Genomic DNA, 72,089 nt, shown 5'->3' with positions numbered 1-72,089 from the left:
TGATCATTCATACATGGTGCACTACGAATAGAGCAGTCAGAGAGAAAAGGTCTTGATTAGTCTTTCATTTTTTTCTTGCCCGTGAGTTAGTTGGGTATAACCCTCACATATCTGAATATATGACCATTTATGATTACATGGTGCACTTGGGAAATATTGCTTATTTGTGGGTTACCCAGTGTCATTTCCACTCTCATTCCTGTCGAGTTCATGTGTGATGCTAGGGCAATCCTTTCATATTTGTTTTGAGTCAATCCTATGCAAAAATGATAACAAGGCCTTGATGTTCATTGTAACCTTGGCTAGTCACTGATATTGCTATATTATTAAGTGCTCAACTACATGGTGATTCTCCCTTGTACAAGAGCACCCACATAAAGTATTTAGGTCAAGTTTTATACAAGAGCTGATTTGAGAAATTTATCCCAATTTTTCCATTAGGATAAGATCTTTTCTTGGGATTTGTTCAGACAATTGTGGGGTCATTCTTCCCTATTCTATATTGATCTAGAACTTTCTATATTATAATAATCTAGAATGTTCCATATACTGTCCTAGCAAGTATAAATAGATTTTTAGGTTTAGGTCTAGGTCATGTTTTTGGATAGAAAGTTATGGGGAGAAGAAATCTATAGGAAAGCAAGTGTATGTATTGTTCATTTGATAAATCAATTAGAAGAATTTTATTATCTATCTCTTGTTGGTGTTGGTTCCTTTTGTTTTTTCTTTTTTTGCGTTCATCTCTGCATCATTTTTGGTATTAGAGCTTGGGGAAAGCTCTTGAGGCAATTAGATTTTATGTCTGGATTAGAGTCAGAAGCTGAAACATCAAACATGGTCACCAATGCTGAATTGGCAAAGAAGATGCAAGAACAAGAGGAAATCAATAAGTGGTTATTAGATGAATTTGAGAAGATGAAGGGCCAGATGGAAAAGGGAGTAAAGGTTCCTTCAAAGCAAGAGGAAGAAGGGGAAGAAGAGGATACCCCTGAGCAGGAGGTGGTTAACTTACCTGCAAACTAGAGATATTTCATAGAAGCCCTTAAAAGAGTTAGCAAGAAGGATGACAAAGGTGACCTACCCATCTTCTCAAGAAAGATGGATTCTGATGTTGTTGTGGATTGGGTAGAAGCCTTGAACAACCATTTTGAATGTGAAAATATAGTAGAAAAGGATAAGGTAAAAATTTCCAAGTCAAAGTTGAAGGGACCAACCCTCACTTGGTGGAATTTTACTCAAGGAGAAAGGGTCAAAGAAGGTAAGAACATGATAACTTCATGGGAAAGGATGTGTGCCAAGGTGAGAGAAACATACTTACCTGAAGATTATGAAATACAACTTCATCGAAGGAGAAAATTTTTAAGACAAAACTAGCTAGATGTCACTGCCTATACTGAAGAATTCCAAAAATTAAGCTTGAGGGCAAAGCAAAGTGAATGTGAAAGTGTAAAAGTTTCTAGATATCTCAATGGATTGAGGTTGAACATTCAAGAAGAACTTAATTTATTGTGTCTTGATATAGTACAGAAATGTTATCAACTAGCATTGGAGGTGGAAGCCAAATTGAAAAGAAGGCAAGAACAAAATAGCAGAGGAAGAGGAAATTTCCAAGGAAGAGGACAAACCATGAAGATCAGAAGGAGATAAAGCAAGAAACCAATCAAAGAGAAGGAAATTTTAGAGGCAGAAGAGGCAAATCAAGAGGTGGATTTGGTGGTAGAAGGAAAAGTCTGATTGTTTGGGAGGTGCAAAGTATTTCTCCAAGATTGACTTAAAAAGTGGGTATCATCAAATAAGGATAAGAGTTGGAGATGAGTGGAAGACAACATTTAAAACCAATGATGGATTACATGAATGGAAGGTAATGCCATTTGGACTCTCTAATGCTCCTAGTACCTTCATGAGACTTATGAATGAAATACTCAAAGACTTCAATGACAAATTTGTCGTATTATATTTAGATGATATATTAATTTTCAACAAGACAAATTAAGAACACCTAGAGCATATTGACATGGTTTTGAGAAGACTTTATGAGGATAAATTGGTAATAAATTTGGAAAAGTGTTTGTTCATGCAAGAGGAGCTGACATATCTTGGGCTTGTGATCTCCCAAGGTAGCTTGAAGATGGATAAAGATAAGGTAAGTGCTATACTATCCTAGCCACCCTTAAAAATAGTTGGAGATGTTAGAAGCTTTCATGGTCTTGCTACATTTTATAGGAAATTCATAAGAAACTTCAGTCATATATGTGCTCCTATGTTAGAAACTATTAAAGGAGGAAGGAAGTGTAAGTTTGCATGGAGTCAGTCAACAAACAAAGCTTTTGAATTTCTTAAGAAAAAGGTCAGTGAGTAGCCAATTCTTTCTTTACTTGATTTTAACAAAGTTTTCCAAGTAGAATGTGATGCTAGCAAGGTTTCTATAGGGGCAATTCTTAGTCAAGAAGGAAAACTAGTGGCTTTCTCAAGTGAAAAACTCAATAAAGCCTAGCAGAAATACTCTTCATATAACCTAGAAATGTATGCATTGGTTCAAGCTCTCAAAATGTGGAGACATTACTTGCTGTCAAAGGATTTTGTTCTGTATACTGATAACCAAGCACTTAGTTTTCTGAATAGCCAAGACAAATTAAATCATAGGCACATGAAATGGATGGAGTATTTACAGGCCTATACCTTCATCATCAAGCATAAGAAGGGCATATCAAACAAGGTTGTTGATGCTCTTAGTAGAAGGAATCTGACTATCTCCTAGATACAACTAGAAAGTGTGGGAATTGAAGCACTCAAGGACATGTATGTAGCAGATCCAGATTTTGGTGACATCTACAAGGTATGTATGGAGTTTGGTGAGAGATACCATGTTGATTTTCCTAATTTTTTGATACAAGATAGGCTTCTTTTCAAAGGAGGAAAACTATGTGTACCCAGGTTCTCTATGAGGACAAACATTATCAAAGAGAAGCACAGTGGAACAATGGGTGGATATTTTGGTTTGGATAAAACCTTAGAATTGGTTAAGAGGTACTATCATCAGCCTAAACTTTAGACTGATGTTAGAAACTTTGTGGAAACATGTATGATTTGCCAAAGGGCCAAAGGAAGGACTACAAATGCTGGGCTTTATCAACCTTTTCCAGTACTATCTGGACCCTAAGAAAGCATACCGATGGATTTTGTAATGGGGCTGTCATGAACACAAAAGGGGCATGATAGTGTATTTGTTATTGTCGATAGGTTCAAAAAAATGGCTCACTTCTTACCATGTAAGTTGACATATGATGCTTCTCATATATCAGATCTATTTTTCAAGGAAGTCATAAGGATTCACGAGCTACCTTTCAACATAGTTTTAGATAGGGATGTGAAGTTTGTATGACACTTTTGGAGAAATTTATGGAGGAAACTTGGAACCAATTTATCATTTTCATTAGCCTACCACCCTCAAACTGATGGCCAAACAGAGGTAGTTAATAGAACATTGGGCAATTTGTTAAGAACACTCACAAGATAACATGCAACAAAATGGGATATAATCCTTCCCCAAGCTAAATTTGCATATAATGATTCCATCAATAGAAGTACAGGAAATTCACCATTTCAAGTGGTTTATGGAATTCATCCTAGAGGGATTTTTGAGTTAAGAGACATGAGTTCACAGCAACAACTTAGTGCCCAAGGAGAAGAATTTGCTACAACCATAAAAGAAATCCATGATGAAGTCAAAGCACAACTCCAACAAATGTCAGACAAGTATAAGAAGGAAGCATATCAGAAACAAAGACACTTAGAATTTGAAGTGGGAGATTTAGTATAGGAAAATCTCAAGAAAGAGAGGCTACCAAAAGGTAAATCTACCAAGCTTATGTTGAAAAAGATAGGTCCTTGTCAAATATTGAAGAAGTTTGGAACTAGTGCTTATCAGATTCAATTGCCACCTAAGATTGGCATTTCTCCCTTTAACATAGTAAACCTCACACCCTTCAAAGCACCCACTACAGAAATTAATACAAGACAAATTGTTGATACATAAGACATTCAATGTCTACCATTTAAGAAGACACCACAACTAGAAAGGATACTTGACACCAAAGTCATAAATCAAAAAAGAGGAAAGGAGTCCAAGCAGTATTTGGTAAAACTTAGAGGTTATTTGGATGTAGATGCTGTGTGGATGACCAAACAAGATATCAAGAAGTAGGGTACCACTCTACAAGAGCTCATCTCAAGTGGGCTTGAGATAAAATTTCATAGGGAGTATGGTGCAGGAGAACCCATATAAAGTATTTAGGTCAAGTTTTATACACGAGCCAACTTGCGAAATTTATCTCAATTTTGTCATTAGGATAAGATCTTTTCTTGGGATTTGCTCAAACCATTATGGGGTCATTCTTCCCTATTCTATATTGATCTAGAATTATCTATATTGTAATAATCTAGAATGTTTTGTATACTGTCCTAGCAAGTATAAATAGAGTTTTAGGTTTAGGTCTAGGTCATGTTTTTGGATAGAAAGTTACGGGGAGAAGAAATGTGTAGAAAAGAAAGTGTATGTATTGTTCATTTGATAAATCAATTAGAAGAATTTTATTATTTATCTCTTGCTAGTGCTGGTTCCTTTTGTTTTTTCTTCCGTTGAGTTTATCTCTGCATCACTCCCCATGGAGAATTCCAAGCTCAAAGATTCAAATGTATTCCATCTCATCCCCCCATTTCACAATAAGGAGACAAAAAAAGAGTCATTTTCTATCCTTATCAAAATTGTCTTATCAACATATATCCTACATCCTTATCCTATATTAAAACCTATCCAAAAATCCCATAATAATCCTACAAAGTTTTCAAAATCTCACCCTTTCATCCACCACATCCTAAGGGTTCAATTTAAAAAGAAAAATCCCCCATTTCCCCCCCATATCCTCAATCCTACCTCACAAATTTATCTAATTTGTACAAATAATCTCCCCTTGTCTCGTACTCTCACAATGAAAGTATAAGCCACTTTAAAACCTCTTTCATCTTTGTGCATCCTTCATCTCACCCCAGTTTTCTTACTTTTCGAGATGTCGTCTAGTCTCAGTTTCTCTCCCCACCACCTTCTCGAGGGGGCATCACACAGTAGAGTCTTTTATCAAGACTTGGGCAACCTAGTTACTTTAAAACCTTCTTTATGTCATCTATTATTTAAAAATATCTTCAAAATAGTGTTGTACCAATAGTATATTGAAGAGAGGCGAAATGTAGACACCTAAATTTGATCACATAAATTCATAATCAAATTTAGTCATCTTCTAAAGAATATTTTAATTAAATATTAAATTATTTTAGCACTATCCCCTAATTAATTAATTATAACCCAATTAATAATTTTTATTTATTTTTGATCGGTAAATGACCGAAGCCTAGATTAATTATTATTATTTGTCATAATTAATTATTTTTATGTGTTAAGTGAATTTGAACCCAAGACCTCCCACATGAGAGGCTTACAAGTTACCATTGTGTTGTAGGCTCTTGCCTCATAGCCCAATTAATAAATTAGCAGACAACCAATAGTCTAATTTATTAATAAAACCCCCTTCCTCTATTAAATTAAATAAATGAAAAACTCATTTAATTTAATCTCCAAAACCCTTTTCTATTTAATTAATTTAATTAATTAAATCCCTCTACCCACAAGCTAACCCTTCAACCCAACAGTTACCCAAACTCAACTCATGCACCAAATACTCATCTTTTAATTAAATAATTTAATTAATTAATTAAATCTCATGCACTAAATAATCCTCTTTTAATCAAATAATCTATTTATTTAATTAAATCCCATACACCAATAATTTCTCTTTTATTATTTAATTAAAAGATGAATTATTGGTGTATGAGATTTAATTAAATAAATAGATTATTTAATTAAAAGAGAATTATTTAGTGCATGGGATTTAATTAATTAAATAAACTAGGAGTATTTGGTGTGTGAGTTCAGTTTGGGTAATTGTTGGGTTGAAGGGTTATCTTGTGGGTGGAGGGATTTAATTAGAAAGGGGTTTTGGAGATTAAATTAAATGAGTTTTGCATTTATTTAATTTAATAGAGGAAGGGGGATTTTCTTAATAAATAAGACTATTTGTTGTCTCTTAATTTATTAATCAGTCTATAATTAATTAATTAGGGGTGCAAAAATAATTTAATATTTAATATTTAATTAAAATATGCTTTAGAAGATGACTAAATTTGATTAAGAATTTATGTGATTAGATTTAGGCATCTACACGAGTAACCATTAGAAGAGGTGTAATGATTACTTTCATGCATAAATAAGGGAAAAAAGTGATCATTTCTCACACTAGTATGTTAGAACACCATTGAGAAGCCAATTATTATGAATAATGTGATTGTTACTGTATTTGGTGAGAATTGAAAGGTATGCAAAGGATCTAACTATACAAAATGTGAAACGACGAAGTCATATATATTGTGTTGAAAAGCAAAAGGGTTAGAAAGTTGAAAGAGAGACAAAAAATGGAACATATAATTGATCCCCCTATTCCAATTGATGTGATCAAGAAGCCTCAACCAAAGTTAAAGATGCATGCAAGGAAGGTGAGTGAAATTGACATGACATGTGCTCTATCTTCTATACCACCTAGTGTGTGTTGACATGACATGTGCTCTATCTTCTATACCACAAAGTTAAAGATGCATGCAAGGAAGGTGAGTGAAATTGATGATACACGATGACTGATCATATATCTGTTGCAAAATTGAAGAACTTGGAGTTGTGTAGAAGGAACTATGTACAAATGATAAATTGAAGAGTGTACACAAACATTTGCAAGGGAAAGCTTTCACACATATAGTGAGTATTCCAACCCAATTTCAACATGAATGGATCAGATATGTGTTGAGAAAACTACATGAGAAAATGTTGTGCTTAGATAAGCCAAACATGATAACAAAGGAAGTCATTCATGAAGCTACAGGACTGTACACAATTGGTGAAATACCATCAATCAAAATAAAGGCAAGAATCTTGGTAATGTGACTTACAAAGGCAAAATCTGATTGAAGAGCTATGAGAGTCAATAGCATAGAATATTTGGAAGTAGGGTTTACATCTATGGTGATTGCTTATAAGATTTATCAATCAATAAAACTAAACTGTGTGCCTGATGGAGAAATATAGGCCACTTACAAAATGGTCAAAGAGGATGTTGTTTATGATCTGAGTGTTGTGGAGACAACTCATTGCTAAAAGAGATATGATCAAACGAGACAAAAGACAACTATTGAGGTTTGGAGAAATCCTGGTATGTATATTCTTTTATCTACAAATATTCTTTTCAAGAAAGGGATGGTTCAATGGTTCGAGGACAAACCTATGATAGTGCAAATAAATGACTTAATCAAAGACTCAGGTGATAATTTTAATAATGTCATGTGGAGTTATTTCAAAAAATTTAAGACTAACATGCACAAGAGGGAAATAATTCCTTTCCACATAGTTGAAGAATACAAGATATATATTATAGTTGACATTGAAACTTGTATAATTCAAGCAACTCAACCTATGAAATTTTGATAACCAACAATAGTTAATGAAGCTAAGGAATATATCATTAAAACACATGTTAAAGAACTATCACCAAGTCTTATAGATCTAAGAACTCAAAAATTTGGATCCTATGAAGAAGCATTTTTAAAACTTAAAACAACTGAAGAAACTGGTAATTCAAAGAAAGTTAGAGAGAATGATGAGCGCGTTGTCATAGAAATTTGGAAGTGTTGAACCTAACACACTAGTGGTCACAATTGAATAATTTGAACACGTATTGAGTTGATAGGTGGAGTAGAAGAGGATAATACACCCTCAACTAAAAATACTTATCAAAAGAGAGGTAATGAAAATACTAATGAGAAAATGACTAGTGAAGAAAAGGAAGTCCAACAAGAGGAGACAAGTGCAAAGATTGCTAAGGAGAATAAACATGAAGAAACCAAAGAGAGTAAAACAGCTATAATTATTCATGCTGACTCTATTGTGAAGGACACAGTAGAGAATGGGAGACTGGATGATGCAAAAGGAAACAATGAACTTTATGATGAGAAGGACAAAAGAAAAGTTGAAGAAGCAATTGGGACATACATGCATGTTTACAAAAACAATAAGTGAACTTTATTGAACAATACCCAGAGATATCTACAAGCTAGTTAATTGTAGATGGAGAGCTGCATTGATCATGAAAATATCTTTTTAATTCACTAAAAAAATATTGACATATTCATTGAATAAAGAAGACAAAATTTCAATGTCAAAAATAGAGTCCTAAGAATCATGGTTGGAGATACTCAAAGCATTCATGATGAAACTATAAAAAAATGGAGGGGCATGAAGGTTGTACAAGAAGAACTAGATAAAGATAAACAAGATACAATAGATGAGAGAAGGATGGAGAACCTATCATATCTCAATCTTATATAGGAATAATCATAGTTTTCAAGTACTATGTATAATCATTTTTATCATATGAATAAAGTAATAATTATTTTGAGTTGAAGGATTTAGATTCACTCACCCAATGAGGCCCACTTGGTGAGTAATCCTTTACATTTTTCTATTTATTTATAGTTGTTATATAGTTGTTGTTTATTGCTTGTTTGTTCTTAAAACCATAAGGAAATGGTTCTCGTGATGTTTCCTACAAAAACAAGTAATTTCCTTCCTAATAGATCTAAACTTAGTTTTTGCAATTAGTTTTATGTTATTTATGCTTTCGTAGATGGTAATAGGTGGTCTTATATTCAAGTATCCATTTTACTACACTATTTCCCTTTTAGTAGTAGTTAGCACAACTTCAATGGAAACTTTGTGAATTTATTGTGTGCAACCATTTCAATTTTATGCCCTTGGATTGACATATTAAATGAACCTTACCATAAGATGGATAACTCCTCAATTAAGATGATGAATCTATGACTAGATGAGTTGAACCAAGTTACTTGTCTATTTGAAAAGGGATATATACGGTATAAAAAATTTCTTGAGATCAATTGGTAGAACTATTAGGATGAGTTTAGATGGAAAGATTACATCTTTAATAGGAAACACAATCCCTTCACTTTGAGAAGATATTTCATTGTATTCTCTAGAATTGGGTTTGGTATTTAGTTCTTTTGAATTTATTTCAATTCCTTTTTTGGCATATCAAGGAATATAGAATAAGATCTAAATCTCTATCAGTACTTTTAACAAGGGTAGGATTGTCATAAGGGTTTGTGTCTAGCACTATAGAGACCCCTCATAAGATTATGGCAGGATCGATAAAATACTTTTACATATTTGGGTAAGATGAACTAAGATGAAAATGATTTTACTTTGCTAATCTAGAAAAATATGGTTTTGAATGTTAACTAGCTGTTAATAGCGTAATCACCTAAAAATGGTCATCTAGACTATTATCCCCCTTCTCAACATTTTGGCTAAATTATTTAATCATTTGCTTAGGCCAAATTGCTCAAAATTAATTAATTTGATTTAACCTATAGTTTGACTACAATATCCTAAGTCCATATTTGATTAAAATAATATGTCCCCTTTTTAATTAAATAAAAAACCCCATTCTTCTAACCTACTCTAATGTGCACACATAAAGTCTTTTTCCTATTTACAAATTAAAAGAAAAGACTTTGTCCCACATGAAGAGTCAACTCTTTCTCATTAGTCAAAACGATCTTGCACATGGATCATGTTGAAATTCAACTCCCATCCTTGAACATCCACTTGTTGATCTTGATCTCAACCGTCCATACACCTTTGAAAGGGAGAGCTCTCTCCTCCTCTAAGGATCTCATTTTCAACTATTATTATGGTGCATGTTTACTTACATGTTTTCTGGAAGCATTTGTGGAGAACTTATATTTTCTTATCTCATTCTTGCATTTTCATTCTAGCCTAGATTCATTTGCAATAATTTAGTTTCCTTTGACAATAACACATATAACATAGCTTAATTAACATGGTTGTAACACTCTCATTTATTTAGCTTAGTTGCATTGTGCATTTCATTTTAGCATAGTTTCATCTTTGCATTGCATACTCAAGAGTTCTTGACACTAGCACTCTTGCTCTTGTCTAAAGAATCTTCCATTTCATGATTTACTAGCAAGAGTTGCATTTCTAAGGTTCAACTGAGAGTTCTCTCTATGCTTATTTGTATGCCTTTGCACTCCTTGACTAGGGAGCTCTAAGCCGCCATTCAAGCAATTGAAAAGCTTGAATGGAAACTAAAAATCTGCACTAGAATTGTGCACTTCTCTAAACCATTCTACCCAAGGTATTCTATAGATTGGAAAATATCAATGATGACTTAGAGCTCCCTAGTCATGGAGTGCAAAGGAATACAAATAAGCATAGAGAGAGCTCTCAATTGAGTAAGAACTCTTGAGTATGTAATGCAAAGATGAAACTATGCTAAAATGAAATGCCTAATGCAACTAAGCTAAACAAATGAGAGTGTTAGAACCATGTTAATTAAGCTATGTGATTTATGCTATTGCAAAAGAAAACTAAACTATTGCAAATGAATCTAGGCTAGAATGAAAATGCAAGAATGAAACAAGAAGATAGAAGTTCTCCACAAATGCTCCAAGAAAACCTATAAGTAAACCTACAACATTACAATAGCTCAAAAATGAGATCCATAGAGGAATAGAGAACTCTCCCTTTTAAAGGTGTACAAACATTTGAGATCAAAGTCAAGAAGTGGATGATCAAGGGTGAGAGTTGACTTTCAACATGATCCATGTGCAAGATCATTTTAACCAATAAGAAAGAGTTGACTTTTCATGTGAGACAAAGTCTTCTCTTTTCATTTGTAAATAGGAAAACTTTACGTGTGCACATTAGAGTGGGTTATAAGAATGGGGTCTTTTATTTAATTAAAAGGGGACATGTTATTTTAATCAAATATGGACTTAGGGAATTATAGTCAAATTATAGGTTAAATCAAATAAATTGATTTTTAACAATTTGGCCTAGGTAAATGATTAAAATAATTTAGCCAAAATGTTGAGAAGGGGGCTAATAGTTTAAAATGACCATTTTTAGGTGATTACAAATGGCAAAGACAAATTAAGTCACTTAAGTAATCATCATTCATGCTCACTATACAAATAACTTATTGTAGCTTGTAATGGATGGACAATTGATTTGAAGATTTTACTCCTCCATTAAGACCTTTTATTGTATACACATCATCTTTTGCTAAAAAGTCTACCAATTATTTCTTGACACCTCATTGGTAATACCAATTACACACCAAGGTGCGCTTCCTACTACTAATTTATATTTAAAGAAATACCTAAATTATTATATTTTATCCATCTACCAATTACACAACAAATATTATTATTGCATTACTAAAAATAAGTCTTCGAAATGAATCTTCACACCTATTTAGTAACACTCATTTCACACCAAGGTGTGACTCCTAGTACCAATTTATATTGTAAACAAATTCATAAATTATTATATTTTATTTATCTATCAACTATACAACAAATATTATTTTACAATACTAATAAAAGAGTCTATCTTCACACCTCGTTTGCAATACCCATTGTTTATCTAGCTACAATTCCTAGTAATAATTTATATTTAAACAAATACATAAAATATTATTATTACATTTTATTTATCTATCAACTACACAACCAATATTATTATTGCACAAACACTTATTTTGAAAGGGGCATACCCCATTTATAAATTTATTGCACAATAAATAGTTATTTTCTATTAATAAATAATATACTAGTTATAATACAAAAAAATCTGATATACATTTAATTATAACATCATTACTATTTAAAAAAATTTCTTCTCATTTATTTTAAGAATGTCTAATTATTATAATAATAAAAATCTCCTTGTTATCTGAAATAAAACTCGTTTTTATCAAATAACGGACTAACTCGGTCCATGCAAGTAGTGGAAGACGTAGAGGGTACTTGATTTCCATGCAAGTAGTAGGGAAACATGCAAGACAAAAAACCCAACTAAAGCTTTGCCTTTTTAACACGTCGGCGACTGATAACCACTATTTTCCCCTTTTCCTATTTCAATTCATCCTGAATGCGTTTTATAATAAAAAAACCTTTGCAGGGAAACCTTTAAATCTTCAAATCTTGCAACTGAACGGTTTCACTTTGGGAAACGGTTGGTCGGAGTCCTCAGCCAAGCATTCCAAATGTTTCAGCTGTAACGAGTTCTCCGAGCTATCTTAATGGTTTATGTAACAGAGTAGCAGCCCCTCTGTAAATGAAAACCACAGCTAAGATTAACGATAAAGACATACAAATTATGAGTGGAGGCGGGGATTTGATCTCTGGGGAAGTGGGTGTTTTTGGTCCTCCTAATTCTCAGAATACCTCCTTCCCCAACCAAAGAGGATACAGAAATGCATTTCTCAATTCGAACATTAACTTCCCCAACCAAAGTTATTCTCAAATTAACTCTCATACCTCTACCGTGGATGCTCTCCCGGACTTGCATGGAGGAATTGTAGTTCCTGCGCCTTCGCGACCCACTCCTTTTCCCTCTGCTAATGCAAATTTTCTTTATTCACAAAGGCAAGATGGAGATGTCTCTTCTCCTGCTTCTGCTCCTGCTCCTGCTCCTGCTCCTTCTCCCGCTTCGTTTCTTTCACATCTGCCCGCCCAACAGAGAATAAAAGGAAGCAAGGAGCTCATTTTGAAGAAGAAAAGAGGGAGGCCTAGAAAATACGGGGACGGTCTTATCGCATCGCCTCCGCTCTCCCATAAGCTCGAACGAGGGATTAAGAAAGCTCAGATGACAGCGCTCGGTATGATTTCAGCCCTTTACACTATTTTTCTTTGCACTTTCCTTAGATTAAAAGAGCATGAATTTCCAATTACACGATTTTCTGTAGTTTTTAATTGGGACTGTGTATATGGAAAACTGTAATTAGCACTGTGTAAGAAACAAAATGGTGTATTAGTTATGGTCAAGAACTTGAAAGTTTAGTTGGATGAACTAGTTATAGTTGTAATTAGCTTCTCGTTAAAGTTCAATATTGTTCTAAAAGAAAGGGAGCAAAGCACTCACGGAAACAAGTTTGATGCCACTGCCGGCTTTAAAATAATTTCAAACAATTTGAACAGCATCTACAGATTCTTTTTAAGGAAGCCTCCCTTCACCGAAACCCGGCCCTATTGCTTAACTATAAACTTAATCTGCAAAAACTTTACTAACTTTTTGAATAGCGCATGTTTCTAAAGATTAGCTACGGGTAGTCTTTATGTGATGCTTAGTTTATATTGTTAACAGTCACTGTTCAACTTATTTAAGAATTATTCGTGGAGCTGATGGTTCATGAATATTTAATTTTCTTCTTATCTTTAACAATCATCTCAATTTTTTATGACTAGTAAAAAAACGATGTGTATAGTTAAAATTTGGAAAATCAAATTGGAAAACTTGTACTGAATGGGCCATTGTCTATGGAGTATCCAGTTACAGTTAACTGGAATGGATTGGGCAGTAGTGAATGAGAAGTCAGTTAAGTTTCAAGTTCGGTTAGTAATTGTTTTCACGTGTAAGTTGCTGTTTTGATAGGGAATCTTTGTACATTTATAAGTTATTGTTCGGATATGTAAATTCTTGGAATTTGTAGCTTTGTAATTCGTTGTATTACTATTTTATACTCTTGGCAGCCTGTTGCTGCCTCTCTATTTGTACTATTCTGCATTATTTCAATATAAAAAAGGGGGAAAGAAATTTGTACATAGAGTTGGCATTTTTGGTGATAGCTTATTTCCAACCTTTCTTTCAGCCACAGTTTATTTTTTACTCGGGGGAAAGAAATTTGTACATAGAGTTGGCATTTTTGGTGATAGCTTAATTCCAACCTTTCCTTCAGCCACAATTTATTTTTTATTCCACTGCATCAAATTAATAATTATGCGTGGAAATGCCCTAGTTATTTTTAAACTGAAAATCCATTTAAGCAACTGCATATAGACATGGGACAAGCAGTGGAATAGGACCATCCTTCAATATTGGGTTTATTTTTATATTTTATATTTTTTATATAAAATGTAATCTTCTAACCAAGTTTTTAAGTTTTGCAACGTATAGTCAAATTTAAATAAATTCTTTAATGCTTGTTGAATTCAAGTTTAATGACACTTCTTTTCATTCTTACAATAGATTACCAGTGTTATATATGTTTAAGTAATTGCATGCTTTAAATTCGATGTTATAATGTAGAATTATTTTATCTTACAGGATGTGCTGGACGTGGATTTACCACCCACATTTTGCATATTGCAAGAGGGGAAGTATGTGCTTTTTGATTTCTTTGTTACGATTGGGTGTTATATTTTGTGAAAATAATTTGGTCTTCAAGGTTTTCCTTTACTCTTTCATGCTAGAGGTCAAAATCATTCTGTATAGCATTTCAATATGCACGTACACATCAACTTTTTATATAATGTAATTATTTTAATCCAGTTCCAATCTAGTAGGAACTCTTAAGATAGATGTTTTGTTATATTGTTTTTTTGTCAGTTGTGTAATCCTCTAAATCCAATTTCTAATTCAATTCATCCAATCTTGTCCTCTGCAATAAAAAATTCCTGCTATGGTAATGGGACTAGCCAAATAAACAGGTGCTTTTGGTTCATCAACTCGGGTCATTATTATGGATACTCCTTTTCATTTTTGATTTTATAGTTTTATCATTATTTCTTGCGTGAATTATTCCAAAATAGTATTTTTCTTTGGCTCATGATCTATATGCTCCTGGTGAGCTGCTGACTTAGGTGCTTGTCCTTGCATATATTGTGTTTCTATATTAAAAGATCATTTTTAGAGAAATTTTGCAAATTTACATTTGACAATATCTAATAAAATTGGATGAAGCTCAAGGTCTGAGGCTTTCATGTTACCTTTTGTGGCATTCAGATCGTGTTAGACAATTTTGCCATTTATGAAATTGTGATTTGATTAACTAGTCCTTGAAAGCTGTACTTTTTCCTGGGTAAATTGATGGACACATAGAGTTTAGTATGTGTTTGGATGCAATCCTATTGAAATACCATTGACCATTATCTTTATTTGAGAAATGATAAAAACACAATGAAATTAATGCGATTAGTTTTTGTTTTGCAAATGTTCTTATAGAAAAGATTATGGAGCTCAAAGCACATTCTATATTTCATTTCTTTTTCAAAATGACTGAATTAGGATGTTTTCTCTACTAAGACACAAACCTTACGGTTCCTTTGATTTTAAGATTATCACTTTAAGTTTGTTGTCTGCTATAGTAATGAATGTTGTGGGCCCAACTCATGTATCATGCTGAATATTGTCCACTGTTGGAATGACCATGGTGCTATGATAACACTGCTGATTTGGGGTTAAAACATAGAGAAGGCCTTTAAAAAGGCAAGAATACATGGTTACCAGCTAGACACTAGTGAGAGGACCATCTTTAAAGATAAAATTGATGTGTTGGGTGACCTAAATGATATTCATAATATTACATCACTGTTCGTTGAGGAGTCCGTATAGACCTGTCAGAAGATGGCATACATAGCTGAAGTATGGCAATGCCAGAATATAGTGAAACACAGCAGCAACTTAGAACAATTTTTTTTAATCAAAAGAATGGATATACAATATTTATGAATGCACTCCTATTGAAGTTCGCAATATGAGAGTTAATTGGTTGACATTATATAGGAAACGAGCCTCCATGACCATTGACTATGCTGTATGACTGCCTCAAACTTCCCATTACGTCCCAGTTCCAACAGTCAATGCAAAATGACCATCAGATTAATTTCTCTCAATCTATTTGGACTCATATTGCCATTCAATATAGGCAAGGAAATTTGTACACCTTAGAACCCTTGCTATAGTATAGATCATTTCTGATCCATCTTGATTCTAGAGATGCTTTCACTTGATCAATTGGAAATAAGGGAACCATAAGGATTCATAAGGAAACCGCGGGCTGGTGCATACATCCTTCTAATCTCACAACCACATACTGAGTTGTAACCATATAGTAGGTGATATGTTGTGCGTGCATGTGCGCATGTAATCATATATGCTCTTCCCAACTACCTTGAACTTGGATTGTGTAGATGACATAGTAGTAAGAGTGCATAAAATTATATTCATGTACACATACTTTTTAAACTGTGGTTTTGAGTAAAAATATCATCTTACAAGAATTGTTGTTTATTTGACATGCCCTATGTTTGGATATGTTGTAGCTGTTCATTTGGCATATATCATGGTAGGGTATTGCCTAGATGGTTAATAGGCCATATACAACCTAGGAAAGGAAATAATTGAGGTATTCAACCCATCAAATAAATTAAAAAGGTTGGATTTTTTTTTGGTAACTTGTATCATTTTGCTACTAGAGTCAGATTATAAATTTATGAAAGTTAATTTCAAATTTCTATAATTTTTGTAGCATATTTATTGTACCCTAGGAGCACCTATTCTATTGCTTTTAAAATTTTGTTGCGTTTGTTCTTAATCCACATTCATTTTATTATAAATTCATCCATATGTCTTATTTGTTTCTTAAAAGAGAAAGAAGTGCCGACTCTATCCATCTTGAAGACAATTGCTTTGACATGAAGAATATAAATTCATTTGTTAAACTTTTTGGTGGGTTACAAGTTAAGGTCACGAAGAGTTGATGATGAGTTCACTAGGAGGACACTTAAGTAGTTGTGGTAGTGATCAAAATTATCAAACGGGATAAATTGTAAGAAGAGAATGATTAGTCATTAGTATTTTCTTAATTTATTGGGAGAACTATGTATTGAACATTATAAAAGAATTTGGGAATTTAGCAATATAACTAATCATGTTGGTTCTTTAAAAGGCAGAATATCATAGATAAGAAACCTTACAAAATTGTGAATATTGTGTAAAGACCTGATTATATATGTATTGAGTGACATTCTTGCATCTTGTTTTTATTCATATCTATTGAGTGTACATAAAAACATATACTTGTCAAGATTTATCAATAGTTAGGAAATATGTGATCAGTTAATGGTAGCTTTTATAGATGTTGAGGGTTCCAAACAAGGCTTTATTTATGGAGTGTAAACTAAAGAAATGCGTAGATATGGCTGTCTTTGTGTAGTTTTAACTTCTCTCTCTTGAAATTCTAATATATAATTTATTTCATGGTGTATGTATACCACTTTTTATGAAATACCGTTTTATAATCTGTATTGTCATCATGTCACAATCTAGTTGATTGCAGTTGTCTCATATGTCTTAGACTTCGTGTATGATTCTGGAATATATAACTTTTGTTGTTTTCAAATTCTATTATCATTCACGCTTCGTGGGTTTGATTCTTCTTTCATAAAGGATAGTTATGTTAGTTCATTTCTTTCAAAGATTTTTATCTTCTTAGTTGTGGTATTTTCATTTTTATGGCCTCTCCTTGTGGATTATTTTAGCATTCTTGATTTTTGTCTTTGTCTGATTGAAGTTTGTTCATTAGTTTCTGTTTTTCATGTCTAAAGTTGAATTCGGGCCACTATATTTTTCAATGAAATTCTTCATTTCCCCACTTTCTCAGTGTTGCAGGCTACAACCAACTTCATTGATTTTTATTGAAACAAGTGGTCTACAAGTCTGATTGGCTTTTCTTGAGCTCTGGTTTTCTTTTGTTGAAATTTGATTGATATATTTGTTTATATTGTTGCATGTCTTTAGATAATGAAAATAAACAGCTTTAACATTTCTTTGGATAATTTCCTAATAAAAATTTGACATATTGATTGATAAGGTAGATTTTAAATGATAAATATAACGATCAGCAGACTATCTCAATGGAATAACATAGGCATCTGCTGAGGGATTTAGAAAGCTTCACCTACATTTAGCTTGCAAATTTGGTTTGTCAATTGCTTAACACACTTAATAGCCTTTTGGCCTTCATAACAAGTTTTATAATTTCTTCAATTAATATAACATTAATGTTTTTTCTTGGATTCTTGATTTCCTTTGACTGTTAACATGTTTACTTTTCCCATTCTACAACTTGCATATTCTCATATCTTGGATTCACAAATTATTCCTCACACAAATGTCTCTTTTGAGTTCTATTACTTGGAACATGACCTTGGTGTGTAGTAGGCCCCCTCAATTTCATTTTGTGGGCTGGTTTCCACATGTTCGCAATTTTCTCTAAGTTTGGTTTGTTTGAGGGTAAATAGTGTTGGCTTCATAGTGATTCAGCTGCCTGCTATTCATGTAAAATGCATAGCCTTTGGACATAGATGAGGCATGTGTCCATGTTCATGATATTCCTATTTCTGAAGGACTTAGTGGAAATTAGGTATAGAAAATTACTAGTACACCAAGCTTTATGTTTTGGCATGTATTAAAAATGTTGCTGATTTGTCGATCAGTGGGCAATGTGGAGCGAAGTTTTCTGTTAATCAAAATTTTGTTGACGAAATGGTGTTTAATCTTGTGGCAATGAATGTTTGTGGAGTTGATTTTGGGCAGCCTCAACATTTATGATAGGGAAATTGAGTACTTCTAAAGGTCCGATGCATACCAATTTTGCAAACATGAACAATGCTTCTTCTTGAATGATTACAAAAGGCAAGAAGGAGCATCAAGAAGTCTCTAATCTAGGATTGCAAAGAAGGTTAAGTGGAAGCCTTGGATCATTCTTCTTGCTTGCAAGAGAAAGAATGGTGAAACGGTTTCTTTAAAAAAATCCAAACACCTTGATGCTAGCAAAGACATGACCAATGCTTCTTGTTGAATGCTTTACAAAGGCAAGAAGGAGCATCAAGAAGTCTCTAATCTAGGAGTGCAAAGAAGGTTAAGTAGAAGCCTTGGATCATTCTTCTTGCTTGCAAGAGAAAGAATGTTGAAGCAGTTTCTTTAAAAAAATTCGAACACCTTGATGCTAGCAAATCATTCAGGTAAATGGAAACAAAAGGTATCTAGGTCATGTTTGGTTTTTCTTATTTGTAAGGTGAGATGGTAGTCCTTTTAATGCTCCCTTTTTTGTTGATTTTTCATAGCTTTGCAGGACCAAAATCATGTGTTGGGGAGTTATGATTTGTTAATGGATTTGGTTTTGTTCAATTTCTGTGGTAACCATAACTTAACGAACTTTTTTAAAGGTCTAAAAATAGGTCATTGATTGCACCAATATCTGAACATTCTTGTATATTTGGTTTGCACTTGAAAACTTATGCTATTTTATTTTTAAAAGCACCTTGTTTTGAGTTTGTATGCAAAATGTATGGATTGTGGAAAAGGGCTAAAGATTTGAAAATAGTGGCAACTTTGGAACCACTTCTCACTGGTAAGTGCTAGTTTTTCTTTCGACCAAAAGAAATGACCATGATAATACACATTATGGCCTTTCTACTTTTAGCATCTGTTCAGGGTTTGTTTGGTCTTGTGAAGCTAAATATGCCATTGCAAATGCATTCTGAACATGAGTTTTTATGGGTTTGAAGGGTCTATGAAGGGATACTCATTAGCTAAGTGCGCAATTTTTCATTGTAATCTAATTTGGCTTGTAAGAGAGTTGTGTTAGAGCTCTTAGGAACTAAACTCACGAGATTCAACTTAGTGGTGTGCCCAAAGATTGTATTTACTATTTACCTTTAGTGTAATAGGTGTTAAGTGAGATTTGTCACATTTTTCTAGAATTTTTCTCCCAGATGCATTTCTGTAGGTTAAATGCTTTGTCTCAATTGTTAATGGTGTTTACTCTCATTTACTAATCATAAGTAAAATGATTGTCAACTTTACAAAAATTCGTTTCTTTTATAAAACATATATGTTGATGTCCACTATATAGAATACCCTAATTTACAAATCGGTTGTCCTATAAAATGTTTTTGCATTATTGTAGCTTGAACACGAACCTTGTCGCATACAAGAACTGAAACCTCTATTTTTGTAAAATTATGCCTTTTCCTCTTATCAAAGTAGACTGAACTATAAAAGGATTAATCCAATCTACAAAAGAGGAACTAACAATGTTTTCAAGTGGGGTAGAGTGGGAGATGTTTAAACAAAAGTTACTAGACTGTCTCGTGATAGACTTGGCAAGTGTGACCCAAGTTTGGACTCGGTGAGAGAGTTGTGTTAGAGCTCTTAGGAGTTGAACTCATGAGATTCAACCTAGTGGTGTGCCCAAAGATTGTATATACTATTTACCTTTAGTTTAATAGATTTTAAGTGAGATCAGCTCACCTTCTTTCTAGAATTTTCTCCCACACGCATTTTTGTAGGCTAAATGCTTTGTCTCAATTGTTTATGATGTTTACTCTCATTTACATATCACAAGTAAAATGATTGTCAACTTTACAACAATTCATTTCTTTATAAAATTTATATGTTGATGTCCACTATTTGGAATATCCATTCTAATTACAGATCAGTTGTCCCAATTTTTTTTTTGGGGTTATTGTAGCCTTAACATGAACCTTGTCGGACACAAGAACTAACACCTCTATTTTTGTGTACTTATGCCTTTTTCTCTTATCAAAGTAGATTGAGATATAAAAGGATTAACCCAATCTACAAAAGAGGAACTAACAATGTTTTCAAGTAGGGTAGAGTGGGAGATGTTTAAACCAAAGTTACAAGACTGTCTCATGACAGGCTTGGTGATGTGACCCATGTTTGGACTCAAGACTCAACAAAAATATCAGCATAGACTCAACAAAGTGGAAAACACAATAATATCGTCAAATAGAAACTAATTTGTTCACATAAACAAGTATATATCAATTACATAAGTACAAATGCAAATTGTAGCTCAAGGAAAGAGCACACCTAGATACATAAATATTGTCAAATGCATACAAACTCATGGTATTTGAAATTTATGACATCAAATTTCCAAATGAATATCAAAACAAAAACTACAAGTCTACAACTTAGAGGAGCCTACATCCCTCCTACAAAGTGTCTAAGGTAGGTCTTGGATAATGAAACGACTATAATCTCTGCCTGTGACTCCATCCCAATCCCATCAACATTAGTTGTGCCTGTGTCTACTCATATTCCATCCTCCTTTGCTATGGCTACAACCACATTCTCTCTATCTTCTTGGATAACCCAATCAAGGTCCTCATCACTAAATAGATGATCCATAACCTTAGTGATTTGGCTCATATTTTGAATTGACCCACCCTAGTGTAATCGGAGTGGAGTGTCTAAGATGAAGGTTGTAATGAACATAAACTAGACCATCAACCTTCCGTGGATAGTTTATTGCACCTCTTGGAGTGTATGTGCTAAATAATAGTCCAATTGTGCTCACACTTCAAAGCATTGCATGGTTGGCTCAATATGCGAATGGCAATCCTTTGAAGAGCATCAATCATTTGCCATCATCTGTCTAAGATGAGAAAAAGAAAAAAATCAGTCTCATTTCTAATTTTAAGTTTCAAATTTGAACATTTAATAAGAATATAAAAAGAGGAAACTTTTATTATGTTTTAAAACTTAAATTATGCCTTCAATATATTTTGACTTGGCTGCAATGTCGTTTGATTATCTCTGCACATTTGACAAGCAAAGAGCTCTTGTTTTACATTAGTAAAGGCCTCTATCTTGTGGACTATACAGCTGGTATCACTAGGTGACTTTAGCTCTATCATTGACCAATAAAAAGCTCATCATCTGCCTTGAAATCAGTGCAACATTGGAATGCTTGGTTGAGGAAATAAAAGGTTGCATGGAGGGGCTTGTGAAGTTGGAGGTGCCATCTCCTATAAATGATCTCCCGAATGGGATAATACTTACTTTAAGCTCCCTCATAGATGGATCTAATGGCCAACTTAGCCCCATTCATGCCTTAATATATTTGTCCCATTGCAAGCTTCTCATCCAAATCATGTAGGAGAACCACCAAGAGCTTGGTGGAGTGCAAATATTGTGAAACATTAACTTAAAATAAGCGTGTACGAAAATTAGCAAATAAAAGAAAAATATGAATAAAAATTAAAGCATAATGTTAAATTAAAATATTGCCTTTAAAATCTCTACACAAGGTGCCCAAAATTCTAGCTCATCTAAATGCAATTTGCCACATCAATCCATATAGTAGTTGTAGTATTGGACGAGGAAGTCCATTCTTCACCAACAAACACGTCTCAGATTGGCCTTTGACTGAGTCAAGGATTGTAATGTGATGAAATTAGTAGCAAATCTAGTTATTCTAGGACATGCCAACTCCCTCAACCCCGTGTATCACGTCATTAAGGTAAGGACCTCATGTGTGATTGTATACAAATTGCAAATAGTTAGGCCATATCCATACATCTTTTGATCTATGGAAGCTTGTAAAGGTCCTCCAAAATTAGGTCAAGGCGATAGGCGGCACATGGAGCCCAAATTGATTTTGGATGCATTTCCATCAAGAGTCTACATTCAACAATATAATTTTCTGCATTACCAGTCACAACTTGAACCACATTCTCCTCACCTCTAAAGCCTCACAAAGGCATGTGGCACTTTTTGGATGTCCTAAAACATCAATTGACTTAATGAATATGTTGATACCTAACAAAGAAGCAAAACCAATGATTCAATAAAATCTTAGAGTGAAGATATTAGTCACTATATCAAGTTCAATGCATCGATCCCCTTAGTCATATGTTAAAACATAATGTTAAATTGAACTATTGCTTTGAAAATCTTTAGACAAGGTGCCCAAAATTCTAGCTCATCAAAATGCAATTTTCCACATCAATTTGTGTAGTAGTTGTAGCATTGGACGAGGAAGTCCATTCCTCACCAACAAACATATGTCTCAAATTGGCCTTTGACCAAATCAAGGGTCATAATGTGATGAAATTAGTAGCAAATCTAGTTATTCTAGGGGGAGATTCTATTGACTGTTCAGAGAGTGCATGTCCATTTCTTCATTTTTCAGATACACCAATTAGTAGTGTCTTGCACTTCATCTAGAGGAGGCCACGTGGTTTTGTGACTATACTTTGCAGCTTCAGTATTTGTGTAGGCTGACTTCAGACCAACATATCACCTCCTTTTTCACTCTGGCGTCTCTTGCCTGTGGGACGAAGCGGCCGCTCAACTCGCCTTCTGGAAATAGTAGGTTTGTGAGATCCTGTAGAGGGCCTCCTTGACAACATCTGCACCACTATGCACCTAACAGATCCTTGAGACGGTATGGGGCATGCCTCGCCCTGGAACATATCCTTCGGTGTTGGGCTACTTCTTGTCTATGAGGAGTACCTAGTCATTCCTTGTTCTATTTTTCTAGTTCCTTTTCTTTTCTGTTTGTCCTTTCTGCAGACATTGTTTGGTGCTCCCACTGCTGGCTGCTGTCTTGTATGTCTTTCAGTCCTTAGACCCTTGTGGTCTCTTGATGGACATTAATAAATTTATCTTATCTTATCTACGATGGAAGCTTTAAACCCTACCCCACAAATAGTAATGACATTAGCTATATTTTGCCAAAAAGGAGACCTAATACATGTCACAAATAAATTAAATGATATAAGTATTGTAAAATGGAGAGTTTAAATTTGAATTTGACATTCATTTGGATACTATGAATTCTAGGACCAAGGCAAACACTCTAATTACCATTGATACTGACACCAACACTAACACGAATACAAGGACTCACAATAGCACTAGCACAAGTACTAATAGTAGCAGTACTATAAGCACTAGCATTGGGATGGAATGAAGGCATGGAAGAAAGTATTTAATACCATCAATGCATGGTGAATCCTCCCTTTGCCTCTTTTTTCAATTATTTTTGCACCTCAAATGTTCCTAATCACACCTATACCTTGCAAATAACCTCAAAAGGTGCCTTATGACATCCCAAAGCACCATGAGTGAGTATATGTGCAAGTAGATACTTCAATCTATTAATGCCTCAATAATAAGTTGTTTTACAAAATGTACACTTCACCTTTCTTCTTTTTTTGTCGAATTTCAACATCAACAATTTTACTCTATTGGTCCTTTCTAACAAGGTTTCTCGAAGTAGATAAAAATAATAATTTGAAAAGCTCAAGGGATTGGCAAGAACACACAATATAAAAAAATGAACTTTTGTGAATCGTCATTTATAATTATTTAACTAATAATCATAAACAATGTAGGGTTTATTCCAAAACATAATATATATTTGTAACTTTATATCAAAAATAATAATGTATGGTTTGTTCTTTCTTTGATCTAGTAAAATAAAATGGGAAAAGACTTGAAATGTAAAATTAATGCAATTTTTGGAAACATGAAAAAAACCAAAAAAAAATCCAGCTCACCTATTAAATCAAAGTTAAAATCAAATGAAAACTCCTTTCAATTGAACATAGACACCTCTTGATGCACCAAATGTGAGTATGAAGTTGGCCGATTGTTATTTGCTGATGGATTTTCGCTTTCTTTCCTTGCTGGTTTCACTACAATGCACTCTTATTTTTCATCACAACTCTCAGTTCTATTTTACCAGGAAAATGAAATTCAATTGCTTTGAGGGTTGTAGAAGAAATATAAATGAAAAAAGAAACTTTTAAAGTATTTTTTTAATGTCTTTTTACTTTTATCTTTGCCCGCATCAGGACTTGCGTGAACTCGGTGAATCTAAGCAGTCCTTGAGATTGGGGTGAGTTTGAGTCCCTAGGATGCACTGAGGTGATCTGACTCGCAACTTGCTGATTTTGTGCAAATCTCAGAACTCTAGTTTAAACTAATACAATTTCTGTTTTTTTGGGTTCAATCCATACTTAATCATGCAAAAGGCAGTGCTTAAAAGAACCTCACTATTATAAATGAGAGGCATATTTGAAAGCATCATGATGAATCCCATATTCACCAACTTTTGGTTATATTTGTTCTAGATGAATTGAATAATTGAATAAATCGGTCCAAATGAGTTTAGGCTTTTTCTAAGTATTTGTTTAAATGAAAAAATTGTGGGCTCTATCAACCTAGTGGCGAAGCCAATTCCTCTTTGTCTATTATGGTTATTAGATGCCTTTTGCATTCTTCAAATTTCTCTTCCAAGAAAAAGCTTGTGTATATTGTAGGTTAGGCCACTTAAAAAGAAAATACTTGAATGCATATAATTGTGGATGCATTAAAGGAAGGAGGAGAATAACAATATGACATGCTTCATCTTTTGGTATAATTTCAAGATTAGCAAATACAATTATTTGATAATATTATAGACGAAGGCTAACAAGTCTCATGTAGATTCAAAAGTCACATTCTAGAGTTTGACTTTTTCTTTATACTTTTTAAATTAGATAAGTTGATAGAAATTTAAATAATGCTTCCAGAGATGAAAAATTTAGTTTATGTCAACATGCTCCATTACTAGGATGAAGCATTGGCACTGTAATGTCATGTGACTTGGCGGACATGTGTCTAGGGTTTGCATAATTAGTGGGTGGTCCCTGCCCTTGGATGCTTTGGTGGAAGGGAGATATGCCCCGTAATGCCACCCCTAACACCCTGGGTAGTCACCCTCACCAATGGGCCGGTCTTTTGGTGTAGTGGTATCATACTCAAGGTCTTGAGGTTGAGACACACAGAGGTGGTGGGCTGTCATGTTCCATACACGGCGACCACATGTTAGTGGTTTGCATAATTAGAGGGCAGTCCCTTCCCTTGGATGCTCTGGTGGAAGGGGGATGTTCCCTGTAATACCACACTTAACACCCTGGGTAGCTGTCCTCACCACCAAACCAATCTTTTAGTGTAGTGGTCAAGCCTTAGACTGTAAGAACGCCTTGCGTTTTAAACTTTGACAAATATTGGATTGCTTCAATTAATGGATGTTTGACATTTTGTCAAGCACTTTGCATGCAAAGCTCTAATACCATTGTAAGATCCCACCTTTGATAGGATATTTTCTCTTCAACTTTTTGCTTGTCTCTGATTTGAATTTTTTTATTTTGATACATTTGCAATATTTGATAGAAGAATACAACAGCTAAGTAGAACATACTACACTAATAATTTCAACTCAAAAATTTGGACATTGCATAGGGAATATACTTAATATCAACTTAGATACTCAGTATTTTCACAAAACATCGACAACCCGGTTGATAAAATATCCCCTATTTACTAAATCAACAATACCCAGAAAAATTATAAGTTATAATCCATGAACTTACAGGCAATACATGCCTTGAAACCCTTTGAAAGGGAGAGCATCAGCAGCAGAAGAATTTTGAAACAAACAAATACAGCTGCGTGTAAACAAATGGCAGCCATAATAATTCTAGAATTGACTTTCAAACTCGGCCTTCAAACCCTCATGTATTCTCTGGATTTCTTCTCCAATTTACACAAGTGTAACCTCTGAATTCAATAAATTTTAGTTAATTAATCGCAGCTACAATTGCCTGCAGATTTACCCTTGCATTATTAATAACTCTTCCAAAAACTTCAATCAATATGCACAATTTGGAACTCTGAATGAAGCCCACTGATAATCAATAATTCAACTGGTCCTTCACAGCCTCAAAATTGCACAAACACTGAAGAATTAACATCCTTTAATGCTGGAAATGACAGAAACCCTAGGCTTCATGCACACAACTCCCAAGAGCTTTCAATAACAAAAGCGAATAATCAATAGCATAATAGTTCAATTCCTCTCCTTGGCTCTTTTATAATATTTTCAGCATGAAGCTTCCCTCACAAGTTATTGTAATGACTTAAATTTATGTTTCTTTTGTTCCATTATTGACTTTATTAATAATCCTCCATTATATGCCATCTTTATTTAATCAATTAAAGCTCTTTCATTAAATCTTATGGCCCCCATTCATTTAGATCTGTTTGGTTCCTGGAAGATGACAGGAATTGGCTTTTTCAAAATCTGGATTTGAAAATTTTTGCAATTGGCAAAATGGAATTAGCATACCGGACTTCCAATTTTGCTCAAAACCAGGTTTTCCAACTTCCTACTAACAAGTAGGAATTGAAAATCAAAACCTGGTTATGTTTTTTAAGGAGTGTAAAAACAATAGAATGGACTACTTTTTGAAATTTGCCTTCAACTCCAAGCTTACGCATAAAAATGTGTCTTCACACGCATCTTCCAAGTGAAACAAATGGTTCAAGTAAAATCCCAAAAATCGGAATGAAGATTTGCAAAACATTGATTTGGCTAAACCAAGGTTTGTAGAAATCCCGGTTTTTTAAATTCGACGAACCAAACGGACCCTTAATGCACTTTATATTAGACCTTCATAATTGCTTTTGTGTTGACTACAGGCTATGCCATAGTAAAGGCATACTTTTCATTAAATATAATGGCACTCACTTAATAACACTTTACAAAGTTAATAACTTTTTAACCACTACCAATTAATATCATTGATGACATTATAAAATTAATATCTTCTTGAATACTCATTATCCTGGAGGTCAACCATTGTTCCCATTGGGTATTCAACTGCCTAACTAAAAATAGTAAGGGACCATCTCTCTCAACCCCTGATTTACCACACTTACTAAATCCTCGAGTCCTTGATCAACACAAGAGTGCCAAGAGTCATCACTGCACTGAGGCTGGTCTAGGTGCCCTGCCAAATATAGAAATGTTGGATAGATGACTTACTATAAATAGTAAGTGTACCAACCTATGCTAACTGACAAATGAGTCAATCACTGTGCATACCATGAGTTGGGTGCCCCTGCCAAAAATAGCGCTGATCATAATTTGACTTACTATAAATAGTAAGTCCCCAATTGGAAACTCTGTCAATGTTACCATAACTCCATACAGCAACCAAACTGTGCAGGTGCCCTGCTAAAGATAGAACTTTGACTTTCCCAAAATAAACACTTACTATAAATATTAAGTTTGCCAATCTGACTCAAATGGAGCACAAACCTGAACATCCCTAACCGATGGAGTAGGAATTGGTCACTGATTCAACCAAGAAAGACTCCGTATCCATAACATTAGCCCATGAGGGTTATAATGATGAGTTAATACCTTATCCTCAGACACTGGCTAAAAAAGGGGCATTGCAGGTACATTAGCTAATTCTTTCTTTTTGCAAGCTGATCTATATTTAAGGATGATGGAATTCCATGAGCTACTTAAGTTGAATTTCTTGTTCCCATTCAGGTTATTTTGATTTTTACCAATCTGCACTGCCTTCCACAGCCTTCATTTTTTGAAGTGATCCTCTTTAGCAATGACCTCAGCCTTTTTAACTCCATTGTGGTGTTTGGTCTCATCCAAGTGCTCTGTTATTGCTGTTGAGACAGATGCCTCAACTGTGTTCTGAAATCCTTTTCTGAATTGAACCCATATTCTTCCATCTCTATATTTTCCGATATACCTTAACACGACATGTTCACCCCACCCAATTTAGTCTCCAACTGCTCATCCAAAATTCTGTAAGCCTTGGTTATAATTGGTATAAGCTATTATAAAAGTTTATTTATATGTTTAAGTGGAGAGGTTTTTATTGGGACCCTCACCTGTTAATGTTTTCAGTATATAATATAAGTTATATATACAAAGTATTGCATATCAATATACTTGTCAGTTCAAAAACTGAATGAAGTAATGACAGCCATGTTTTCGAACAATTGTGGACCTGTATACAAAAAAAGTAGACAGATTCTAAGCCAGATTTTTCATACAATTTATACAAAACCTATGCAGATCTCCCATCCTGCCCACAGCCCTGTGCTTACTCCCTACCTACCAACACCATGATTAGCCACTTATCCCCAACCCTTTGTTTCATGCAGGGACATTTACGAAAATCCCTGGTTCCATTGGAAATATTCATGTGATATATGGTGAAAGGAGGAAGCTTAGGACCCTTGAGCATCTCTTAGTGGAGTTTGAAGGTACTATCTGTAATTTCCCCTTTCTGGAATGCCTTATACTTTGCCCTGAATTCACAAAGCCAAATGAAATAAAATAAAATATGGTAAGTGATATAATTCTTACCCCAGAATAAGATAAAATTTGTCTGTTTTGGAAAGCACAAAGATTAATATATCACTGCTTCAGATCAGGTCTGTTTTCTGCATATGAAGGTGATTTGCAATTATGTATAATAACAATATCCTTTTTTCTTTTCTTTTGAAATATCTTTTGCACACAACAGTCAATAATGGAAGCTCTATGTTATCTTCAATTTAGAGGTGATTTGCAATTTTATTTTTTCAAGTTTTACAAATTGTGAGATATATAAATATGCTAGATAACTTGTTCAATGCAATAATAATAACATACACCTGTTCACCTAAATACCTTAAAAAGTGTGTAGTGACCGACCATTTTCAAGCCTTGCTGTAGAAGAAAAGTGTATGACAGACACCAACAGTCAACAAATCAACATACTAGCATCATTACAACATCTCCACCTTGATATGGAGCATGAAAGGGGCAATACAGGTATGGTAAAGAAAGAATACCAAATTGCAGCTCTATCTATGCCTCTATTACAGCTAAAATCTATCTTTCTAAACCCTGTAGATCTCATCTATGCATTCCAATACACCTCCAAGAAGAAGCCAACTCCATGGAACTGTGTTGCAGGCCACAAATATATTAAGGAATATGAGATCTTATGGTAGAAAAACTGACTTTTGTCTCTGTGATATATATGCAGATTATTATTGCTCTTCACAATACTTATGTTGTGATCTGAGTATGGGAATGATCAGAATTATCTGCACACAATATTGCCTGAGTGATCTGCTATAAATAGCTGATAGTAATGAACTGGAGTATGACCAATCTGATCATAGATGCAAGAGATAGAAATATGTATTGTATTGATGAGTTTTCTCAAGCGACTCAATCAATATAAATAAGATGTCATGAGTCATGTCAACGCAGAGACATGACTCTGTGGCACATGCCACGTAGGGTCATCTCCCTATGTGGACATGACTATCCATAACTAGATTGGTTTACTGTTAATGCTTGATAAAATCAGGGCGGCATTTCATATGAATAATATCCTTTACTTGGGCGCAATACATATTATGCAAGCCCGATCGCAACCTTGAACATACACTGCTATACGGTGATAGCAATTTATCTGAACAGTGTTGGATATCATCATTGATGAGATTGCATAGTATTGTGGGTTTGTTTGATGAGATTTTATCACAGTAAGTATGAGACCTGATTTCGGCATTGCTACAGATTATTAAGGAGATCTTTATTCAGATCAGATCATATCTATATTTGATATCAGTAATAACAGCACACACACACACACACACATGATCTATATATCTACTGATGTTAAATAATCAGATCCGACTGAAACTATTCTTCAGCAAAATATGATGCACAACAGGTTTGGCTCTTCAAACATTCAGCCATAAAGAGTTTTTAATTCTTATTTGCTGATCATAATTTTCTTTCAAATGCAAACTTTATGGTATGATTATAATCCCCTCTTTGTTTCCTCAGGCTGGTAGGAGTGGTGCTTTGATGCCACTTGTAATGCCCGCTTTCTGGGTTGCCTTATACTTTTCCCTAAACACAAATCCAAACAAAAAAAAAAGATAAAATAGATAAGGATATAATTCTTACCCCACAATAGGATAAAATGAGTCTGTTTTGAAAACCACAAAGATTAATATATCACCGCTTCAGATCACGTCTGATTACTGCATATGAAGGTGATTTGCAATTATGTATAATAACAATAATTCTTATTTAATGGTGAAATGGATCAATGCAAATATCTGCTATCTTAATATTAATGAAGACCAATCTGCAAGGGTTATATTTTGATATGATTCTCAAGTTGGTGTTGCATATTGCTATATGAGGGATATTGTCCTTGATCAAGAAATATTGACTGTTGCAACCTTATTTCCAGAGAAAGAGGAATATGAAGATATACTAATAATCCTTGATATGATAAGTATCAATCTGCAGATAGAGAGACTATATATATATTATATGGATCTGAAGATGAGAACTTAGGTCAAGTTGAATGTAGTGTTCCCGAGTTAGGGTTTCACCACACAATTTATATAATAACACAGTTATAGACGTTTCTGGTGTTCTTTATCAGAAACATGTTTCAAATAGATTGCTTTTCTTGTTGATTGCTTATGCCTTCCTGAAACCTGTCCTTTGATATATTTGTATCTTTCTTCTTGAAATGGAAAGACATGTTTTTCTGCAGTTGTCTTTTGTGAGTGGTGTCCCTTCACTTGTATTTGTTATTCCTTAACTAACCACTGCTGCTTTGCTTAATTTAGTTTTTTCTTAAATGAAACTCTTAATTAAGATTGCTGTTTCATTCTGGTCGTCACTTCCCTAGTAATTTCTTCTGAGTTATTTATTTTTGGGCTCACTTTAGCTTATACAAGATTCCTTAATCATGTAGGACGATTATTCCTTGGGTTTAATGATTAGAAATTGTGGACTCTTAACTAATAAGACAATTTCCTGATATCTCTTATACAATGGCTGGGATATGACACTATTTCTATTGAATGAGCTTTGGCATTTTTACTGCACTGGAAAGTTGGAAGCCTCTAGATTGCCATTATTGTGGGTGATTCCAATTTCTCAACAACTGGACCCAAATCCTTATGGTACGTGCTCACTTCTTGAAGACATGGTATAAAATTACAGTTTATTTCTTTCACAAACAAACTCATTCGTATTTATTCCTGGCTGAAACAGGTAGATAAGTTGGCCCCACAGTGGCTCATTGGGGATTGCCATTCAGACTTTGACAGTAAAGTTTACAATGACGCAGGCCTACAACTGTGGAGGACCACCTTTGCTGATTCCATCCTCACCATGCAGTTCTCTGATAAATCCTATGGCTATCAATTCCTGAAGTTGCAATTTTTTTTTGCTTTGAGATAAATCCCCTACAAAATGAATCCCCTCCGGAAGACTCAGGTTGCCGACACTATATATTATGAATTTCAATAACAAAAATGAACAAGCCACTGAACCAGGGAACCCCACACTGCACTGAATCAGCAAAACAACGAAACACAAGAAAGCACACAAGATTAAGCACTCATATGGCTCACCAAAATGGGAGAAAATACCATTGCATGGGAAGTTAATTCAAAGTCATTATCATTAAATTTTATCAACTGCCATGATATGACCAGTGCTATGATCACACATAATATTATTAGCTTACACAAGCCACAAGGTGAATTTAGTAAGGCGCTGACTTGATTTGGTTGAGTGAATTGGTCATTATCATAATATGGCAAAAGATCAGCTGCCCCATTGACTTCTCTAAAATAGTGCAAGCTGATAAGTTTATATCAAAGGTCTTACTGATCTTCAAAGCTCCCTAGTGCCCTCCAGGAAGCTTTTTTAATTTCTAGTTTGCACATGTTCCTATATGAAGGCCATGAGTCATCATTTTAACATCTTTATAATCACTCATTTAACAAAGGGTAAACCAAGAATTGGTGCTTCATATTCCACCATATAATTCTTTTAGGTACCCAAATATGTGCACACCCCACCTTCACAAAAGAGATGTTCTTGGTGTCACCCATACCAGCCAATCTAGGAATGCCTCTTGAATCTTTGATGCTCTGTCAAAATTTAGTTTATAATTGTCTTTTGGGTTTGACTTCCATGCAACCTTTTGTGTTTCATTTTTTTTAATCCATTACTTGGCAGTTAATTTATATCTTACTAAATTTAGTACAAAATAGTATTAATGATAAGATCAAATATTGTAATTAAATATTTTGTTTATGTATATTTACTAACTCAAAAAGGAAGAAATGCTTGGGCTCTAGGTGTGATCATGATGTACTTCTCTTGGAATTAATTGAAATCATTGCCTTTTAATCTCTTACTCTTAATTTTATTTCATGTTTCCTTAAAAAGTTTTATTTAGAGACCAGCCACAATGTCAACATTAATGATCTGAAACAAAACTTTACATCTTGACTTATTGATTATATTATGCTATTGTTTGTATATAATATAGCTTTGGTTTTTAGGTTCTGATAAACTGTCACAACTTAAATATTTATTTTCAGTTTTAGAATTTCGGAAACTGAATATTCAATCAAACTGTAAATTCTTCAAAAATAAAATAAAATTTCCCCCTCATGTCTTTATTTTATATCGTCAATGTGTATGGTGTAATATACATAGGCTCTATTTTATGTTGTTCTGCTAAAATGGGTGTTCTTTAGCAAAGTTTATTTCTAAAATGACATTGATTATTAATTTTCCTTGGGAAATGCTTGCCAGATCATCATTAAGAAGTTTCTAGGTATTGTTATCTTGGAGAATGATACGATAATATTGTTATGACATGATATTTGGCATGCAGGATGTGTCTGAGAAAATATTGTCTTTTTTGCAACATGGACCTGGGGTAGTATGTGTGCTCTCTGCTAAAGGTGCAATTGAAAACGTAACTCTTGCTACGAAAATATGTGAGGTAAAGGTTTGATACCATGTTTGATTTTGTTTTTAACTTCCATTTTTTTAAAATATAGCTGTGTTCAAGGGATCCAAGACCTAGGAAAAGTGGTGAAATGTGACATGCAGATGATATTTTATTTAACCACAGTCAAATCTAAAGTTATGAGAACTTCTATGAGTTATAACAATGCAAAGACCTCATTAAACATCCTTTAACTCACCCACATTTGTGTTGATAGCATTAGGATATTTGAACGATCTTCAAGTAGATTTCATTTTTTATTTCCCTCATGCTAAATTTGAAAGAGATGATTTTTTTTTAATTTAGCAAGTCATGAATGCTTAGGTTTGGAAAACAGCTCTTTCTTGTTTGAACTCAGGATAGAAATTCAATATTTGGAATCATTGTTTTAGAGAGTTTTAGAAGGGGAGATAGGGGGACCATGGACCCAATGCATATTGACATATAGCACAAATAAAAACCATTTTTTCTTTTCTTTTTAATACAGGACAAGGGGCAATTCTCTGCATGTTTTAGGGTAGAGCTTGCAATGGGGATTTCTGGAAAGCATCCCCTGTGGGGGTCGGGAGCAATGCCATTAGCATATATCATGTTTCAAAATAGGGCGGAGTATGGAGCCTCTGTAACCAAGCCCAAATTAAGGTCTTTGAGACCACCATGAGCCCCTTTTCATAACTTCATCACTATATTTTTGTTGACACCAAATCTTGATTCTTCAAAGAACTAAAATTGAAGCTAGGGAATCTGATTGGTGCTAAGGATGGAGGCAGCAAAGTTTTAGATTGGAATATTGTCATTCTTAAATCTGTTTATTTATTTTCTTCTATGTTTTTAGAAATTCTGAACAACATTCAGCTGAAACTCACAAACATTTATGAAAACTTGGTAACATCCACCACCACCCCATCCTCACTTCCTCCACTCTATACGAAGCCTATCATGTACCAGTTTCCTAAAAAAATGTTTTGGTAGTCTTTTTGCCTCCAAAACTGTTTAAATATTCTTTACTTCTTCTTAGGCCAACAATTTGTACAATCCATCACATTGCCTTTCTATTCAAAGCTTTAATAAAAATTAAAATTGTTAGCATGGTATAGAAATTCTGTTTCCTAAAAGAGAATGTTCTTTAAAAAATTAAATTAAATTGCTGCCCAGGCCAAATGAACTTCCCGATTTCCCTGAGACAATCTTGCTTGTTGGTGGTGCAAGACAAACATTTTATCCTTGCCTCTACATCCCCATGGAACCATGATTAAAATTGATTTTCTGCAGAATGGTTTGAATGTTAGAAGAAGCCTCCAGAACTTTTGCAAATTTGCTGTTTGAATTTGCAGCTGAGACATAATTGGAGGAAGGCTGGTCCAATAAACTTTGGAGGTAGGGGTGTTATTCCTGTTTGAAAAACGTAGTTCGTTAAAACAAGAAGTAGGAGAAGCTAGAGGAGTGACACTGAAATTCAAATGTTGTAGAGGATAGGCTAGTTGAGGCATGGAAATCACCAAGGGAGATCTATTATCATGTGAAATGTCAGAAAGGAAGGTTGAAGAAACTGGCAAAGATAAATGTGCCAGAAAGAGTAGGATGGCTGCAAATGCTATGCAAATGAACTGATGCAAAATCAATACATCAAATGTTTGAAGCGGTAAAAAAATCCTAAAGCAGGCGATGCACATAAACCAGAGCCAAAGCAAAAATACCATTGGGTGAGAAAGCAAAGAGGACCATGGAGGAAGGGAAAATAGAAAGTCCCACTGGTTATAAAAGGGCTCCAAGAGGGCGCCAATCAACATGAACTAAAAGGCGAAATTAGAGACAACATGGAAAGGCGTGAGCTAGAGTATAAATAGGAAAAAAGTTAATTTGAATAAACCAAATGGGTAAAGGGAAAAATACCACCTAAAACTCTACATGGAAACAATGAGCAAGAAAGGATAGGTGAAAAGCCACAAGCGTAGGATTAGGAAACCATTCAAGTTGAAAACAAAATAGAATTTTTTAATATGAAAAGCTCCTATTTTGCAAGAGTTGTCCATACATATTATAAACAAGGATAGCTTTCTTAAATAATTTGCATTTCCTTTTCAAGTAGGGATTTGTAGATGAATATATGTTTTTTCTATAAGCACTCATTATTATCATTTCCATTATGTAATTTGCATGCATGCATTTTACATAAGAAAAATCAATTTGAAGTAGAAATCTCCAACTTTTCAAAGACAAAAAAATCACAAAAGATGGCCTTACTCCATCTACTTAGACTTAGCATAAATGATAGTGGCTAGAAAAGGAATGGAAACTTGGTTAGTTGGCTAATCTTCTTTTTTCCTTCATAGCCTTGAGTAAATGAAGCAATACTCCTTGTATTTGCCAAGAAAGTATCTTGCTTTTGAAATTAGAATTTGAAGGTGCAGTCGACTATGTTTCATTTTTCAAAATCAATGATAAATATTCAAGAATCTCCTTGTAAGCGGTTCCTAAGGCAAAGCCTACTACTAGGCTTGAGCCCCAAAAGTAGACCTATTTAGCTGTGTTGTGCAAATTTATATGTGTGAATAGGATGTCAAAAGATCAAACATCTCCTTTATGGTTAGAGTATAGCTCTTGCCCTTGAGATCATAGGATTCTCTTTTACATTGTCATCAAAATTTTAGCTTTACTAGCCTCATGAGATGGGCTTCATGAATATGATTGCATTTTTATAGAAGCTTTAGTGGGTTTAATGTCAACTTTCCTTATGTTGGGCTATTTATTTAAGGACATTAACACTTCTATGTTGGTTTCCTTGTTCTCAGAGGATGTTGAATGGAAAGACTTTTCGAACAAGCAATATTCACTTCCTCACATAATTGATTTTCTTTTTTCTCCTAAACCGTTAAATATTGTGTTATTACATTCCAACATAGTTGGACCAAAATTCTTTGGGGCAAGCATACAAATGTATTCAGACTATTGCTATTATAGATGGGGTTCTCTCAAAAGGTTGGAAACCAATATGCTGATGCTTTATAGAAAAGGGTTGCATTTCAAAACAAATAAGGACCTCCCATAAAGGGTCAATAATGATTTGCAATCATTAGCAAAAGCTGCAATGAAATACATTTGATCACATGAATGAATCTTATTTTATCTTGTCTTCTAGTTTCTTCTTGTATAGGAATATAGATCTTCAAGGGGAATTTTAGCAACAAAGAATTTGCAAATTAGATTCCTATTATGTAAGGTCAAGTCATTTTTTTGGAGTTCCAAAACATTGAGGTATGATAATTGTAGATCAATCCATGGTTGGACTACCATTTAGTCACTCTTCCTTTTTCCTTCTATTTTCATGATTGATCAATTTCCTCCTCCCAAAAAGATCAACTTGATCTGTAGAGAGGGGGGGAAGATTTCCCCAACCTTGGCCTTGTTGATGTGAGTTTTATACCACTACAACATATAGAATCAAACACTTAATGTTTTGGAGTGAAACACCAAATATTCGATCCTCTCCTGATATAAGGTTATTTCTCATGCTAAGCTTGCAAAGTAAGATCATGAAATGACTTCAAGGTTCCCTTCAAAGGTGGATACCCGCTCAGTGAAATAATGTGATTTGCTGGTAATCACTTAGGGGACTTATGCTATTCATTCAATGGACATCAACTGCTTGCACTTCTAAAGATTTAGCTTCACAATGTGCAACGAAAATATGTTTTGACTTTTCCACTTCTAACCTCTATTACTTTTCCTACTACTATGAATGCAAGGAAACGTGGATACTTGGACTCTACTAGATGTAGCTTAGTCAGCGACCCACCCACCTAGTGCAAGCTTCTAAGGATATACTCAAATGGTTTTCAAATCAATATCTACCTTCTTTAATCCAATAAATGGATGCAAACTAAAGATTGGATATCAATTGAAGTTAAGTACTTTCACTAGCTCACCACACAAGGCACTCCTACCATTGGCAAGAGGCCAGTGGCCTAGTCTATATTTGAGTCAAACAAGTAAACATCCAAAATTTATTCTTCCAACTAAACTACTTCTAAACAGCATTCCTAAGTTAAGTGAGGAAATATAGATCACCATGCAATAATGTAAACTTGATCACAACAATTCACCGTGCAAGACACAACAATGAAAGTAGAGCAAATTTTGGATTATGTTAGCAACAATTCTCCACCAAGTGATTTACAAATGAGAGGAGTGGGGTTTATAAAGGAGCCCCAATTACAATGAATGACCAAGATTGATTTAAAATCGTGGGCCTAGATTAATCTATCATAAACTCTGTTTAGGGCAACCCAAAGTAGGCAATACAAAAGAAGCACCACAAAATGAGCCAATGAAAAAATTCAAAGGCTTGGGCACCAATAAGAAACATATAAGCCGCCAAGTCATTGTACAAGTCATCACTCAAGATGTAGACTTCCTTGCTCTTCTCCTTTCTAGCAAAATCAAGAAACTTAAGCAAAATTTCACTAAGCTCCTCCATGTCACTACTAGGAGGGCCTCCATTTTATAACTCCATGAACTCTTAAATTCTCAATGCAATCTTTGTCTTTAATTCCACAACTTACCGTAGGGATTCTTCATCGTTTTTGGACTTCTTTCCCTTGAATGGATGGACTTCACTGTGCTTGAAGTCTTGGTATTTTCACCTTCATTGTTTGGAATTCTGCTGTCTTCTTCATCTTCGGATTTGATCCTTGGAGCAATTCCGTGAACACATTAACATCTTCCTTGGCGTATTAAGTCCATTTCTTTGTGTGGCTCAATCATCATCAAGATCACTCCCCTAATGAGAGTCTTGTCCTTGATTTCCTTCTTGCTCTCAACCTCAGATTTTTCCTTATGTCCTTGCTTATTGATGATTTGATCTTTGGATACTTCCTTCAGCTTGATCCTTGAAGCTTCTTTCCTTTGTTCTAGTTTTGGAGTGCATCATCTTGAAGCGTGGTCCTTTGAACTTAATTGCCTTGAGGCTAGTCTTCTTCCATTGCTATCCTGGGCCACGAGTTTGAACTTGTCTTCCAACCTCTTTTGTTCACTTCTTTGTGACTATCCCTGCTCTTGGTCCAAACATGATTCCTGCTACAAAGCTCAAAGTTAGTGAGGAATAAAGACTTTTGAAAATATTCAGTCAATATCATGAAACTGCTTGAATGTATCCATGGATTAATATTTAATTTCACACTTAGTTTTAATGAACTAATCCGAGGGAAGCAACAATCAAAATGCAAGCAAGAATATCAAAAGAACAAAGATCCGTAATACTTAGACAAACTTACGAATTCTGATTTTCAAATCAGTCATGATAACATCCTCAAATCAGTCCTACTAACTTATTAAATAAACTCCAAATCATTCTAAGATCAAACAAGACCTTGGAAGCAAATAACGATCCAATCATGACAATGAACTAGTTACTTGGAATGCTTAAAACTTTTGAAGACAAGTCTGCAATTTAATTTTAATTCCTCTTATGATGATCCCAGCATTCCAAACCAAGTAAAGTCCATGTTTAGGAACCCATTGGTGAACAACGAACAAAATCATCAAGTGCTAAAACAAAGTACATGATCAAAACTAACTGAAAATTTGCTGAGGACAAGCCTGAAAATGATGTGCAACTGATCCAAACCATGCTCAAAATCCATGCACAATAATTGTAATTAAGGTTGGGAACCTGAGTTTGTGCTTATCCATGAGTTAGAACAATAGTCCATCACTTAGAATAATAGAATCAGACCTAAGCAAAGTTCTGATTTTTTGGAGACAATCCATTGAAAGTCTGAAAATGTCCACATACGAGTCCTAATTTATCTTAGATCGTGACTCAAAGTTTCACTATGGAGTAAGAATCAAGTTGGATATCAAGCATAACAACATATTCATCATCATTATTCTGAAATTCTTCTGAGGACTGGGCATGGTAAGTCTGAAGACATGCCTGCAACATACATCCACTGTGGCAATTTGTCTTAAAAGTTAGTGATCCTTGGAGAAGAACAAGCCCCCTAACACTTAGTAATGACCCTTAAGATGATCTTTCAAGTTGGTCACTTATGGGGATTTTTCTTCAGAATTGCCCCTGTACATGGATGCCTCATATTTGTTCTGTAGCTTTCGTTTTCAGACTTGCAGATGGCTTAGAATGTGCCTTAAGATGTTACCTAAAGCCTGCAACAAGGTTAGGATCAGATTGCAAACAAAAAAAAATCCCAGAATTTTTGAAAGAAAACTAGATTTACAGACCCTGTCATGGCAGCCTTACCACAGACTTTCACTGTCCGAAAATGGTTTGAAATGATGAGCAATGGGCAGGGGAAGACACAGCAAATAAGTTTGGACATGTTGGAAAAAAAGGTGATTTTTGGTGATTTTTTTGACAAAATCGCCCCTGTTCATGTAATTTCAAATCTGGGTCTGTTTACCCCTGATTTGACCCTCAAAAGGTTTCCAAATAGATGCCTAAGGATGGAGAATTTGTCTAGAATGTGTGCTTGGCAATCCGGACACCTGAAAAAATATTCATGGGTTTATAATTTTTTTTTACCAAACCCAGAAGTCTGCAGATCTGGACTGTAAAATCTCTGTCCTTGGCCTTCCAATGGCCTTCAATGTCTCAGAAAATACATTCCATAACTCTCAGACTTTAGCAATGTCAGGCCTCTTCCAATGGCAGCCACCTTCCTTCTTCATCTAGACTCCTATCACCAATGTTAGATTGTGCTTCACCTTGGTCGCCTGCTCCGTATTTTCAGCCACTTAGCCTTTGCGTTTATAAATCTTTATGATTTCTTCTCTCAGTTCATGGCCCTTTTAAATGGGTTCAGCTTGTTGATTTGCCTCCCGACAAGCAATGTGGGATAAAATTTTGATACCCTTCTAGAGGCTTATTACTTTACCTTATCAATTTCCCTTTATTTACTTTATTTAATGGTAAAAAGGGCCCTAAAAGGGAAAAACGACCCAGGTATGGATTTCATCTCCCAAAAAAGGTTAAGTCCACATTTCCCTCTCCAACACATCACCCATGGACCCGAAGGTCACATCCACACTCTACCTCCATCCTTGCAAAGTTGGAAAATCAATTAGGATTTGGATAGGATTCATTTTGTACTTAGTAAAATCTGATCTTGTTTTGCTATCACAAGGGGGAAAATCCACCCTTGTATGGACACTCTCAACACTTCGAAAAAATTTCCACATTTTGTACTTGGAGGTAAAATCCACCTTAGTCTGGACATTTCCAACACTTAGAAATATTTCCACCCATCCAAACTCTCCATGAGGGAAAAATCACCCTAGTTAGAACAAACTTGACACTTAGAAAGTTTTTGAAATCCATACTTGCCACCTAGGGAAAAATGACCTAGTCTGGACAATTTCCAAACTTAGAAAAAATTCCATGTTTAGCTCTTGGTTTTGGGGGAAAAACAACCCATGTCTGGATTTTTCCCAGACTTAGAAAAATTTTGAGTTCCGAACTTCCTTCAAGGGAAATATGACCCTAGCTTGGGCAATTTCAAGAAATTTTCAAGTTCACACTTAGTGGAAAATCACTTGTCTGGATTTTTCAAAAACTTAGAAAATTTTCAAGCCAAGATCCTTCAAAGTGGTGGAAATTCATGGTATGCTTGGATTTTGACTTCCAACACTTCGAATTTTTCTTGAAAATGCCAAAATATGAAGGGAAATTCATGTGTAGTCCAGATTTTGTGTATTTTAATAAATAAAAACTGATTTTCTTTAGGATTTCATTCATTAAGTGTGGAAAATCAAATTTTACAAGGATTTTAAGGCCCTTATGCATGAAATATGCCTTAATATTGAATTTTGGACTAGTTGACCAGCCAAAATTTAAATACACACAGGATTTTACGTTCAACCCATTATAACATGATCTTGACAGACTTCAATTTTAACGTTCCCACTTCAGAATCACAACTTGGAAATTTGGTCTTTGCGTTACCCCTCAGTTTTAAAGCTCTAAATTGCCAAACCTACCACTAAAACCTAACCGACCTAACACCTACGAGAAAAAAGAGGGGGTCCCCATTTGCAATGGGGTGATGGAGTGAAAACCTCACAACAGGCCCACAGGGGAAAACCTAATAAATAGATGGATTCTAAGAAAACAGTGGGAAATCCAACAAGATCAAGGTAGCAAGAAAGCCCTAATAGAGCTCATCATCCACCTATCCTCCATTTCAGTTCAACCAAATTTACCTTAGATAGACTTGTATTGATTCCTCTTTACTAAATCAATTTGAGGAGTTTATTAAGCTTATAATTTCGTAACTTCAAAAACTTTAGAGGTAGCTGCTATGCAATGACAGAAAACCTTAAGCATATTTAACTAATGAGTTTGAAGTAGTTCCCTATGTGAAAAAAGAAAGGATCTTTACTCCCTTATATGTTTAATTTGGATTGGGTGACGTTGTTACCGCTTTAGGAGATAAAGTTTGGACATATCATAACCAAAGGTGCTACCTGAATCTTCAAATTCAAACAATGGGAATAGAAGCCAGCATCTGAAAATATTTGGACTATCATCTGATATGTGAGGAGAATGATGCCATATATAAGTATATACACTATTTTGAACTTGAATTAAAGGAAAAAAAAAAAGCCAGATTGAGGCACAAAGCAGATTCTAAACTTTAAATTTCACTACCACAAAAGCAAAATCAAAGTCAGACATTATATACAGGGAAATTGATCTGTAAATGTTTCTATAAGTACCCCATGATAGGACCACAAATATTATCTTTATGGTTTACTGTTTTATCTCTGAATGTTTATCAGTAATAACAGATTTCTAGCAGCCTGGAGAGAATTGATTCTGTACATTTCAACAACATATTTTTATTTCTCCTTTTAGCTGGATAATAAGAGGCCTAACTATTGTTTTAGGTGATTGAGCCACCTAAACAATGATAGTAAATGCTGATATTAACCTACAATCTATTGATTACTTCTATCAACATGTAGGTGGTCATCAGCAATAGTAATATAACCTTGTATTTAACCTTTCAAAAAACCACCTCTGATTTTGTGGTCTGATAAATTTCCATAAGTACATTATATTATATTACAATGGTGATATGTTTTGGTATTTATAAATCTAAATAGGAAAAGTTAGAGGGCCTTTTTACTATATAGTAAAACGAATCAAAAGGAGATAATGTGTATGAAAAATTTAAAATAAGGCATGCAATAAAGTAAGTAAAACAACATTGTGAAAAGCATCAAACACGATTAGTATTTATGACGATAAACAAGACAAACTCTACATGAAATAATGCAAATATGTATAGTTCCACAAGGTTTTGGAATGTGAGGATAGGGTGATGGGAGAATTAAGGACCTTGATTTGGGAAAAAGGGGATAGTGGTTGGTGGGGATTTGAGGGTGAAGTCCCTAGTGGAGTTTGGTTGCAGCACTTAGGACCATATTTATAAATTTTAACACAATTTGTGTCTCTGACACCAATATGCCATCATTATTTACCAAATCTTTGTTCTTCAAATGTCCAATAGTGAAGCTGAAGAAATTTGTCTAGTTTAACTTCAAATGATGCAAATTACATAGTTTTTGTAAAAAAATTTCAAGTTTTGGGAGGGCCCATGATGTAAGAGCAGTAATGTTGTCTAAGAGACACAATGTAAATGACCTATGTAAACTCAACTATGTGTGAATAGAACCTGAATCAAAACTGGTTAGAGAATATACCGTATTTATATCAATCAAAAACCACTTTTAAGTGCAACTTAGGGAGGAATGAACCAATACAATAACGCAAAGATGAGTCCTAACAACAAGACCTTGTTAGGTATTCATGTACAAAAGATCTCTAACAATTAGAGTTTCGGAGAAAGACCAACAAAAACAAATCCTCTTCAAAAGAGAGAAAATATGAAAACCATCGTGTTCCAAGTGACGAAATGATCCAACATGACCCCCCAAGGGCTACATCAATTACAAATATACAATCTATATTCCCCATAGGATAGAAAGAGTGAGACTATGTATTCCCTCACAAAGAAGTAGCTCTAGCATTAGTGGTGAATGCACAATGAATATTTTAAAGATTGTCCAACATTCGAAATCAATATTTCTTGTCATGGGAATAAACCTAGGTTACCATTCGTGTTGGGGGATGGGTTCGGGTACGAGAACTTGGTGGATAGAGTAAGTACTCTGATTTTGTTTAGTGGCAAAAGAGCTAGCAACCTAGAGAGAAAACAAGCAAAATAAAAAATAACAAATGCAAGATAAATTTAAGAATGTTAAGTGTTGAATTCTACAATGCAAGTGACCAAAAAAGAATTTTAAAAAAAATTCTACTTCTGAGAGGATCTTAATGGCAAGAGGTCAGAGGCACATAAAATCCTGACCATGAAGGGACCACCATGTAATTGCATCCATTGTGCTTTGGTCATTTATTATAGGAAGGAGAAGATCTTTTCTTGGGATGAATAATCCGAATTCTTTCCTAACAGTTGTCCCCAAATCTGGACCACTAAACATCCTGCTAAGTTCCCTCTTGTACCCACTAGCAACCTCAACATCTTTATATGGTGGTACTCTACCAGATAGCAAGTACCTCTGCACTATAGTATCTAGGAGAGAGAGCATAGGTGAAGAGGTATGGTTATTTTGTTCCAACGATGGAGAATAATTGCTTCCACCTTTTTATTAAAGTTGTCCTCAAGATCATTCTCTCTTCTTTGTATCACTTGGGATATTAGATGATGTTCATATAAGTTAATAAAAAATAATAGAGGAATGTATTATAAATAAAATTTATAACTTACCCATTTTATCTTCTCCGACATGGTGTCCATGACATCATAGACATCCTTGAGGCATAGTTCATCAGTGTTAGCAATGTGAAGCATGGACATGATGGGTCTAGTGAATTCCTATACATAATCCATAAGACCCCACCCATCGTCATCTAATATCATTGCTTTCAATAGTTCCAATTAGGATAAAGTTTTTAAAATTTCTTGTGACATATGGCGATTTGTCACAAACATCTGAATCTCCTCACCCTCATAAATTTGCTTCACGTAGTCTACTCCGGTGCCAATTGCTTGCATTACCAAATTAAGAGAGCGTACAATGCACGGCGACTAAAAGATGTGATCATATCTAGCCTCTACCAAAGCACCTGTTGTCCTACAAACTTTTGCATTATTTGTAATTACTTGGACAACATTATCACTACTCATTGCTTCTATAGAAACAATGAGAGTCCGGGAAATAAACTCTGTATCTTTTAGTTCCCCCTCACAGACACCTTCGAAAACATTTCCCCCTCGAGGGACACAACAATAACATTGATCAAGGGACAATTTTTGCAATCTTTCCATCCATTGAAGACAATAGATACTTCTGTTTGGACCCAAGAATCTCTATTTTCTTTTAATTGGGTTGCTACAATTTTCCTCTCTTTATGCAATAAGGTGATGCACACTTTTTCAAATCCAAGACTTGGTAACCAAAAGGTGCATTTATTTATTGTTGTCACCATCTCTCTCCATTAGGGTGATCTCAATAGGTTGAATGGAAGACCATTTGCATAGAGGCAACATTCAATTTTTTCATCTACAACTTCTCTTGCCTCATTTTGAAATGCTTGATCTAGTGGGCCTCTCTTGTGGGTGCTGACTTGTAGTTCATCTACATCTTCATCCTCCTTCCTAGAAGGTACAGGCAAGAAGGGATGTCTAGAGGCTGGTTGAGTGGGTGGTGGTGGTTTTTTTTTACCGGAACTATAACCACTTTGTTTTTTCCTTTTGCAACTTATTTATCTCCATCTTCTTGTTCTTTAATGAATGCCTCTTTTTGTCTAGGTGGAAGCCCCTTCTTATCCCTCCCATTGGTCACTCACACATATTAATCCCTTTACTCCCAGGACCCATAAAATGAAGTTTTATTCGGTAGTAGGAGCTTCTATATTTTGAGTTGCAAAAGTTAAATTTCCATACAAACCCCCCACCTCCAAGACGTTGAGAAATTCTTGGTGTATTTCCATAGAGGAGACCCTTTATCAATTTTAAATTTTTGAGACCCCACCCATTGAGCTTTGACTACTCATTGTTGTAATCTATAACAAAAATAGACAAAAAAAACTTCAAAACTTCTACTAAAACTTGAGAATTTTTTTTTTCTTTCAAAAACTTGAAACAATCTATAAAAAACTAAAGAATATGGATGAAATGCACACCTTAAAGCTTAAACACTTAAATCTGCACTATAGAAGGTATTTGCAACTCCACAGTCGATCTCCTTCAAATACAATCAACACACTTCAAACTTGCAAGATAGAGAGAGCCAAATGAGAGAACAAATGTGAAATGAAATGTGTTTGTAGCCTCCTTGTTAGGGTCACTTTTAGGGCTAGCAGGGAAAAATGCAACTTTATTTGGTTTTGGCCAAATGCACTTTTTTTTTGGCTCCGGGTTTGGGCTGGGTCTGCGCAAGGTCCTCACAAGGTCCGCACTTAGACTTGTGGTTCCATTTGAGTTCATGATGATTTACACCTGCATGAACCCTATGCAGACCCTGCACCTACAATTTCACAAACCCGGACTAGGTTTGCACCTAGAGTCGGTTAAAGGGTCCATGGTGCGAACCCGGTAACATAGGTTAAGCCTAACAAGTTAGGTAGTTACATGTTCCTCTAGCTGTTCTTTGTCTGTAGCAAATCCTTAGCTCCAAGCTATAATGTACAATTAGTTAAGATTCAAGAATCATCTTTGTCCTCCCATAGAGGAAATCAAGGCCCTAGATATATCTACCATACTTCGCAAGGGTGGAGGTGATTAGGTCAGTTTTTAAAAGAAATGTTCCAAGGAGTTTGGTAAAAACAGGGGCACTGAGACATGGATCAAAATTCAATAGTAGTGACATCATTGATCATGGGCAGTGTTCCTGACTCTGTCCAAATGATAAAATGGTAGAATTGTAATTCATTGTCTATGGTTGGGAATGTTAGCCAAAGATAAGCAATGAAATTTAAGGGGTCTATATAAGGCTAGATGAATCCATATGAGGGATATAATGATATCAAGGAATCAAAATATGGCATCATGATGTGAATAGGAAAAGTTGTAGGAATAAGTAACCTGAAGCCTGCGAACCTAGATCACAATAATGGTACTATGGCTGCTTCAGTCATGCTTACTTCAATACTGTGATATATCAATAGTTGGAAATGTGCAGGGCCGATAAGAAAAATAACTACATTTTCTATGGCTGCCATGACATTCTTGTCTAGCAGATATCCAAACAATGTACCAAAATAAATCTGTGGGATATTTATAAAAAGACAAGTAGCCCTCTGGGGGTCTCTACCTGTCCAGAAGAGATCCCAAAACCATAATGAGTTGTAAACATTGTTTATAGATAGATCTCTAACAGAGGCCCATCAGTGTAATGAAATTATAAGAATACATGAACAATTTAAAAATTTCATGCTTCAAGCAAGATACAAATATTAGCCCTTGAGGGCACAGGCTTGGGCCTTTGCCTCCTTACATGAACAGAAGAAACAAAGTATATATTTGCAGGGTCTTTTGTAAAGCTCTTGCTTCATCATTGTTCGATATCAACAAACAGCTTCTCATCATTGGGCGTTTTAATTTCTTCCAGAATAAATTTGTTGACTATGAGCTGATATACTCAAATGGTATCTAAGCTTGGTCAAACTGCATAAAGGCCAATATATATTCCTGCATGTGCCACACATTAGTAGTAATATTAGTAAATGACAAATATTGTATTACTCTGCATTATATGTCAGTCTAGTGACTTTGAATTATATACATACAACACTTTATATAAGTTATTCCAGCCTACAGAATTTATCTATCTTTAAATGTCATGTTTTTCAAACTAAATCATGCTGTATAGAATGAACTTGCAAGTTATAGTCAAGTAGCATTTTTAATGTAGATTGAAACCTAGATGATTTGCAAAAGAGGATTTTGTTCATGATTTTGGGAATTATCTGAAACTTTGTAAAAGTGGACTTTATTGTTGCAGTTGTCCGCAAATTTTTCATCACATTTATATTCAAAGTTCTTGAGTGATTGGTTGAAATTTAAAATCCACTTGGTTGCTTTTTAAATTGTATTCTTGAATTTTGATAACATCCACGATGTCACAAATAATGTTAATGAAGTTTTATCAGGTTTGTCTGTACACTGTGTAGCTTAAAACACAGTTGAGGAAGTGTAGTCCCAATCAAGACCAATGCACATTGGACAATAGAACCTTTATTTGAATATAGATATGATTCTTGTTGCTTATGTTTTCCAGGGACAATATGAAATTCATTCTCTCTCTGGCTCTTTCCAAAGTACTGAAGATGGTGAAAAGCCTATTGGTGGCCTTAGTGTTTGTTTTCCTGGGCCAGATGGGATTATTATGGGTGGTGCAGTGACAGGATGTCTTATGGCCGCAAGTCCTGTACAGGTAATGCTTTAGTAGCTCTCTTTAAGCTTATGTTAATACAAATTACTTCCTCAGTCAATCTGTTGATAACATGCCATTTTTAAACTTTCAGGTAATAGTTGGTACTTTTGTAGTAAATGAGAAAAAAACTGTTGTACGGAATGGAAATGGAAATATTTTCAGCGGTAACATGTCATCATCTATCCCAGAGTTGCCACCAGCTCGAGCTGGTTTACAGTCAATAACTGAAGCATTTGGTAAGTCTAGGGCAGGATTAAAAGGCCACGGTGATAAAAGTACCAACAGCCATAGTTTTCCCCAGCAGATTCAAGTGTTGGGCACAATGCATCCGAACCCTATGGAATGGATGCAGGCTCATCTTGAAGCTCAGATGAGATTTAATCCCAACTTAAGAATAGCAGGTAATTTGGTTATTCAGTTTGCATCTGTGTTGTTTACTCTGTGTTTATGATTTTTTTTCAGAATTTCAAGAGTGCTCTGTATTCTATCAATGGGTATTCTTAAATAGCCTTCTAATTTCAATGGAACCTGTGCTCAGAGAACTTCAGTACTTTTCTAAGGTATAATTGTTCTCAGTTACTGTCTTTTGAGAGCATTTGCACCTTGGGAGATAAGTTGTTTCTAATTGACTATCTGCAGGCTTTGTGTTTTGGAGGTTATGATTGAATGTGGGATTGTACTTTATACTTCGAAATGCACAGACATAAAGTGAGAATGAAAGAGACAAGGTGTTATTTTGCAGAGATTTTGTCCTTCAGTAATGGCTATATTTTTCCATATTTAATTATCTTGAATGTTTTGTAAGCTGAAATAGGCACCCCTGTATATGGGTTTTTTGCAAAGTCTGTTTGTTGCTAGAATTCTGATTTTTTTGTTTTTGCTTGTTTTTTTTCTATTTTTGTATTTTTTTGACCTTTTATTTCTGTGAAGATAATTTTGCAATGCCGAGAATAAAGAAACCAAATGCGAAAAACAATGTGATGCTCAATACTAAGACTGATTTCAATCTGATTTATTCAATTCTTTAAAAAAAAAAGCACAATACATTTAGAGAGCTGTACCAGGCTGTCTTCTATTTCAAAATCTGATTTCATAGATTGGAAATGCCCTTGAATGGGTCTCCTACACAATCTATTGGCCTATAGGAATTGTATAACATGCCAACCACAGCTATCAACTAACCAATATAAGGAGGGCATTATAGTCCGCCCTCCTCAAGATTGGTTGTCGTTAAGCGATCTCAATCCTGAGTACTGCAAAATCTGTTTAATCTCCCATGTTGCCTCCCCCACTGACATATCCTTGCACTTAACTAGATATTCCCTAATAACTCTCCTTAGCCTCCTCTTTTGGGTGTCAGCAATAGCCTCAGGGACTAAAATCAATTTCCCCTCATCAAGGGGTGGTAGCACTTTATAAGGTATCACATTATGTCCAATTGCCTTCTTAAGGCGAGATACATGGAAGATGTTATGTACCCGAGTATCAATTGGTGATTCCAACTTGTAAGCCACCTCACAAATATGCCTGATGATCCTAAATGGGTTGCAATAGCATGGCTTATGCTTGTCAGCCCTGCTCTTCTTGAGAGTGGATTGTCTGTAGGGTGGCTATACAAGATATACCATATCCAAAAAGCTAGGTGCATCATACCATATAATTCCATAAATAGTGTCATCTGAATGGACATGTGTTAGGTTGTGTTGTAGTAATACTCACACAAATATAACCACTTGATCCATGCCATTTTCTGCCCCGATATGTAGTTCCAAAGGTATTCCTCTACCCATACTAACAACCTTTGAGGGGCAATCTGTTTGGGGGTGCTGGTTGGTGCTCAGAGTGAGCTCAATGCCACTGAGCCTAAACAACCCTTCTAAAAAGACTCATGAACTTGTTCCTGTCACTTACGATCTTCCTCAACAATTCATGAGGTCTGAATATCTCTCGGTAGGAAACAAATTGTCACCTATATTGCTTATATGTAGTGGTGATTGGAAAGAAGTGTGCAAATTTATTAAGGCTATCCACCAAAACATAGATACAATCTTTGCCTTGGACTTTGAGCAATCTCATGATCTCATGATAAAGTCCATCGAGATAACTCCCACTTTGTACGAATGTGTAGGAAGTGCAATAAACATGTAGGAAATGTGTGCTCCTGTTCACTTTGCTAACAAGTAGGGCATTCACAAACATATATCTGACTTAAGCCCCTTCCAAGTAAATGTGTCTCATATTTGTCGGTATGGCTTAAAGTACCCCATATTAATGACCATAGGTGCATCATGAAAAGCCTGCAACATTTTCTTTTTCATCTTTGATCCCAATACTAAAAATATCTGCTTCTTGCAAATGATGAGATCATTTACAACTGTATATTTGTCATCTTGTATTGCCCCATTTATAATACCAATAGTGCATATATCCTAAGTCACAAGGTTCGAGTTCGAGTTCGAATTCGGGAACTATAAAATTCGGATGAAGTTCGACAAGGTAAAAAGTTCGAAAAAAATTCGACATTAAATTCGCCTTTGTATAATTTATTTATTTTAAAATATAAATAATATATCTTCTAAATTATTAAAATAATTAAACATAGCTAAATAGATTAGAAATCATTACATGTATACAAGAATATAAATATAAACCACAACGCACACAAGAAATTGCAATCACAAATATTTAATTATTAGGGCAAAATTATGAATTAATGTTGGCATTCATACTAATTAAATTATAATAATATTTAATTATTAGGGAAAAATTATAATAATTCATAATTAAAATTAAAGTTTATTAGGGCAAATTTATAATTATGAATTATGAATTAATATTATAATTAATTCATAATTCATAATTCATAATTATAATTATGAATTATATTAAAATTATAATTATATAATTATGAATTATATTAAAATTATAATTATGAATTAATTATGAATTAATATTGGCAAAATTATAATTATGAATTAATTATGAATGAATTTAAATTTTAGGGCAAAATTATAATTATGAATTAATGTTGGCATTCATACTAATTAAATTATAATTCATAATTAACGCAAACAAGAAATTGCAATCACAAATATTTAATACAAAATAAATGAAATATTATAAATTATATCATTATAAACAACCCTGAAAAATAAAGTTTATAAAAAATCTAATTTAAAAAAAGGGTGCGTCCACCACATTCAGAGTCGCAGGTCAGGAGCGGAAGCCTCTATCGGAACAGCAGCGGAAGCCTCTAGGCGGCAACGATAGAACCAGAGCCATCATTAACAACAGATCAATTTGTTGCGGTGACCAGTCCGTACGAATTTTTGGCGAACAAAAACAAATTTTTTGGGGTTTTTAAAAATTCGCAAGATTTCGAATTTCATGAATGAAATTCGCCGAACCTTGTGACATAGCATATATCCATAGAATACTAGGCAGAGATCAAACCTCGCCAATCAATTGCAATCTTTCCAATAGAGCACAAGTGGGGCTGCCTTAATAAGGCATCAACAACAATATTCTTCTTCCCCTTAATATAAGTAATATCAAAATCATAAGCATGCAACTTACTGACCCATTTCTAGTATTGATCAATACGATCTCACTAAGTGAGGAAATGTTTCAGGCTGTGTTCCATGGGGACGCGTCCCCTATGCTTTTTGGCTCGTACCTGTCTCAGGGATGAAATGGGGACGAAATGGGGACACGGGGACGGATTTTTGCCGTCCCCAAAGCTGTCCCCTTTTTGCCAAATTTGAAAACGTCCCCAAAAAAGCAAATAATTTGGGGCAGGAAACTTGGGGATGGCCAGCAGTACTAGGGACCATCCCCTATCCCCGAAACTTCTAGCCATCCCCTTTTTTCCAGCTAGTCGGGTAAAGGCAAAACAATAAATTTTACTTTTTGTACAGATCCATAGTTGTCTTAAAGACATAATAAAAATGTGCAAACCATATTTGTCCATTAAAACTCTAAGACACTAACTCTTCTACTCATTTAAAAATATGATGTACTTGCTAAGAGGGAAAAAAACATAGAGCAACAACAGTAGCAGCAGCGAGGAAAGATTGCATTTAGTATTTCTATTGACTACTTACTATTTTAGTTGCACTTCTCTTTATTCCATTCTGATTTCATGCATAATACTTGGAGACTTTAGGCATTTTGATTTTACTACATATGTATGTGATATGTTATAATGGAGGTACTTAATATTTGTCATTTGATAATTTTCCATGTATTGATCTTCTAAAATGTCTATGGTGAATGGTTTCTCAATGTTATGATATGCATATTTGAATTTTGTCTCTCTATATAAAAAAATCTAGTATGTTTTTAATTGTCATCCCCTAAGGTCCCGTCCCCTAAATTTTGGCTTTGACCCGTCCCCGTATTGGAAACACGTCCCTATACTGGAAACATGTCCCCGTCTTGGAAACTTCGTGGAGCATAGGTTTCAGGTAGTTATGATATGTTTCAACTTCAAATTTGCTGCCCACAAGGTACTGCCTGAACTTAGCTAACATATGCATAATGGCTAACATTTCATTATCATAAATGTTGTATCTCCACTTTGTTCCCCTCAATTTTTGACTTTTATTCTATGGAGTGCTTGTCCTACATCAGTTCTGCACCAAGTTCCTCTCTAGAGGCATCACATTGTAACTCAGATGACCTAGTGGAATTTGATAATGCAAGCACTAGGCATGAGCTCATCAACTACTTATATTGATCAAAACATTGTTGTGCATGCTATGAAAGCCCCTTCAAAACATGTCTATAGAACCCACATAACCCAAAAAATCCCTTAAGCTGTATGAAACTCTTGAGCAGGGGTCAGTCAACTATAGCTTGGATTTTCATCAAATCAACTCTATCTCCCTTTGCACTAATAATATGCCCCAAATAGAGCAACTTTGTCATCTTGAACTTGCACTTGGACCCCCTTCGAATACAACTTGAAAAAAAGCTTGAAAAAACTTCAGATTTCTTGATGAAAAATGGTCGAATCTGCTTCCCAGAGCACGATGACAGACTGAGACGGCTAAGAGCATGAAGATTTGATACATGGGATCTGAACAATCGAGAGGCAGTAATGCTTCTCAAACTATCCGTAGTTGATGACCAGCTTTCTCAGATTCCATCCGGCAAGACAGCGGCTGAAATCTGGACACATCTAAAAGGTCTTCATGAGACTTCCGACAAGAGCAGAGCCTTCTTTCTGAAAAACACTCTGTTTTCTATTGTCATGGATGAGCGCACCTCGCTCCAGGCACACCTGAATCGGATTCAGGAAATCCGTGATCAGTTACTTGCCATCGGTCGCAAGATGGAGGAAGAGGATATTGTGGTAATCACTCTTCGGAGTTTACCAAATTCCTATGAGCATTTTATCGAGACTCTCAACATCACATCTACTGGTGTTGATCTAAAGTTCATTGATCTCTGCACCATGCTACTTCAGCAAGATCGGTGGAAACAACAGTTCGGTAGCAGCTCCAGTTCCACCTCCACTGAGCAAGCCTTTGCTGCGAAATCCTTTCAGAAGGATAAGGGCAAGTTTCAGCAACCATCTCAGCAGAAGTCTTCTGCTCCAGCATCCGATGGTACCAAAAAGAAGAACATTCAATGCAACTATTGCCACAAGTATGGTCACATGAAGGTTGCATGTCGGAAACGCTTAGCTGCCCAGTCTAAGCAATCAAGTTCGCAACCCAAAGCGAACAGTGCAGAGCACACTGAGCAGGTGGAATCTGCCTTTTACGCCTTCATGGCTAAAAGACCCGTAGATCATGTACAGTCATCTGCCTGGTACATTGATTCAGGTGCCTCTCGACATTTCACTCACCGCAGAGACTGGTTTACTGACTACCAGCCTTATTCAGATTCTGTTATCTTTGGTGGTGGAGAAGAGTAGACGATTGTTGGTAAAGGCAACATTCAAATTCAGTCTGTTGGGAGGAAGCTCATATTCCTTGATGTGTACTACGTTCTAGGGATGGAACTAAATCTACTCTCGGTCAGTCAGTTGCTGCGACATTCTCCACACTTGGCAGTCACCTTCAGTTCACATCAGTGCACCATCACTGATCGGGCGACTAAGTATACTGTTGCAGTTGGTCTTGAGGATCATGGTCTTTTCAGACTTACTGATTCTGGTGATTCTCAGGACTTAGCTATGGCTGCTCGGCGATCTTCCATCAGCACACTTTGGCATCAGCGATATGGGCACTTAAATGTGCATTATCTCTCACAACTTGCTCGGGATGAGCTTGTTCTTGGTTTGCTAGAGATTCAAACCCAACACCTTGGAGTTTGTGACGCATGTCAGGCTAGGAAGCAACATCGCACACCTTTCCCCAGTGGCGATTCTTGGCGAGCTTCTCAAGTACTTCAGCTTGTTCATGTTGATATCTGCGGCCCTATGGCCACTCCTTCTGTTCTTGGATACAGGTATTTTCTGTTGTTTGTAGATGATTTCAGTAGAAAAATGTGGGTGTATTTCCTTAAAAAGAAATCCGATGCATTTATTGTATTTCAGAAGTTTAAACCCTTAGTTGAAAAAGAGTTTGGGAAATCTATTATTACTCTTAGATCAGACAATGGGGGGGAATTTTGTTCTAATGTTTTCTCCAGCTTCTTGGATACACATGGCATCCAATGCCAGTTCACCACACCCCACACGCCACAACAGAACAGTGTAGTTGAACGTTGGAACAGGACAATCACTGAGATGGCTCGTTCCATGCTCGAACACAGACATGTTCCGAAGCGTTTTTGGGCAGAAGCAGTTAACACTGCAGTTTATCTGTTGAACCGGTCACCCACAGTGGCGGTCAAAGGTAAAACTCCGGAAGAGGCCTGGTCAGGTCGCAAGCCCAGAATCAGCCACCTGAAGGTTTTTGGCTCTCTTGCTTTTGTTTGGATCCCTGATGCTTCACGCACCAATTTGGATGCCAAGAGTCAGAAACTGATGCTTGCTGGATATAGCAGTCTTCACAAAGCCTACCGCCTTATTGATGTTGAGACATCTCGTCTCATATACAGCCGCGATGTAGTCTTTGATGAGCAGCGAGGACCATTCATGCCTGTTTCTCCTGTTCCTGATCCAGCAGACCAGCCTATGCAGGTTCATGATTTGGGAGTTCGGCTTCCATTAGGTCCACCTGATGGGAGGGCTCCAGTAGCTCCTACAGCTCCAGTACTGCCAGTGATACCTGTACAGCTACCTCCGGCTTCTCCTGCAGGATCACCTCGTTTTGAAGATGCTTCACCTGAGTTTGATCCAGATTCTTCTGATCAGGATCCTGCTGATCAAGCATCTCCTAGTACTATTGTTGGTCATTCTCCTCTCCGGCCTAAGTGGTGGGCTAAGACACTTGCTGATCTTCATGATGATGAGCTCATTGATGGGAGAACTACTCGGAAAAAGAGCAAAACTATAGATTCTGTTAACTTTGCTCTTATGGCCAACATTCACAGTGTGTTTGAACCTCAAACATATTCCGAGGCTAAAGGAATTCCAGAGTGGGAACAGGCCATGCAATCTGAACACCAGAGCCTACTGAAGAACAACACTTGGGTCCTTTCTGATCTTCCCCCAGTGAAGAAACCCATTAGCTGCAAATGGGTCTACCAAATCAAATACAAATCAGATGGTACTTTGGATAAGTACAAAGCTCGTTTAGTGGCAAAGGGCTTTTCTCAGCATCAGGGCATTGATTATGAGGAGACCTTTGCTCCTACTGCAAAGATGAGCACCATCAGATTAGTCCTAGCCATGGCAGCACAGTTTGGCTGGAAGGTCCATCAGATGGACGTAAAGAGTGCTTTCCTGAATGGTGATCTACATGAAGAGGTCTACATGACGCAGCCTCCTGGTTTCAAGGTTGCTGGTAAAGACCATCAGGTTCTCAGATTGGTAAAAGCTCTCTGTGGTTTGAAGCAGGCCCCTCAGGCATGGTACATCAAGATTGATACGTACCTCAGTGATCAAGGCTTCAAGAGGAGTTCTTCAGACTCAAATCTGTACATCAAGACTACTGACAGTGACATCATCCTTCTGGTTATCTATGTGGATGATCTGATCATCACTGGCAGTTCGGCATCTTTGATTCAGGGAATCAAACAACACTTATGCCAGTCTTTTGATATGACTGACCTTGGGCTCATGCATTATTGCTTAGGTGTTGAAGTTTGGCAACAGTCTTCTGGTATATTCATCTCTCAGTCCAAATATGCTAGAGCCTTGTTAGACAAATTCTGAATGCAGGATTGCAAACCTGCATCTACACCTATGGAGAAAGGTCTCAAGTTATCAGCCAAGTGTGATTCTCCTTCCGTTGATGATACTACGTATAGGCAACTAGTAGGCAGCCTCATCTACCTATCTGCTACTAGGCCTGATATTAGCTTCGTAGTCAGCTATATTTCACGCTTTATGACAGCTCCTAAGGCTGATCATTGGATGACAGCAAAGCGTGTGCTTCGTTATGTGAAGGGCACTTCTGATTATGGACTTCTGCATTCTCAGAGTTCTAATCCTAAACTCTGTGGGTTCACAGATTCAGATTGGGCAGGCTCTGTTGATGATAAAAAGTCAACATCTGGATATGTGTTCAGTTTGGGATCCGGTGCAGTCACATGGACCAACAAGAAGCAGCAGGCAGTTTCTCTCTCTTCTACAAAGGCTGAATATAGAGGGACTGTTAAGGCAGGATGTGAAGCTGTCTGGCTTCGTCGGATGCTTGGGGATATGCAGATGTCACCAGCAGGACCAACTACTCTGTTTGTTGATAACGAAGGCGTTATCAAGTTAGCACGGAATCCAGTCTTCCATGAACGAACCAAGCATGTGGATGTTCATTGTCATTACATACGACAGTTGGTTGAAGACGGGACTATAGATCTACAGTATGTTCCTACCTCAGATCAGACTGCAGACATTCTCACCAAGCCTCTTGGTCCTGATAAGTTTGTCAAATTCAGAGCTTGGTGTGTTAGATAGATTAACCATTAAGGGAGGGTATTACAATAATAGATAAGACGTCTATTATTAGTTAATGGTTATCTTGTAAATATCTTTAGCTTTAGTTTGCTTTTGTTTTTTGCTTTCTCTAGAATAGAATGTTTCTATTCTTTACGATCGTTTCCTAAGGAAAGATCGTCTCTTCCTTTTGTATAAATTGACCTTTCGGTCTCTGTTATTAATAAGCAAGTATTTACCAATTACCTTGTAATAAGGACTCCCTTTCCAAAATATCTAACACCTCTTCAAGTGTCTCAAATGCTCCCCCCAAGATTGACTAAACACCAAAATCTCATTAAAGAAAATCAAAACATACCTCCACAACTGATGTTGAAACACCTTGTTCACATAAGATTGAAATGTGGTTGTTGCATTCGTTAGGCCGAATAGCATAATCAAGAACTTGAAATTGCCATAGTGACATTTGAATGTTGTCTTCTCCACATCCCCCTCTCTCATCTGTAGCTAATGGCAACCAAATCACAAGTTGATCTTAGAGAAGTAAGAAGCATTTAACTCATCAATTAGCTCATCAATGTGGGGTATGGAATACTTATTCTTAATCGTCTTTTTATTTAGGGGTTAGTAGTCAATGCATATTCGTAGAGTCCCATCCTTCGTCTTAACTAACTCGTCACATAGCTATAGATGCAAATGGGCTTTTGCTAGGTTTGATATGCCCAATGTCAAGCAACTCTTTCATTGCCTTCTCTATCTCATCCTTTGGTTGCTTGGGGTGTCTTTATGGGGTGATGATGATGGATTTTGCACCTTTTTCTGTTTCAATGATGTGCTTAGTACCCTTGTCTAGTGGTCTACTAGGTTGAATGCCACTAAACACCTTAGTATGTTTAGAAAATAATCTATGAATTTGTGGAGGACATTCTCACTTCTGCTGCTTACCTATGGTAGGAATCAACACACACTTGCTGCCTACTTTACCTACTCATGTCGAATCAACCTCTCCATCTTCCTAAAGGATACTGTGCAAATGCTCCAATCTGTTAAACTTCTCAGCCTGTGCTTCCTCCCATCTACCTCAAACCTCATATCCATAGTGCGCACATTGAGGTAAAACTCCTCAATCATGTGAAGCCATTTCATTCCTAGGATGACATCCATCTCACCCAAACCAACAACATGGTACTCTTCTTTGAACTTATAGCCTCTCAACCTGAAGGGGAGGTTGAGAGTCTTGATACGCATGAAAATAAAACCATCTACCACTCACTTTGAATCCCTCAAACTCCCCTATCTGAATCTCACGCCTAGCCACGAGCTCCTCATTAATGAAATTACGTGTGGCCTTTGTGTCAAGAAAGGTGATCATTAGCTGCCTTGCTAAGACCCCTGTCATCTTGAATGATCCCTCTTTCTAAATGTTAGAAAGGTTTGCCATGGGTTTCTCGTGTTCCTGCTCTTTTATTGACCCTTCTGATACACTTTCTCCCTCATTGTCACACTGCTCAGTCTGCTGGTCTGAAATTTTAGAACTAGCATAATCCCCTAAAAGGTATTCCATCTTGTTTTCTTTCCCCTTTGAAGCACACTTGTGCTTAGGGTTCCATGGTTCCTTGAATGTAAAGCACAAACTCTTGCATCTCAAGTCATTTAGGGACTCATCATTGGGTTATTGAGATGGTTTCTTTTGTTGTTTTAAAGTTTTATGAATTGGTTTGGTGTTCTTATTCCTTGGGAAGTGCTTGGAAGAAGACTTACTGCTCAAATCAGCATGCTCTATACTCCTAGCCTTTTTCATAGAAAACTGTAATGTGGGTGGGTCCAATGATCTAAAAAAAGAACTATCAACGTCTGAACTCTTATTTGTATGCCTCTAAAGACTCATACTGCTTGAGTTGTTGAACCTCCGTGAAATACATCTCTGCTCCTTACAATAAAATAACTCAACAAGTCTATTGATGAACTCATCATAGGAGGTGCTGTAGTGATGTCCCAAAGTGATCAATCCATGCTAACACCACTCATGTGTTATGCTATCTAAGTGTAAAGTAACTTAAATCTCTGCCTTCTCTGATATAGGCCTCAAGGAAAGGTAATTATCTAACTTCCATACCGACGCACAAGCTGAACATTGATCTCCTGTATCAAAATGCGACAATGCCAACTTGCCCACAACCTGCTGGAAATCCCTGTTGAAGCCCTGTGATTTTCTCTACCTGCTGAACCTAGCCCGAGTCTCTTCTATCCAATGAATTGATCAAGTGTCCATAACTCTCTGACCCTTAGGTGGTAGGGTCATATGCTCTATGTAATGATGTCAGATCTCTACCACTGAAATCTGTAACTGAAGCCCTTGTCCCTGTGGATTAGGTCACTCCTCTTGTGGACTGAAAATGGCTTGTGGATGCCTAAGGATCGAACTAAAGGCTGTAGTATGCTCATCTTGTAGCGTACTAGTCTCTTCTGTATGGGTGGTATGCTGAGGCTGCTTACCTCATGACTGATTCTGCTTAGCTATTTGTCTCAATAATCTGAGACATCATAACCATAATGGTATCAGATTTCCTCTCTATTCTGGTGTTAGGACTAAGGGATTTGACCTTCTTCTCCTTCTCAACCATGGTGTCTATAAGAGTGTTGCTAACTTTAAAATCTAGCCTGTGGTTTCCTCTTTTGGTGTAAGTTGGAAACTATTGATCACTTATCAATGTCTGTATTTTGTTCACAGGATGGTAGTAATGTCTGTGCTTTGATACCACTGTAATAGACACCCCCAGATATGGTAGTTTCTGCTAAGTCTGATTTTCACTAGAATTTTTATTTTTTTGTTTTTTGCTTTGTTCTTCCTGATATTTTATTGTGAATTTTGTGTGTTTTTCTATTTTTTTGAAAAGATGATTTGCAATGCAAGGAAAAATGACACCAAATGCAAAAGACAACTAACTTGAAGCTAGATGCTAAGACTGATTGCAATCTGATTTATTCAATTCTATTTAAAAAAATTATAATACATTTAGAGCTGTACTGGGCTGTCTGCTGTATCAATATCTGATTCCATAGCCCACATAGGGAATGGCTTATGTGATTTGTCATCTTTTCTCCTTTGCAAAAAATGCCCAAATTCTGCTAAAGGATTCACCACCTCTGAATACTATGCAACTTCTGTGACCATCTGACTGCTGTCCAAGTCTTGGGGTGAATAATATGCAATGCATGACAGCATGGCAGGCAGTACGCTAGTGTTCTCCTCCTAAATTCCCAGACCTGACCCTTTGCTAATTGAACAATGTTGTCTACTGCACAAACCAATGGGGTTTCTTGAACAGATTTGTCCTTTCATACAATGTGTCCAAGCTGGGGATTGCTGGATTGAATATGAAGCTGTACGGGCCAGGCTGGGTTGCTCAAATTTAAACAAAATTATTCCCAAAACTCTGATCTGTATTTCTTATGATGAAATCTACGTCTTCTAATTCTGATCTGTAAAATGTCACTGAAATTCTGATCCCCAAAGTTTAGTACCAACTGATTTAATTGCAAATACCTGTCACTAAGAGCTGGGGCTACGTCTAACTCAAATTTTCCCAAGAGATTTCGTAAGACAAATTCTGGTTCAAACCCTCATGGAGGCTCATAAAAATGCTGATGCAAACAATAAACCTGGATGATTTCCAAAAGCCTCCAACTACTCATACTTTATTTCAATTTGCTTTCCCTCCAAAATGGTTTGATTCATTTAGGGTTTTCTTCATATTTTATTTTATAAACTTTTGCTGAGTTTAATTTTAAATACTCTCCACCTAGGAATCTAATCCTAATGAGGCCTTGTTTACCATTACAAAATGACCCCATTTTAAGTTGCAACTTGTATCAATCACCTCCTAGGGACTTGTGTCATGACTCCTTTATTATAATTTATTATTATGTTGTAAAGTGATTATAATAATCACTTCTATTACTATTTTATTAACATCTTACTGTTGGCAGTGGGCCAGCATCCCTTGCAGGATTCGTGACATGGCCTTAACTGCCTCATGTGGTTCTATAAGACTACTGGTTGTATTTGACATTAATAGGTCAATCTTTTGGTGCAATGACAACCCTGGCCTTTCTTACAATTGATATCAGAGCATAGTCACAAGTTTGAATCCTGTTGGCCATGGCGAGTGACGCTGGGAGGGGGATTGTTGGCAGTGGGCCAACGTCCCTCGCAAGATTCGTGTCATGGCTTAACCGCCTCTTGTGGTTCTATAAGACTATTGGTTGTATCTGGCATTAACAGGTCGATCTTTTGGTGCAACGACAACCCTGGCCTTTCTAACACTTACTTGGAAAATAGTATAATTATTTTCAATATATTCATAACTCGCTCATTTGGACCCCAATCTGAGTTCTTTATGATGACACCCATCCATTAATGATGTCTAACCATTGCAAGCCTATTGTTAGTCTCCTAGAATTTAGGTACTCTCCTTGAAAATAGGAACTACGCCTAAAGTCTCTAGATCATGGAGGTCTCCTAATGTGTCTCGGTCAACTCCTAGTCCATCAATTAAAAATAGGAATTCCTTCTAAAATCTAGGAGATTGCCCCCAATTGGGAAAACTAGCTCACAAGGCCCTGATATGTCTCCATAAGCTTTTGAATGGGTTCCTATACAATCTACTGGCCTACAGGAAGGGTATAGAGGCCAACGTCAACTATCAACTAACTAACCTAAGGTTGGCTCCGCAGTACATAAGTTGGGCCTTGTTTATGTAAATAGGAGATCAATTTATCCTATTTTAAGTAGATACATTAGCTGAAACAATTAATAGGAATCGGGATTTAAAAAAGTTTGAATCCAAATTACAAGAATGAAGATTATTTATGATCTATAGTGTGCACAAACTAGTGCTTTACATTATATTGTACTTATTGCATAGTGTGGAAACTAGACAATTTGAACTTTTCTGAAGTACCTAACCAATCCAGAATTTTTACCTGTGATTGTTAAGAGGGAACAACTCAGTACATATTTTTGAGTATTTTATATCCAAAAGTAGATCCAAAAGCATTTGCATATTTATGATAGCCAATGATGTATGGGTTTTACGATAGTGTTTGTGCAATGTCCCCATTTTTAGTAGGTTCTTGTAGTTGGCTAGGTCGATTCATCATCGCGACCCTATGAGTTGACAATGGGATTTGAGGGTCTCAGTTGTGGAGTTATTAGGCTATCTAGTGGCCTCTGGTGAGTTTTGGCTCCATTTTGAGTAACTTGCTATTTATAGTATGTCAATAGGTAGTTATGATGAGCTCAGTTGAGTTAGAGGAGTTGAGTGATGCTCTCAATTTTTATTTCGGGCTTCTGGGTTGGGCTTCAAGAATCTTGGTAGGAACGTCTATTTATAGTAAGTCACCCAGTCTGGTTCATTCATTGGCTTTCTTCATCGGGATCACTCTGGTGTTGTCAAATTTTGATTCTGATTCTTCTTTAGTGATTTTCACAAGATGGGTTAATTGTTATTATTCATCTAAATATGTTGAGGTTGTTATTTTTGCTACTTTTGTACTTTGGGTACCTTAGTGTCATAGCTTGTTGGAACTGGGCTAAAAAGTTTTAAATCTTGGGCACACGAAACGATGTCCTTGTGTGTGATAATGTTATGATATGGTTGAAACAGTCATTTTTGGGAGCCAAAAGAAATTAATAAATGATATTATATGACACATTATCAAATGATGTGCTGAGGAAGCTTCTTAAGTGAATCTGCATTCGGGAAATTTTGTGCCAATGGGAGGTTATAAATATGAGCTCATTTTGATGGAAAAAAATCCAATTAATTAGTTTGCTTTGGTTGTCTTTGTGACATTTTCTGAGGTTGGTACCTGTGCCCTTGCTGAAGTATAAGGGTTTGAAGGCCAAGTTTCGTCCCAATCCACTGCTGAGGTATAGTGTGATTGAGTTATTGAGTAATTTGAATTCTGAAGCTATTCCCTTCTATTATTACTGTACCTGGGAAGCTTATACGTGCTGAAAGAAATGATGTTGAATATCTGATTTGAATGCCATTACTGTATACTGTATGGGGGATTTTTTTTGAGGTAAATTGGTGAACATGGCTATTGCAATTGAACGGCTAAGTCCCTCCAATATTTGACGTGAGGGAGCTTGCCTTCTGGGCATTGTTATATCAGAAAATAAGACGCCCGAATTGCCTGTCTTTGGCATCGATTTTCTGCAGATTCTGGGCAGTGTCTTACCTGCTGTAAACTCCTGAGTTTGGTGTGTGAAGTAGCTGAAGTCTATGCTTTTCCACATAGGTGTTTGGCTCTGTTATTACTAAACCTCTAAGTTACCGATTCGGCCTCATGGAGGTTGGATGTGGAAGCGGATGCGGATGGGTGCTCGAGGTGGACCGGTGCGCTGTGGGTGCCACCCGGAAGCCACTCATAGGCACCGGGATGCGGACTAATGCCTGGCTTAGGCATCTGGGTGCTTGTGAGTGGCATCCAGATTGCACACAGGGCACCCAAGAGCATCCACAGGCTTCCGCACCTAGAAAAGAAAAACATATTTTAATATTTTTTTAACATGTGGCATGGTTCTATTAGGCTTAAATCATGAGTAAAATGAGTAAAGTAATTAAATAAATGTAATGAAAGATAAGAGCAATACGATAGATTTGAACAACAATGAGACATTGATGCCTCTAAGAAACTCTTTGTGGGTGAAAACTTCAACCAAATAATACTATATGCTGAGTGCTTAAAAATGGCTTACAAAACTGATTCCATGGCTCCTTTTGAATTGCAATAGGATTTTTTGCAAGGTTTTCTTTTGGGCTGCTGTCTAGTTGTGCTTTTATGGCAATGCATTTTGCAAACCTTTTCAAGTTTGAGAGCATTTTAAGTTGCCATTTTTGTGACAAATAGTGAGAGGAAATTCTCTCTCCAAATTATAGGGCAGGATTTAAAAATAAAATTAATCCATGCCTAAAATCTGAAACAAGTAAACAGATTGCAGATTATGTACCTTGTACAAATAACTTTCTAGGGGTTTTGCATCTAAACAAAATGTTTGAAAGAAACAATCTAAATCATCTTTTGATCTTGAAGGTAAGAATGCAAGACTGAAATTACTTATCTGATTTGTTTGCATACACGTTGTGTGTGTGTGTGTGTGTATACACGCATCCGCATCCCCCCCCCCCCCCCCAAAAAAAAAAAAAACCCCGCATCCCGCATCTGCTTCGGAATCCGCATCCGAATCAGTAACTTATCTAAACCTTGCTGCTGGCATTTCTTGGGCTCTCTGCGCCAGCCTACATTGCACACAGATGTCTATTATGGGCGGCAGTTTGGTGGTGAATTCTGGACAGTAAGGCACACTCAGGCCAGCATTTTATCTCAGAGATTTGATGCAAAGTTGTGAACGATAACAGACCTGCTATAGAATGCGACCATTCCGGAAAATGGTGAAAATCTGCTGCAAATCAAATTGAAACTAGGAAAATCAGGTTCTAATCAATTGCAAAATCATTTGATATATTGCAGCCTAGTTGGTTAATGAATAAATTTAGAGTTGGTGTGAAGTGTCTGTCATTTTCAGAACTAAATATCAGTATTTGTTTTCATCTATTAGAATTCGTAAGGCCGGAATTGTTTTGAGAAGTTGTGCTTGATGTCATAATTAGCTGTGAGCAATTTATTGCATTAAAATATCATATTTACAGTGGTATCTAAGTTTTCTTGCAAAGTGTTCAACGAAATGTCAAACAAGTGAAAAGTAGAGGAAATTAGTGTTTGTCAATTCTATAACCAATTGAGGTTATTACAGTATGATAGGAGCCATGTTCATTTCATATTAACTGTTCCCAGGTTACCTTTTGTATTAAATTAGAAGTGCCAACTTTATAGGTTTACCAATTATAGTCACATATAGTCAGTATGAATAATTTACACTTATCATACATATGTAATGTAATAACAAATGCATGCATCACATATACACAATATGACTACCTCAAGCACCTAATGCTCATACGCAATTTGCATAACTGAATCTCATCAAGTGCACATAGTGACCAACCACCAAAAGATAAGTGTTGATGTGAGTGTTATGCCACTACAACATGCATAATCGAATATTAAAGCACCAAATTTCCAACTCTCTCTTGATAAGGATGCTCATATGCTAAACAAGGATTGTGTAATCAAATGAGACAACATCAAGGTTCCTTTTATCGTGGACTTAACTCAGTTATAATGACATTTTATGCTAGTAATCACACAGAGACTTATGTTGTTCAATCAATAGATATCAACTTGACTTCAACTTCTTCCAACCAAAAAAATACAAAAGGAAGAGGTTTAGAAACTCTAATCTAATTATAAGAATGTGAGACAATGTTGATGATGGGGTGAGAATCTAACCAGTCCGTGCCTCATTGTATTAACAAGGGATAGGAGGGTGCTATCTTCTAAGGATGCAAGAATGGTTTTCACATTTTCAGTACTTATTCAAATACCTTATGAAGGCACAATCCAAATAAATACTTCAAATAGAAGTTAAACACTTGCAACGTAGGCCCAAAATAACCTTGCACTATTTCTTACACTCAACAAGTACCTAAAGCTATGGACACTATCCCCACCATTTAACAGTATCTCCCATTCATTTAGTTCTACTTATACTTAACATGAAATGAAATCTACTCTAAGTGAGGAAATGCAGAAATCATGCAATACTCCAAAATAATAAAAGCAATTCACCATGAAGACCAACAATGAATTAAGAACAATTTGGCAATATTATTGCAACAATCTCAACAAGGATGCCCCTATTCTACCTTGTCTCTGATCTAACGAGTTACAAATAAGAAGGCTTGGCCTTCTATAGTTGTTCAATTACAATGAAGGGCCAAGATCAAATCAAAGATCAAGGGCCAAGATTTCTCCAGCAATGCCCTAATCCAATTAATAGCTCTAAGCATTAAATGCAATTACAGTAACATGTGGGCAAATAGAAAAATTACTATGCCCTTCTAGACCAATGAGAAAAGAGGCCAGGCAGAGGCACTAGATGCCTTGTACATATACACTTGGCATGATTTAATTGATCTTCTCATTGGCATGACCTTGAACTTGCTTGTACATCTATCTTGATGTCCCTTTTGATTCCTTGACCTTGATCTTGCACCTGTTCATCAACCTTGAACATTATCTTTCTTGTCCTCTCAATGAACCACTTGCAACTTGCTGGTGCATGAAGTCTTTATACCATACTTTGCCATAGTTCCTCAATGTTCTTGAGCATCTCAACCCTTCACTTCAGCCTTGCAAAACAAGAAAATATTTGTGTTAAGCTCACACAAAATGGTTAATTATAAGAAAATAAAGCATTTCATCTAATCTTAGTGTTGTACTTGTCTTTGAACTAGTCCACACATCAGCATTAAACAAATCCAAATTCCACTTAAAATCTCATTTAGGATGTCTTTACAGATGTTTATTTTGGTGGTTATGACCAAATATGAGGATCTGATATTAGCATGAAGTCACCCCATATTCCGATTTTACAAGCCTAGGTCTGCAATCGGCACTTTTTCCTACAAGGCCAAGATCTGATTTTCTCTTTTCAAATCGTTTGAACCTTCATGCTCACATGTTAAACATGGATGTGGTTTCTTCTTTTTTGACCATTGTTTTCTCTTGATCATGCACTGTTTTTTTGAGTTGTACACTATTTTTGAGGAGTTGTAGACTGTTTTTGCAGAGTTCTACATAATTCTAGAAGTGTTATGCACCACTTTGGAGAAGTTATGCACCTCTTTTGAATGAGTTTATACATGTTTTTTGACATGGTTGTACATCATTTTTGGCATAGGTGTACATGGTGTTCGGCATAGTCATTCATGGTTTTTGGTGTAGTTGTACATCTTTTAGCATAGTTGCACATGGTTTTTGGCATGGTTGTACATGGTTTTTGGCATCAATTTCCAGATTTTTACTTGAAAAAAACATGATTTTGCAAAAGTCAATTTCTTCATTTTGTTCCATGACCATGTTCAGTTTTCGCCAACATTCCCCAATCTTTGAACATGAAACCTCTTTATGCACATCAGTTTGGATGCAAACTTCAATTCCCATGCCTCTGATTTGGATCAAAACAATTGATGAGCATGGAGCCCAAGTTTGATTTTTCCAAGAAAATCTAAGTGTTTACGCATCATTTTTTATGCTTGCTCCTAAATATTGACAACTGCACCTTGAATTTTAGACCTTCGTCTTGACTTTGCTTGAACCTTCAAATTGACACTCAACTCCATTTTGCTTGCATCTCATTGGCCAAGGTGGACTTAAATTGTTCTTCAAAGATTCCAAAATTGCTCTAGAGCTAGGTGCTCAAGACCCAACAAAACCACAAAACTACTGGCCACTAGCTACAAAACTACTCGCTGCTAAGGCAAAAGAAGGGGGTCCCGATTTGCAATTAGGCGATGGTGTGAAAACCTCACAATAGGAAGTAGTCTTTCTCATGATTCACTGATAGTTAAGCCTATAAGTACATCCCATCTACAAAAGGCATGTCGATGCTTCTCATAGTGTAGTGTGAATCCCATGCCGTTTCCAATCAACTTCCACTTAGGATGACAAGAAAGCATCCCATACTACTAGTTGTCATCATTGGCGAGGGCATATGTATAACATTTTCCACGATATTCAAGGCCATCTTTACACAACTATGCAATTATTGACTCGTACATCATGACGGACTAGCAGTAGCAAGTGGAGCTGACACTATTCCATGTATCTTCTATTATCTAGTTCACTAACAGTCAACATTAGACAATACCAACCAGAAAAATAAATGTTGGTGCATCCTGTACTACATTGTGGGTATACCAATTATGACTCATATACATCTCATGCTACTTGCAATCATTACCAGTGAAGTGTCAATGTAACAACACACATTATATAAGATCATTAATAATATTTCCATAGCTCGTTGATCTTCTTAAGTCAATGAATCTTGAAACCTATTGTATTCATGCAATTGGTGGAAAGCCAACCCAACCTAGTATGGGGTAGCTTCTAGCATCTTTTGCCCTCACGGTAATGGTGAAAGCTGGCCAAGCCCATCATACCATGGGTAGCTCTTGGTTTCCATCACCTCCGCGGTCCTACCAACCAGTGATTAGTCCCTAAAAATATGAAAGTTAGCCCTTAGCATTTGTCACTTGCACAATACTGGTGATAGTTAGCTAAACCATAGTTGCATCATATCATAGACAGCTTTGGCATCCTTCACCTATATGCCATGGGTGAAAGTTGGCTAATCCATATGATATAGTGGATAGTATCTAGAATCTCAACTGCATGGTATTGGTAATACCTGACTATTTGCAGGTGTATCAGACTTGATTTTGACATATAGGGTCATCTTATAGCCAAGTACGTAAAATACATGCATCAAAAGTAGTAATCAAGGCAACTTAGACATATGTTAAATAGAGTGATCCACAAACCTATACACGAGGTCCTGTGATCTTGAAGTCGAATTACCAACACATGGTTTACACATTGGATCCACATGAGTTGGCCTCTACTCAGCACATGTTCATAAACTAATACCAACTGATAAAGTAATCAAGTCTGTTCACTTAATTCAATTGTTTCTTGGGCCCGTAATATTTATTAGACATAAATTAACACGCAGAAGAATTGTAATATTAAACAATGTAATATCTCTGTAAATATAACATTTTGTATATTACTAGTCCTAGGCTTATCATGAATTTATTCACCAACTAGATATAAAGGGAAATATCCAACTATATTCCTTATTAATTGCTTGTGGTTGGCAAAGGTGGTCACAATGAACATCATCCTAAAACCAAAACAGAATCAAGTACATGCTTGGAGTAGTAGACCATTCATAATGAAAATTGTGCATACCACGAAAGCCTAATGGCAGCAAGATCACCAAATACATGTGAGTAAATTCCCTAATTCATTTATAATGATGTCATGGCCATGTTCATCATACCCTATTTCCTTGGAAGGACAGACATCACCAGGTTTTGAGACTTAACTATAGCCTCCTGTATTATTGAATGATTCAAGACATAATGCTATAATGTTCAACACAAGAACTCCACCTCACTTCAAGGAATACATATAATTGAGAAATTGAAATAATTTCTGTGGCCTCTAAAATAGGTCTCAAGTAGACATAGCTAAAATAATTATGTAACAAAAACATTATACATCAATATGGTTTACAATATTCATACCTCATAGTGTTTCTAAAAGAAGTTTTCAGTCTCTAGGATTTATGTTTTATCATAACAACTTGTGTTCTGAAATTTGAATGGTCCATAATACAGTCTATGCTTCTAATTTGTAAACAACCTTTTAATCGAACTACTTTTTAATACCAATGTAAAACTAAAGAAATATCATTATGGTTCCGACATCCAATGCCACATGTTTAAACCCAATGAGGGAGCTGGAAGTGTTCTAGACCAGCTCCTTCCCACCTTTCTCATCACTAAAAACTCTCCTTTTGACTCTTTAATGGGCATCTATGCTCTTTGATAGGGCACCCATACCTGTGCCTATTTGTTTATAATTCTTTGATGAGTATCCATAACCTGTTCCAAAGCTCTCATTTCTGCACTGCCAGGGAGGATGGTAGGGACAGTAGCAGAGCCTGGCTTTGCACCTGCCAATTGCATTTGGTTGAAAGGTTCTAAACCTTCTCAACAAACTGGTTTTGTGTATGTGTGCCAATCATGGTATTCCATGATGACACATTTCTTCAAGCAATTTTGTCCAAACAATTGTCATGCCTTCTCCTTGCTTCCACATTTTGTATCATGACTAACAGGGCAGTTGCAGAATCTTCTAACAAAATTCTTCTCTATTCTTTATGTGATAATGGATGTCCATGCTTTCATCCACCACTCCCTCACCAAACTTTTGCTATATTCATTTTTGTTAAGTCCACGGCTGCAGTCCGATACTGTATTTAACGGAATTGCAGGTCCTATTTCTCAATCTACTTAGCCCACGCCTCATTATCTGTCTCTCCTCAATTCATGAATATCATCGAATTTTTGCGTTTTTTTAAATTTTCTTTCATCTCTGATAAATGTTCTTCCTGCCTACAGTAAGGGCATGAGTTTGTAGCATATTTCAAAATTTAGATATTTCAAGAGTGTTATTATTATATTAATTTTCATGAGTGTTATTATTATATTAATTTTAATATAATTTCAGTATTGTGATATTGCTATCAGAATTTAACTGTGTGATTTTGAGTCAAATTCATTGACCCATGTTTCATGAGGAGTGATTCAACATGAATCCATCTCTCATGAGAATAAATGGAACACTTAGCACTCATTGGATCTAGGTGATGCTCATAGGGGTGAAGCACCAGGACTTCTCGGAGATCACCCATCCCAGTACTATTACTGGTGGTCATGTTACAAGAATGGATTTTCATATCTCAGATGGTGTGGTGCTTCCAGATCTCTAATAATTAACTAGAAATATTTGACATTGTTTAGCATCTGTCATATGCATGCTAACAACATGAAATCGTTGACGTTGGTTTGCCTTGACAAACTACTTATGATTGAGCATGTCTTCTATGAGTGCTACATGCATTCCGAGTCATTTTTAAACGAAGTTTTTGGCATTAAATATTTATTTTAGATGCATACTGCTTGTTATCTTCTATTTTTAAGTTGATACCAATATGAGTCTTGTCAATCTTGGGTTTAGTCTATTGATTTTAACTCTCGTCTTTCAGAGATGGCAATGATGTTAAATGTTTGTCATGCAGGAGGAGCGGACATTAAGAGCCGCAAGGATAAAGATGAAGATCCTGCCGACCAGACTAATTACGTTGCTCTCTAACTTCTTAATTCAAATTGAAAAGTTCATGACGCTTGAGTTTTAGGCCACGATGTTCCTATTTGTTTTCCATTTTATAGTTTGTAAATCATAGCTTTCCTTTTTCTTTGTAATTATTTTATTGATGGGCAGTACTTGTACTTAATATCTTGTACATTCTTTTGGCTCTCTTATTCTTGATTATAATGGTTGTTTAATTCGTTTTTTATTTACATGTTTACTAGTATTATTGAGAAAATAAAATCTTATGTTTTGAATGACAATAGTTGATTGTTAACTTTGTATTATTGAAATGTTGGAAATATGCATTGTATGAAAGTTTTAACTAATGGTAACGGTTTTACAATTGAATTCTTGGATTATAGTGTAATAAATATCTTATCAGAATCGTTTTGGCAAATCACAAGATTTTATTTTTGTAAGTTAGAAATTTAATTAATAGATATTTTGAATATTATGAGACATTTATCTTTTTTTTAAAAATATACAGATTAAATCATGATTTTGTAGATAAAATTGGAAATACTAACTTTTGGAAACATTTATATTCTATGAGTTGTTTGGTAAGCTTTTTGTGGGGCAATAGCCAATCTTGACCATAACTTATTAAAATTCTTTTATGACAATGAGTTTGTTCATCTTTTTATGAGATACAATATTTTGTTCCACTTGTTCATTTGAAGAATATTGTTTAGAAAAGATGATACCATTCTTTTCATTATTTATCTAAAATGACAGCTTGAATTAATACTCATACATAATTGTGCAATTAAGCTTATTGATGTCTACCTTTGTCACATAACAAAATGGTGTCATTCTTAAGTGATTATAGTAGAATATGTTTCTAGAATCCTATCATGTCCTTGAAGCAACATTTCCACCTTCACAATGGATTATAAATCAAGCACGAATCACAAATTTATATTTGGTAGCTTAGAATGACCGTCTATGCATGCTACAACCTCCTTGATGCCAATCTTACTATGAGGACTCTAATATAATGAATTTTCATGACTATGGCAATTGTTTTCATATGGTTTTGATGATAACGTTTAAAATAGAGCTACTTTTTGAATAGTTGAAAGTTTGCTTTGATATGTTTGAGTGGTGGTGGAAGAATTGTGTCAATATTTTTTTAAGAAGTTTGAAATAGAGGGTAAGTGCTAATTAATGGAACATTTTTGTGAAGGTTATC

The 72,089-nt window shown here is 35.7% G+C and overlaps 1 protein-coding gene across 1 annotated transcript; it reads left to right on the top strand.

Moving 5' to 3' along the window:
• The first annotated feature begins 12,100 nt into the window (after positions 1-12,100).
• Positions 12,101-71,039, top strand: LOC149542999 (AT-hook motif nuclear-localized protein 11-like). Its single transcript, XM_089797925.1, has 6 exons — positions 12,101-12,863; positions 14,309-14,361; positions 33,391-33,501; positions 47,830-47,985; positions 48,077-48,386; positions 70,824-71,039. Exons 1-6 carry the CDS (start codon positions 12,320-12,322, stop codon positions 70,895-70,897), a joined length of 1,248 nt encoding a protein of 415 aa, XP_089654051.1. The 5' UTR covers positions 12,101-12,319; the 3' UTR covers positions 70,898-71,039.
• The last annotated feature ends 1,050 nt before the right edge of the window (positions 71,040-72,089 follow it).

Source organism: Cupressus sempervirens, chromosome 8 (genome assembly GCF_028749045.1).
Source record: "Cupressus sempervirens isolate cs-2001-9-10 chromosome 8, ASM2874904v1, whole genome shotgun sequence".
Classification (NCBI taxonomy): domain Eukaryota; kingdom Viridiplantae; phylum Streptophyta; class Pinopsida; order Cupressales; family Cupressaceae; genus Cupressus; species Cupressus sempervirens.
Note: the sequence above shows the minus strand (reverse complement) of the source record. Positions and strands in the feature narration are given on the sequence as shown.

Coding starts and splice junctions, on each gene's coding strand:
- LOC149542999 (XM_089797925.1), top strand. CDS start 12,320: ATGAAAACCACAGCTAAGATTAACGATAAAGACATACAAATTATGAGT. Junction 14,362..33,390: donor TGCATATTGCAAGAGGGGAA/GTATGTGCTTTT, acceptor TTTGGCATGCAG/GATGTGTCTGAGAAAATATT. Junction 47,986..48,076: donor TGGCCGCAAGTCCTGTACAG/GTAATGCTTTAG, acceptor TTAAACTTTCAG/GTAATAGTTGGTACTTTTGT.